Source organism: Parasteatoda tepidariorum, chromosome 9 (assembly GCF_043381705.1).
Source record: "Parasteatoda tepidariorum isolate YZ-2023 chromosome 9, CAS_Ptep_4.0, whole genome shotgun sequence".
Taxonomy (NCBI): Eukaryota; Metazoa; Arthropoda; class Arachnida; order Araneae; family Theridiidae; genus Parasteatoda; species Parasteatoda tepidariorum.
Window position 1 is genome coordinate 58,386,953 of NC_092212.1, and position 72,089 is coordinate 58,459,041.

Consider the following 72,089-nt stretch of genomic DNA (forward strand, 5'->3'; position numbering starts at 1 on the left):
GAGGGCATATTGTGCCCATCTCAGTTTTCCTGACCTTTGGGCTCTGGGGTACAAGAACAGATGTTCGGGTTGGGTGGTCAGTGCAGCGCGGAACCCCCAGTGTTTTCGTTCGCAAACATGCTTGATACTCATTTTATCGACCCACTGATGGGATGAAAAGCTGAGTCAACCTTGCCCGACCCGAGGATCGAACGAAGGAACTGTCGCACGACAGTTCGAAGTGCTACCACTCAGCCACTGGGAGTCATATATGTATGTATATATGTATAAAAATATTTTTTAGTTATTGATTTACAAATATTTAATAGGTACTTGTGTTGATAGGAGTGCGCAGATTGCACGCAAAAATGGGTAATTATATATTAAACTTAAAGTTTTTTTTTTATTATATGCTTTGTAAAATATTTTTTAGATATTCATTTACGAGAGCCGTGGAGGCACAGGGGATAAAGCGCTCACCTTCCAATGAGGTGAACTAGGTTCGAGGACTAGAGTCCCCTTGGCATCAGGATAACCACTGGTGATTTTTGTAGTTTTCCTCATCATGTAACGCAAATGCTGGTTAGTTCCATCAGAAAGTCCTCTACGAGAGCAATTTTCTCCCAATATTTGATACAGGAATTCCCTTGTCTTCAGGATTGGGTTCAAAATTACAAGGCTACGGAGTTGATCATCAGTAGCCGTAAACTCAAAATCCGGTAGACGGTACAACTATGGTTATAAAACAAAATACTCATTAATGAATGTTTTGTGGATACTTGTGTAAGTAATCGTACGTAGACTGCAAGGTAAAACTGCACATTCATATTTAAACCTAAAGTTTTCTTTATTGTGTATATTTTAAAATAATTTTTGAATATTAATTTGCAAATATTTCATAAATACTTCAAACAAAAGCTGAACAAGTTCATTAAAAATCCATTCTAAACATACAGTTTATTTTGAAAACTTTTTGCTTCCGTATATATTCTGTTACATGCGTTGCAACCATGTCAATTAGAATATAAAATAGACATTTCCCCCGGCTTTCTCGGTAACTCATTAAAATGGAAGTCTCATGTAACTCTAGCTGGTAGGTTGAAATAAAAAACCTTACAGAATCGGCACAAGAATAAGAGGATTATTTTCGTATCTACCAGGAACTCTGAAGACTTCCTAATGATTCTTTCCTTAATAAGAATTGAGCACACAATCTTCTTAAAGTACCGATTTATCCAGGTTATAGTTGTGGTGACTTGTTATATGTCTTGAGTAATTGCTGGAGTAGCTCAGTATATCCAAAGAACACGATGATAAAAATAGACTTATATGGTATTCGATGTTGTAAAGGAAAGATAAGAAAGACAACTTCGCATTTATTCCATTTTGATTGATGAAAAAGATGAAAATGAAAACAATATTTATTAACATTTGTAAAAAGTGATTAAAAAATTGACTTTTAAGCAAGTTAAAAAGAATAACCATTTAGAACACACATATTACAAAAAAAAGACATATAAATTTACATTTATTTAATTTTTTGTTGGATGAAAAAAATTAAAATGGAAACAAGATTCATAAATATTTGTGTCATATTATTCATAATTTGTGTAAGGTGGTTACAAATTGACTTTATTTAAGTAAGTTAAAAAGAAACTTCCTTTAGAACGAATAAATTACGTGATTTGTTACGCGTCTTGAGTAATTGCTGCACTAACCCCAAAGTAAAAGAACACGATGATAAAAATAGACATATATATCACNGTAATTTCTTGAGTTATCGCGATTTTTGTGAATTTTCCTTAATTTATGATAACCAGTGTATCACTCAATGGATTAAAGGCAAAAATAAAGACACTTTTACATTTATTTCCCTTTGTTGGATAAAAAAAATTAAATGAAAAGCAAGATTTATTAACATTTGTATAAAGTGGTTAAAAATTTGACTTTGTTCAAGCAAGTTAAAAAAAATCTCTTAGAACACATAAATTATGTGACTCGCTATGTCTTGAGTATTTACTGCTGTAGCTCAGAGTATCCAAAGGACATGATGACAAAAAATAAACAAATGCATGACTCGATGATGTTAAGAGAGAAAAAGACAAAAAATATACATTGCTTTCTAGTTGGTAAATGAAAAAATAATTAAAAACAAGTTATATTGACATTTGTGTAAAGTGGTATAAAGTTGACTTTATTTAATCAAACTAAAAAAAAATCCCTTAGAGCGCACAAGTTACGTGACTCGCCATGTCTTGAGTAATTGCTACAGTAGCTCAGAGTATCCAAGGGACATGATGATAAAAAATAAACATATGCATGACTCGATGTTGTTAAGAGAAAAAAAAAACGACAAATAAATTTACATTTCTTTCAAGCTGTTAAATGGAGAGAAAAAAATTAATTAAAAACAAGATTTATTGACATTTGTGCGAAGTAGTGAATAGATTGACTTTATTTAAGCAAGTTAAAAATAAAAAATTTAATAAAAACATCGTTAGAACACTCAAATTACGCGACTTATTATGACTTGAGTAATTGCAGCGCCAGCACAAATTATTCAAAGAACGCGATGATAGAAATGGACATATGTGTGACTTGATGCTGTAAAGGAAAGATTAAAAAAAAGAAAAATGAATTTACATTTTTTTTCCAGTTGTTAGAAGACAAGAAAATTAAATTAAAAACAAGATTTATCAACATCAACAATTGTATAAAGTCGTTAAGAATTTACTTTATTTAAACAAGTTAAAAAAATTTCTTTAGAACGCATTCATTATGTAACTCACTATATCTTAAGTAATTGCTGCAGTAGCTCAGAATATCCAAGGAAAACAATGATAAAAATAGACATATATATGACTCGATGTTATAAAAGTAAGAAAAAAGGAAAATTTTACATTTATTTCGCTTCGTTGGAGGAGATAAATCAAATTAAAAACAAGATTTAAAAATATTTGTATAAAGTGGTTAAAAATTCACCTTATTTAAACAAGTTAAAAAGAAATCCTTTAGAACACATACATTACGTGCCACATTATGCCATAAATAATTGCTGATGAAGCTCAATCTATATTATTGATAAGTTCATAGTAAACAATCAACTGATGAAGTTTCTGATAATTTAAACTTCATTCCCATAAACTATCAAATATTAAATTTAAAATTATTTTTTAGTATAAAGTACTTTGGAATAGGATTGAAATTGTAAAGAGAAGTAAAAGGAGACAGAAATTATTTTATAGACATAGATTGAAAGCAAAACATTTTTTTATGTCTATATTATTTATAAGATTATAGTGGGAAATTAACTGTTGAAGTTTATGATTATTTTTACCTCATTTCCATAAATTATAAAATATTACCAGCTGAACTTAGGCAGCTAGCTTTGGAAATTTTAGGCGAGATTCCCAGTGACGCCGTAAAAATTTACACAGATGGTAGTGGACTCGGAAACCAAGCTGGTATCGGCGTCTTCATTGAAAAATCTGAGCAAAATTACTCCATCTGTCTCCGTAATCCTGATTTCACTTCAGTCTTTCGAAGTGAATTAATCGCAATTGAACAGGGCATCGATGCTATAATCAACGAGAGTGACTTTGGAGATCTTTGGATCCTGTCGGACAGTCGCAGCTCCCTTCAACACCTACACAACTGGACTAAAGTTGGAGACAAAACAAGCATCTCCATCCTTCTTAAACTTCAACTTATTTCAAAGCACCACGACGTTCATCTTCAGTGGATACCATCCCACGTTGACATCTTTGGAAATGAGCAAGCGGATCGCTTGGCCAAGGAGGGCTGTAGTCATTTAGCATCTTCGTCCTCAGCCCTTACCTTTTCTGAGCATCAGTCCAAAATCAAAAGCCATCTATCAAAAAAGTGGAGGATCCCTTTTCTCATCATTGGTATGTGGCCAAGGAACCGGGCTCTTCACTTGTTCATATAGGTGATAGAGCTTCTCAAACAGCTATTTCCAGACTGGCAAGCGGACACACGAACAGTCTCTCGTACTTTAAAGGAAGAAAGACTTATGCAGTCTGCTCTAAATGTGAAGCCCAGCAGGCCTCAGCAGAACATATCCTCGACTGCTTGGGCCTTTCCAAGGAGGACTTATATGCTTCTCCACTTCTTGTAATCGACTTTTTAAGGGTCAACAACAAACTACTGGATCTTGTCTGACCTCGTCAGACAATTAGAGGATAAGTAACAACAACAACAACATAAAATATTACAGTTTCGTTGAAAGTTAAATTGAAAGAGCACGTTATATTACTGTTACTACAAGTTAAATAATATTAAATAGCACGCTTTTCCAAACATAGGCTTAAAAATCAATCAGAAGTAGTATCCCGGAAGTCTTACGACAAACTTTAATGACTAGCGCCATCTGTTCTTGGCTTTACATGGACAACCATCCATAGCACCGTACTGTCTTAGTATAAAAATGCAAAACAAACCAATAATAAATAGGGAGAAAAAAATTTCATCCCCAACCCGTCCCCTGTGGTAGTTAGAAAGGATTAATAGTGCAATCCCGTCTCAAGAACCTCCACTGCTATGTCCCTTATTGTTGCTTTTTCCTTTATACATAAGGACCCCACCAAACTTTGAGGAATTGGTTTACATTATGGCTGTGGATGCTAGCCTTCCTCCGCTATGCATATTATTTAGTCAGATGCTTTAAAAAGCAAGAAGAAGGGTTGTTATTTCCTTATTTCTTTAGAAAGCTTTACATAAAAGCACGCTATAAATTAACACTCAACTATGTTAAGTTTGCTGAAGCTTGTTACAATTATGGTAACTTAGGGTTTGTGTTGAGGAAATGAGCTGGCTATGCAAATTAAATAAATGATACTACTAGTTTTTCTACAGTTCGTTACAATTATGGCCTTTTTAACAAATATGGGAAATAATTGTGCAAATTTACTGCAAACACTCCGAATTTCGCAGAATTTTTGTAGAGTGTAAGTTTAGAAAAAATGCTTTTCAAATGCAGTAACAAAAATATTTCTTCTTCACATTAATATTTATTTTTAAATGTCCTTTTCATTTTAAAATAAAGTCGCGAAATAAAGATGAAAATGCTGTCGAAATGCTGAAGAATCAATTTCAGTACTTAAATAAATAAATAAAAATTGTTTATTTATAATGTATAACCAGCATTAGAGAATATTTAGAAATTTCAGAATATAGCTTGGATTTTATACTCACAAAAAATAAATGCTAAAACTTTTAATCATTCGATAATTCAATTTTTAATAGTTTTAAAATCGAATTTCATATAAATCAGTGTCTCTTGTTTTCTTTTTTAAAACGTACATTCAACTTTCTTTTCTTTATAAAATACTTTTAAAAACTTTGTTTAGAATTCAATATTTCGTAGAAAATAGTGTTTTCTAAAATAGAAAAAAAAATCAATTTCCTTAGAAAAGAAAAAAAATATTCGCTCGATTCCACTTTTCTTTCATTCCTCCTTTTAAAATCAAAACTAAGTTTTATTTTAAGAAAGCAGAAAAATATAAGCTACGTTATTTAAAGCAAAATTGTATGTATTTCGAACAAAATAAAACTGAAAAAAAGATGGAAAAGCATTTTATTTTAGATCAACAGATAAAGTGAACAAAAAAGGCTCATATGCTAGCATTCAAAGAGAATAAAATACGTTGACAAAACATATTTCATTTGTATTTCATTTCAAGATAAAACAAATTCTGTTGAATCATGCTTTTATGCAAAAACAAATTTCAAGAATTTCATCAGAAAATTGATTAAAAAAATAGAGAACAGATAGTTTGCATAAAACCTATTCAAAAATAAAACGTATTGATTTTCTGGAATTAAATAACTTATAAATACTTTTATCAAAAAATAATATGAATAATGTAAATAATCATTTCGTGTAAACTTACTCGCTAAACAATATGAAATGTCGATCTAATCACATTCTGATGTCAATTTGAAATATTATTTCACAAAATCACTATATTACGGGATCTTGCTTAGTATGTATCTTTATTGATAAGAAATATAAACCCATACTTCACGTAAGTAAAAACAAACATCAGATTAGTTCTGGACTTTAAAGATATACTATGGCATGGCAGTCTAAAATTTATACTGCAATAAAATCACAGTGAGTATAAATTTAATCACGAAAAAATATATAAGATCAGTCTAATATAGTACGTGCACTGTGATTTTAAACCTGTTTCATCTGAGCCAAAATAAAATGTACCGTTTTGAGCCAAAATTAAACCAACCGTATTTCTCGTTTTCGTTTCTAATCTCTATAGATGGAAAAAGCTGTTTCATGTTCTCGAAATAAAATTATGAAAATAACATCAACCTGAAAATAGCCTTGAAAATAGACTGCAATTTATCTATAAGTCTTTTACATATGTCCAAGTTACAATACAACCTTTATGGCGTAGCGTAATTACCGTCTTTAACATGCTACGCATATCCTGTATCAAAGATAAAGTAGAAAAAAAGTATATATTTTAAAGCAAATTAGAAGTGAAGTGAGAAAGAAACAATAAAATGCTTTGGACATCCTTCAAATCAGTACTAAGGACGGTGGAGGGTATAAGGTTCAATTGGTTGGCAAAACGAGTAGCTATTTCTAAAAAATCATCATTCAACTTCCTTCTGCTCTCTTTAGCAATCAAACAGGTTTTGGTGTTTTCAATGCTGACTTTCTTAGTCAGATTTAAATGTATGCTTTTTCTCCGTTTAAATATTATATTGAAAACACTAATGTATACATTATTCTCTCTCACTCTCTCTCTCTCTGTATATAAANTGACTGGACTGTGTATATATATATATATATATATATATACATATGAGTAATCATTACAAAGCAGCCCACCTATTTAAATACTCACAAACCAATAAAAAATAAAGACATTTCAGCACTGTTAAAAATGGTTCCAAAAAAATTTTTGAATAACTGTTTATTTGTTATTCTATCATATTTAACCACAAAAATGTAAAATAACCAAACTAGAATGGTATTCAAACGGTTAACTGTGAGAAAAATCATTTAATTGGCTCTTTTTGCCTAACAAATAAACGACCAGAATTTTATCCTCTCCAACTAAACTCACAGTCAAGGAAAATCAAGCGCAGGTTTCTAGAAAGCTGGAAGCTAAGCCATGTGATAAGTATTGCGAATTTAAACTTTTATTTTCTGTCGTTGGATTCCTGACACAATAGCGAACGCATAATAATCCTATAGTAATACGTATGTGGTGAACACCATAAGGGACCACTTAGTTCCTTGCAGATGAGTACATACTTTGGCAGAAGGAGCTAGTCTGTCAATCTCATAACTGACAAACCAGGGGTACGAGTCCCATCGTTGACACTTCAAAATTACATCCATTCCTTTCCCCTACGAGTATAAAGAGTTTCCAGTGTCCTCCACTCCTCAATTTTTTTACCCTAGACAATTGGAATACTCACAGATAGCAGCACCACTGAATTTTCTTAACACAAAACCACTTTGGATGGTTTAAACTATTATGCCACATCTTATATATACATAAAGAGTTTCCAGTGTCCACCACTCCTCAATTTTTTTACCCTAGACAATTGGAATACTCACAGATAGCAGCACCACTGAATTTTCTTAACACAAAACCATTTTGGATGATTTAAACTATTATTCCACATCTTATATATACATAAAGAGTTTCCAGTGTCCTCCACTCTTCAATTTTTTTACCCTAGACAATTGGAATACTCACAGATAGCAGCACCACTGAATTTTCTTAACAACATTTTCTTAACATTTTATCTTAAAATTTTTAAAACCATGTTAGTGGTAAATGGTTAAACAAAACAGTGTAATTTTGTATTTACGGATTTTTAACCTTACCACTAAACTATTTGAGACCTGTAAAGGTAAAGAAATGTTCCTTACCGTAAACTTTGCAGTTAATTGGATGGACAGATTGCTGCCGGTAATTTTACCGAATTTTAGAATGAAAATTATAAGAATGTATATAAATAGTGATAAATGGTTAAAAAAAGCAGTGTAATTTTGTATTTACGGGTTTTTAACCTTACCACCGAACTGTTTCAAACCTGTAAAGGTAAAGAAATGTTCCTAACCGTTAACTTTGCAGTTAATTGGATGGACAGATTGCTGCCGGTTATTCTCCAGTAATTTTAGAATGAAAATTATAAGAATGTATCCATCTTAAAATAAATAATTTATATACAATAGTCGAAACTTATTTCAATTGGTTTTAACAATTTGAAAATCTAATTTTCGTAGCCTTATAAAAGATTTTTTTTTAAAGGACTAGGATCATTTTTTCTTAAACTCAATCGTTTATACTCTCTATTAAAGTTTCTAGAGACTAGGTAGGGTTAAAAAGAGGTTTCAGATGAATTTAGAAAAGCGTGAACTGCTTTCACTGTTACAATTCTTTTCAGTCCCGAAATCCTTTTAAGAAGGCTTTTAGCGATAAAAGGTGAAAATCCAGGAACTCTGGCAAACCTCCTTTTTTTCGGTTTAAAAAGTCATGAATGAGGTATAGGAAAAAATTGAATTAAAGAACAAGATTTTTTTATGGAAACGAAACGTTCAGAAACAAGAATTTTTTTTATCTTCTTAGGAACAGTAGTATGGTCATTAATTTTTCGGGGTTATTTGTTTTGTTAATGAAATTCAGTACTCAAAGAACGAAACTTACTCAAAAGGGAAATGTATTTATCATTACGTTTGGTGTGGTATTAAAATAGCCTGAATTAAGTTTAAGACTAAGGTCTTGTAAGTATTTTTGCACTATTGCTGACTTCATAAATTATTCCATTAAATGGTGGCAGTGGTAAGAGGAAAAAGATGCGCTTTTCCTTTTTTCTTTTTTCTTTTTTTCTTTTGTTTTTCTCATACGTATATGAGAACACATAAAATCAAATTTTGGAGCTTGCTTTATGTATTAACAGACTCTTTACGCATTTTTTTGTATTTGATCATAGAAATAAAAATAATTAAGTAATATTGAATTTTAAATCTACAGCTTTTTTGAAATTCGTTCTAATTTTGTAATTTGACTTTAAAAATTACACTATTTAAAATGATGTAGAAAATTGACGTTATTATTTGCACCAAAAATAACCTCACCAGTGAACCTCAAATTCAACTTTATTTGCACTTCATAAAATCAATCTTTTTTTTGCTTTTCTCATATGAATATGAGAACACATAAAATCAAATTTTGGAGCTTGCTTTTTGTATTAACAGACTCTTTACGCACTTTTTTTATATTTGATCATAGAAATAAAAACTAATAAAGTAATATTGAATTTTAAATCTACAACTTTTTTGAAACTCGTTGAAATTTTGTAATTTGCCTTTTAAAATTACATTCTTTAAAATGATGTAGAAAATTGACGTTATGCTTTGCACCAAAAATAACCTCACCAATGAATCTCAAATTCAACTTTATTTGCACTTCATAAAAACAACCTCATATTTAGCTCAGCGATACTTTTACTTTAAATTTGGTAAAATTATTCGCCTCTCAACTATACTTATTTACTTGAAATGTAAAAAAATAGCCCGTAGACCTTCAAAAAAGAACCTAAGTTAATAGATTTTTATTAACTTCAAAACAAATTCAAGTGCAAATAAAGCAACTTCATTGCACCTTCATTATAAACTGTAGGAGGTAGATTTTCTTAAAATTGCTTTTAAATTCTTCTTCAGATGAACCTCAAATCAGACTTAACACCTCTAAATAGCCTCAAATGTACCTCAAAATCACCTTAAATGTTTGAAATGGATAATAACTTTATGATTTAATGTCTCTAACTTAATCTAATTATGTGAATTAAATCTCACCGAACGAATTAGCTAAAATCAAATGAAATAACAATTTTAAAAGAAATTAAAATTTCCTTTCAAAAATTATAAATTGATCATTTTTAAAACGATTATCCCTTCAAAGAACTAAATTATTTTTTTAAAAGAAATGAATGAAACCTGAATAAACTTAAAATGTCAGATAAATCAGGTGATTACAATAGCTTAAAATTTAAAAGTTCGAAAGGAACAAAAAAAAATTTTTTGTTTGCAAACTGCAAAAAACTAGTAATATGTAGACTACACGTATTAACGATCATATCATGAATGCCGTTTTAAATTGAATGATAGTTATTTTAATTATAATTGCTTTTAAATCATGTTTTAAATCGTAATCTAAATACTTAAAACTAATTCAACAAAAAATAACATAAAAAAAACATTCTATGCGAACAGAATGTGATGAATAATATAAAATTTAAACAATGTATAGAAAACATAATGCATAATATTATACAATTTTTAATGATGTATGAATGTAAAGTGTATAATATTATTCACAAAATGAAATTAAAAAAAATTAAAATAAATTTAATCTAAATACTCGTAATTAGCTCAACAAAAATTATAATATCAAGAGTTATGTTTTATTTTGAGTATTCATAATTAAATGATGCATGAATAATTTGAATTAATCTATGAAAAATATCCTATAATGTACAACAGATGTAGTTTTCAGTAATGTGTATTCAGTATGTATGTATGTATGTATATATATAAACTGCTGTTTGTAGAAAATGCAACACCATGAAAGAATCATCAGAATCAAATGAAATTTAATGCAGAAACGACTTGCAGAAACTGATACAAATAAATGATGAAATTTTCAAAACAAAAGAAACAAATTAAGCGTCCTCAGTATTTGGTGCAGCCACCACGCGCTGCAATAAGTGCTGCTATACGACGTGGCATGCATGGAGTCAAACAGATGTTGAATATCTGCTTGAGGAAGAGAATTCCATATCGCTTGTATGCGCAACCTTAGTNCTATATATATATATATATGAGTTCAAAATGAAGAATAAAACAAAGAAAAATTATAGACATGTGAAGAAAAAAAAAGGGGGGGGGAATAATAAGTAAAAAATAACATACAACAGTTTATATAATACATAAATTTTAAAAAAAAAAAAAGGATAAAATTTTATTTAAAAAACCGGAAAAATAAAACAGGGGAAAAAAGATATAATCTTTTCTTCAGCCCACACGATTATATCCGCAATCGTCTTCTTAACTTTCTTCGTGTCTTCTTGTATTTACTTATTTATTACATATATTTATATATATATTATAATATTCCATAGAGTGTGTTATGTTTTCAAAATAGTAGGCAATGCATTTTAGATTAAACACAATAGATACAATTAATATGATAATAGGTTTCAAGCAAAAAATTTGTTTCTAAACAAATGCACCGTAAATATTCATTTAATATGTGAGCAACTTTTAAAAGCTAAGGTGTTTATCTTTCATTTTAACACGCAAGTGACACTTTGGCTAGCAAGGGAACCGAATATTCAGATGAAAACAATGTTTAAAAGCTTTTCAAGTTCTCCATATCATGAACAACACATAAAACTTTCTGAGTTCTTTCCAAGTTCAATAACAAAATCAGCCCTGGAGCGTAATTTTAAAGTCCATTAACAATTTCGTGTATTTTGTTGAAATAAGCACTCTTCGAGAAAGACCAAGATTTTTAGCTTTTTTTTTTTAAGAGACGAAGTTGTACATCATTTCTTTCAAAAATAGAATACTTGAAGCACTTCAAAATATGAAATGGAGTTTCATGTTTGCCTTGTCATTGAATTGAAGTTAATGTTTTTTTGTTATGGGGTGAAATGAATATTTTAACGGCCAGTAACTCCTTTTTTCTGAAAAACTTTCACGAATAATGAATTCAAGCTTGAGTAAGTTCAAAATTATCGATATTCCATCTCTAAACATTAAGATGGCCCATATGAAATTTTATGATAAATTTTTTTTCATATACATATTTTTTTTCATATATCATATATATTCGTTATATATATATATATATATATAATACAAAAATTATAAATACTTTTGTATTAATAAAAGAATTAAAACTCTTTCGTTTTCATAAAATGTCTTTGGTAAAGAATAGGTGCAGAAATTCTATTTTAGGACTTCAAGGCTGAAAACATACCATTGAATTATAAATAGATTTATACTTCAAAGAAGGAGATATTTTTGGAATCTTGTCCCTCTTTCACTTCCATATTAGGAAGCATTACATGATTATCGATGATGAGTAGAGTTGCAAACTATGCACTGTCTGAGCCTTTTCACCTCCAAATCTGTAAGTATTTAATGCGAGAGCAATGGTTTTCGCATGTCTCTTGCTGAATAATGTGTTCTATAAAGGATCTGCCGGAACCATCGGGAGTTTTGTCCACACCCCCTCCCTTGTGGATAGGGGATGTGAACTGTTATAACCACCAGCCTATCTTTAAATAAACCTTTTGAGAACTTATTATGGCTTACGACTGAATTATTAAAGCTGAATACAACAATGATAACAGGGATGTAGTCCTGTTGTATGGATGTAGTCCAGGGATGTAGTCCTAGACAAAGCTAATAATAATTATGCAATCAACGGTAAAAAAAATTATGTTGTACTTTTAAATACGGAGTTTTTAACAATTTTAAGCGTAGTAATTTAAAGAATAATATTATCATTATAAAAAAGTTAGCTATACATAAGAGGTTAAAAATTAAAATTAGCAGTATATAATTTCCTTACTTAATTATCAGTCCAAAATTTCATAAAATTCCTATAAAATTTCGAACAATCAGACGTAGGTTTTCTCCATTTCCCCATTTTTCTCTAACTACTTAAATTAAATTATTAACAATATTATTAAGGAAGGTTTTTCTTGGATTATCACTAATAATTAATAGATTTTAAAATTTATTAAACAAAATAAAATTAATTCTATTGCGACTTTTGAATTCCAGGATCTTTTCAATAGCATTCCTTTTTCAAAGATAAAAGATGTTCTTTTGAGTTATTACTATGATTTTAAAACTATCCGTAATTGCAATTTTAATTATTGGGTAATTCTAATTAATTTCTGTCTTCTTAGTAATTATCTTTACAATATAAAATATGTTTTTATTAAAATTGATGGAATACCACAAGGATCTAATTTTTTATCTCTCATATCTAACTTATGTTTACACCATTACGAAAAAAAATTATACTCTTAATAAATATGTTTTTAGATTTATTGATGATTTAATTATCTTTAATTTTCAAGATTATATAATTTCAATAAATATACATAAATAATATTTTCCCCGAGGAACTAATCTTGCTTCGTGATTGTGATTATAATATTAATTTTAATTTTTTGGATATGTGAGTAATAGAAAGGACGAAAATATTTGCTTTGTTATTTTATACGAAAAAAAAATTTTTTTTTAATGTAAATAAACTAATTACTTGCAATTCTAATGTTTCTAAAATCATCTATTTAAATACCATTTTTAATTAAATTAATAGAATTAAAAGAATATGTAGTAATGTTTATTTATCCAAAAAAATATATACAAACTCTTTCTAAGTTTAATCAAAAGCAATGGATACCCAACAAAAGGAATTAATTTCTATATGAAATTTCCGAGTTAACTGCATGTTTTTATTAATAAATTTACTAACAACTTCGTTGCTAATTTTAATTTTTATAAATTGTAAAGCCAATTTGGGTAAATTCGTGGCTAAACATCTGTGCAAAACAGGCAAAAAATCTCTCCATCTCTCTCATTCATTCATTTGAATTCACTACTCGCTTTATAAATTTCGTTTTGTGTTTCGTTCTGTTTTTTTCTTTACATTTTTTTTCTGTTTTTCGCGTGATGTATTTTTTATTAAATGTGTTTTATTTCGTTTCAATTTCTCCTTACCCTATAGTATTGATATATTTTGCTTTGGCTAGATTGATACTATATTATAAAACACTCCTCCTTTTGCTGATATAATCATGTGAGCTGATGAATATTTATATATTTATGTAAAATAAGTGATATTTTTCCTGTTCTATCATATTTCGCTTCAAAAAAATTTTTTGAATGCTCCTCATACTATTGTATTGCTATATTATGCTTTGGCTATATTGAGACAATATTAGAAAGTACACTTTTTTACGGATATAATGGTGTGAGCTGCCGATTTTTATTTATTTATTTTTTTTTTTTTACTTTCCTCTTTTTTCATTGGTCTGTAAATTTTTTCCATGTTTTCTCTACATTTTGAGCAACAGGAGTTCCAACAAGCATATTGTTTTGATAAATACTATCCGCAAGAAAGCATATTTGCTGGATTTTCATGGTTGTGCTTCAGCGCATTAGCCTTTGATTGCAAAATCCAACAGCATTACTCAGCTGAGGTCCTCTAGAGTGACAAATTAAGCTCCAATCTCTATCAATCAAAAAGCAGTGTCTGATTTTGGCGCATGTCTGGAGAACTTTTTTAGCCAGAATGCATTGTACCTACAGTAAAGATAGGCGAAGGTAGAATTATGGTGTGGGGATATTTCTCCTGGTATGAACTGGTACCCTTGATCCCAATTCTAAGTCAATTTCTACTCCACTATTCCAGATGTGTTTCATACGCTGTTGCACTTTTACTGGTATAAACATTGTCACTTCTAGAAAGACAATGGCACCTGTCATGTTTCGAGGTCCACCATGTATTTTTATTAGAACAATGGGATGAACAATATGGACTGGCCTGTCCAGAATCTAGAATCCTGTTGAGAACCTCTAGGACGAGTTGCATTGCCGAAGTAAGGTGTGCAGCAACCGTCCAAAATCGATAAAAGAACTTGCATGTCTTCTCCAAGTCGAGTGGAAGAATATAACACTAACCATCATCCAAATACGTGTGGAAAGCGTTGCCCAGAAGGGTTGCAGAGTGCGGGCTCTACCAACTATTGAGTATGAATAAATTTTGTTTAACTCTTTTATCACAGGTATCCAATTACTTTATGGTAGATAGTGCATTTTGTAAAAAAATATTATTATCAATTTTTTTGTATAGGCGTCAAGTATTTTAATTAAAATTTACTATAAAACATTTCAATTGCATTAAAATTTCGCATAATAAACTAGAACATAAAAACGTTAAACAACATAGCGTTTTCATGAATTTTTCTTCGACTTTAATTGTTGCTTCCTTTTTCACTTAAAACGACCAAATGAAAATATTTTATACTAAATTTTCTTAAAAAAAAAAAAGCTATCGTAGAAACTTTTAGATGAAGCAGACTTTTCAGATCTTTTCCTTAAACCTACTGAATTTCTTGAAATATCTTTCTTTTTAATCATACGTTTAAGTAAGAAAAAAAAATTAACAAACAATCTCTATAGAAAAATTTGCGGAATTTAATTTCGCACAATTACTTTCAAAACATATACACTGCTAGAAATTTCTCGGAACAAATATTTAAATAACAATTAATTTAATTGTTATTTTACCAAATTCAAACAAAACAGTCATATAATCATAAATAAGATTGTACTCAAACTATTAATTGCAAGAAAAACCGCCTCATTAACTTATTTCACCTAATACTGTTAAGCAAACAAATAAACCCACTAGGCATTAACTAGGCCGCTTAGTTCCTTGCAGATGGGTACGTATAGCCGCGAGTGCTATCCTGTCAATCTCACGACCAACAGAACCGGTTTCAAGTCTCAGCGTTGACACCCCAATATTTCTTCCATTCCCTTCAACACATGAAAAATTTCCAGTGTCCTGCCCTCTCCGATTTGTGACCCTGGATTATTAGAACCCTGGGTTAGATCTTTTATTTACGCATAGATGGCAGCATCAGATGAACTATTAACACAACTCAATTCAAAACCAATGCCAATTGCCTAACATTATATAACGCCGAAGTCCAATTAATTATCATTTCCCCAGTTTTGAAACCATGTTAGTTGTAAATGGTTAAAAAACCTTATATTTATGTTCATGTTTTTTTAACCATGCTAGTTGTAAATGGTTTCAAAACCGTGAAGTATATTCCTTACCAGGGTTAATTAGATGGACAGACTGCTAACGGTTATTTTACCATAGTTTCAGGAGGAAAATTTTAACAGAGTATGATTTATTAACACTTATTTGGTGATAAATTATTGTAGTTATACTTTGAAAATTCTTTAAAAAATTTTACATTTGGTATTATAACGTTTCATGGAAAATATTCATGCAGAGTATAATTCTACTTTAACAAAGAAGAAGACGAATTTTTTTAATATTGTGACTTGGTAATCTTTTTCGTTTTAATTATCAGGAAATTTTACCATACGTAAGAAAAAATTAAATTGAATTGAGAAAAAAATGGAAGGAAATGGTGTTATGAAATGTTATAAAATGTTATGAAGATTAAAAAGAAAGGAAAAGGTGTTAAAAACGAGGGAAAAAATTAACAAGAAAATGGAATGAAATGAAAAAGAACTACTGAAATTAATATTTTTTATAAGCTTAAAATAATTGCTCCCCTTGTAAAAGTAAAAAATCTCTTAACCTCTTTAGTAATATCACAACTGTTAATAGTAAATTAAAGCAATGAGATAACGCGGGATATAATCCCAGTGATGGCTGGTCGATAGTAATTATTCATCCAGCTCTCACCGACCACAGCGCTATATTAAAACACCCTCAGCGGTAAACGGATCATGGGTTAGTGCTCCCTTGCCATCAGTGTGGTTTTCCTCTCCATGTAACACAAATGCGGTTTAGTTCCATCAAAATATACTCCTGGCAGGCAAATTGCTCTCAATACTTGATCCATTAGTTCCCATAACAGCCCCTTGTGGGCCATACTTAAAAAATAATAAATCAATACCGGCACTCAAGGTGACGGGTTTTTTTTACCGTGCGATATATTTTTACCACAACATGTTACGGAATAAATAATCTGATATACTGTAATATTTACAGTAAAATTTACAACACAGATATTTACAGTAAGCTGGAAGTCAATCACTCTAATTACATAAATATTGCTTTAAAAATGGCGGTATATAATATTTAATGGTAAAATTAAATGGATTTTATGAACGATGCACTCAAAGTACCGCCACTTTATACCGTAATCTCTTACTGTAAGGGGATTCATGGAAGGCTAAGACACCGCAATTTTGTGACCAAGAGCAAGATTGTGGCATTGCACACAAGCAGCCTTTACTTTCCATGCAAGCTGGTGCACATTGATCTAAAGCGTGATGGGCTTCAAACCTCCACTGAGGAGTAAACCTCAGTCCTTCTCAATAAAAGCTCAGTGCCTCAAATCATTAAGCTATCACACCCGATTATCAGTATTAGATAGATTAAGCAAATAAATTACCTCTAAAAAATGATATTAGGATTTGAGAATTATTATTTTTATGATTAGTGAAATCCCAATAGTGTTCTTGGATTCCAGTTCGAAATACTATTTCATTCTATTTGATTTATGATTACGCAATAATCTAAAGATTCTAAAGATTACAAATTAGTTTTGCTTTTATGAATTCCCAACTGAAATTGGATAAAATCACTTCTCACATTTTTTTAAAACAGTTTGGAATTTAACAAAGCAGTAAATGTAAACTTTTTATTCCAATTGCAGTTTTTAAAACTGTTATTTTATTACGTACCAGGCAATGCTGCATTTTCTTTTGAAAAACATCCAGAAATAAAATTTTCAACTCAGTTTATCTTTCATTTGATTAAGCTAAAGTTGAAAGCTTCTTCTGAGTGTAACATTCAACATAGTTGTGTAATTCAATAGAACTTACTTTCTTGTTTGCTTAATCTACAAGTCAAAGATAGAATTTTAAATCAGTGCCAACTTAAATTTTAAAGAGCACAAAGCAAATGCTCCTTAAAAGCTCAACAAATATAATTGAAAATAGTGAAGGAGTGATAGTTCGGAAATTTTAGTTTTATTTTCTTTCTTTTTCATTCTCGTCTGCTATATGTTTTGAGGCTTAATATTACTCAGACAAATATGGGCACTTTTAGTTTCTGGCTGGCAATGTCTGAAATTTAGCTAAATAATTATTTCACCCAAAAATGAAAGAAAAATTATATTTATGCCTGAAATAAAATGGTGATACCTAACTAATAATAACAAATGCTACCCCTGCTTTCCTATGTATATCCTAGATCTGTTTGATTTTAAATTGAGGCTTGAAGTTGCTTATTGTAATCTTCTTTTCCATTTGTTTTCCCTGCAATTAAACAGATTTTGGTATAACTTTCAGCTCTCTTTTTTAACTGTGATGGGGTAAATTTCAATCGAGTGTTTTTCCCCTTTCTGGAATACTATTGTTTACTTTTTGTCTTGCGTTCCAAATGTGTACTTTCTTGTCTCTTTCTTTATTAAAGGTTATACGAAAAGACATTAAGGACAGTCCTTGCAAAACTCCCTGTTTACAAATAAAAGTGAAATTTCTTCAGACAGCGAAATGTTTAGGCTAAAAGGAATTTTTGGTAAAATCCTACAATAGCCCACCCCTTGACGACTTTTTGAAATCTCGCCAAGTTGGTGATTATTACATGAATCAACGTTGCTTTTTCATGAATAAACAATTAAATCATTAAAATATTTTTAAAATTAAAGTAATTGAAGTAGACTTTCTGTAAGGTTGCAATATATCTCCCCGAAATATCTTCCAGAAATCTAGTTTGGCGAGATTTTAAAAAGTCGCTTGGCAAGATTTCAAAAAATCACATTTCATATGATCTTTAATTCAAAAATTATTCAAAATCGTTCCTTTTTTTTCTTCTTTTTTCCCCACTGTACTTATGTCCCTACCGGGAAGAGCGTTTCTTCATTTTCGTTCTTATTTATTTTGGTTAGGTATGATAAACCACTTCACTTCTATTGTACACCTCTGTCCTAATTTAATAAGAACAAATGGACTTAAATCATAAGGCATATCTAGCTAAATAAATTATATTTATAGAAACCACAAAAATTACTTGAATAACATAATCAAGAAATAACATACTTGCATTAAGATTTTGAGTCTTTATATTTAAATTTTAGGATTAGTTAACGCCAGGGGACATTTTTTTCTGTTGCATGAGATTTTGAAACCAATCTTGGATGGTTTTTCTTGGACTCCACGTCGCTGATTTCAAATCTGCAATCGGTTTCTTTCTCCAAGCTGCAATTGTTTTAATGATATTTTTAGACAATTCCATATTATAAACCATTTCTTTGTCTGCGTCTGAGCAGTTCAAATTAGGAAAGATAATATTTATATGCTTCAGTTAATATTTATATTTATATTATATTAAAATTGCATAGAAATCATTTGCCCAAAAATGTCGTCATACGCTGCTACGGACACTTCCCTATTAAAAACCATTTCTTTGTCTGCTTCTGAGCAAATCATATTAGGAACGGTAATATTCATATGTTTCAGTTAATATTTATATTTGCCTAATAATTCGTTACTATCTAAGGCTTACAACTTAATACTTAATATTTTTGAATTGGTTGAAGGTGTTAATTACTTAAACGTTATTATTATTGTTATAAATAATTTTTAGACAAATTTTTAAAACAAATGTTCATTTTTAAAGACGGGAGAAATTAAAATTGGATATATATGATTATATCATCTACAAGTGGTTTAAAATAGTTAAAGGGTAATACTTCTGGGCTATAGTTGAAGTATATAATATAAAGGCAAAACAAATATGGAAACATTTCGTTACAATAATCTTATCTTTCGATAAAGAGACAGAATCAAAAGAAGAATTTCACTTCCATTTATATAATTTTCAGGAAATTTATATTGTAAATAAATGTTTTGTGTTTTTATAAAGTGCAAAATTCTTAGAACTCATCGTTTTCAATCAAAACTTTAAAAAAATAAAATTTAATCTATGAGATGTCGGAAATTTAGAGCTGTTTTTATTTAACCAGCTTTTTAACTATTTTTGACTATACTTATTTATATTTTACATCATAAATCTCGATATCATTGAATGAATCTTTTAAGAAGCATGTTTCCAAACCACAATGACTTTGAAATACCAGTAAGGCCATTTGTTTTTAATCAATTTAGAAATCCTTCTCGGCGAAAGTGATAAAGAATATTGCAACTTTTTACTGTTTTCCAATAATCTAACTTTAAAAAGTTTCCTTCAAATATGCTACAAAGAAAATATGTCTTGGAAAGCACCAGATGTTTTTTTTTTAAAAAAAAAAATACAAGAATTGTTGATCGTAAATGGTCATGTTCGGCTAAAGGGGAAAAGAAACAAGATTTTAAGGGACGGTCGATCCCGAAAACTGTCATTTTTCCTTTGACAGGTCACGTTTAGGGAAGGATATAGAGAACTGCAGATGGATTTTGGATCACTATTTTATATTTGTTATCTTGAAATTGTGCCGTAGCTTAGCAATATTATATAGATCATATTTTTATTTAGATAATGCATTGACATTTTGCTATGTTATGAAATTTAAAATTTATGATTGAATTTCCATTTAATTTATGGAAAGTTTATGGATTAAGTAATTTGTTGTACCATAATTTTTAAGTCATTAATAAATGTTCATTGCACTGGTATTAGTAATGAAATGAAAAGTGTCAATCAAAAAAATGAGTTTTTATGTAATTTTTTTTTTCATTTATTTTACTTAATTTTTCAGTTAATTTGTAATTTTTAATTAAATGTACATTTTTAATTTTTTCAAAATTTAATTAGTTTAATTAATTAAAATAATTTACACTTTTAGTTAAATATTTTATTGCATATTTTGATACATTTTCTTACTTTTCGTTTTTAAATATTTATTTCTTATTGAAAGTATGTGATGTTTATTACATTATTTTCTTAATCCTTTGACAAGAATTTTCCTTAAACAAAGTTTTCATCCTTTTTTTTCATTATTTTTTTAACACTTTATGTCAAAATACGTATAAAATATTATGTTTAGAATCTCAATAACTTATAGTTATGAAATAGGGTTAGATATGCAAAGATAGGACATACGTGTTATTTGGACAGCAATGGCTCATTTTCAAACAATAATTTTTCTAGCACTTATTTGCAGTTATGTAAATCTACGAAAAACAGTTATTCATCATTGAAATTTGTTTAATTTACAAAACCAACTTTTGATAAATGTTTGAACATGAATGAAAAAGGAAGCTTTTCAATCTCCTCTTTTCGGATTTTATATTTTAGAACAAATGTAATTAAGATAATCTAAGAGAATTTTTTAGTAAAGATTAACTATAAGACATTTGCCAATAAAAAGGAACCAAAATAGCTTTTTTTTCAATTAAATCATCATAAAAAAATATGTAAATGGAACACCATTGTCCGATTTCTGTGACAGTGTTGAAATTCTTTTGAAGGAATCATTTCAATTTGAAAAAACTTATGTTTAAAAAACGAGCATTTTGAAAACGATTTTCCAACTGAACAGTTCATTAAATGCATCGGTAACTAAGTGTATAAATCTATGAAAATTTAATTTTTCTTTATTTTATTACTGTCATGACAAATTTATATCGGAATTGCGCGTAATTTTACATTTATACGCTTTTAGTGATCAATTTCGTGGCATTGTAATTTTGAAATCGACCCGTAAGACAAAGGAGCTCCTTGTTCAAGCATTTGAACATACTCCCTTTTTGGGGGAAACTCACCTGCATTTGCACAACAGGGAGAGAAAAACTCTGAAAAATTCTTACTTTTTGCTCTAAAGGTAAAGAGTTACGACTTATTGATCTATTACGAGAGATCAGGGCTCGAAAAAACTCAGAAATTTTACCCGTCCCCGAGGACGGCTTGTCCAATAATGTACCCGTCCTCCTTTGAAACTAACCTGTAGCTTCTAAATAAATGAAACTATAATTTTCTCTTATTTATTACAAACATTTATATAAATTGCACAATGAATTAGTAGTTACTAGGATTACATTATACAGTAATAAAATAAATACTAGGTTACTAATAGTAAAATCTAGTTTTTCTATTATTAAATAATTTATTTCTTTGATGAAATAATTTAAATAATAAAGGTTAAGTTATCTGTCAATTATCATGTCAATTTATCCGATGGTACTGCGTTTTTTTAAATGAATCAAATATGACGTTTGCCTGTTCCACAATCAAGCCAATGTTTTACAGAGGTTTCTGCACAGAAATCTGAAAGTGGTTTTCCATTTAGGCAGATGTTCACAAATGCGTTTAACGCTTCTTGTTTAAGACCAGTAAGTAATGTGTTTTTTCATTGCTGAAAAGCCCCTTTCAACCGCTGCAGTACTCCCAGACAGAGAAAACATCAATTCCACCATGCGCAGTATGTTGCTGTATTTCGAGACTAGAGGGTCATTTTAGAAGTGAGGCGCTAGACTCTTGTAAGATAACAAAAATTGAAAATGTATCACGAACATTAACGGGAAAATGGCTTTCAGCGCGGACGCTGGATTCGAGAAATTTGTTGTCCGCGGGGAATTTTTGACCGCCGAGGACGGGCGGTTTTTCGAGCTCTGCGAGAGATACTTCCCGCCAGCATTGTAATCGATGAATGCTAAAAGCAGTTCATAAATCAAAAAGTTATCGTAGGGATTGGAAAATGGGTTATGTAAATAAGAACGAACTTTCTATCCTCATAGTACTTAATGATTAATTATAATTAATCTAAAACATTACCAAATGGAAAGTATTATAAGCCGGAAAAAATAATAATAATAATAATAAGTTGATCGGAACGAAACACATCATGTAAATGCTTTAAAAAGGACTGTAACTTTATAACATTTGATAAGACAAGAAAACAACACAAATTTTTTATGACCATTGTATATAATTCGTATTTGTTAACGCCTCCGCTTGAATAAAAGATAAAAATGTTTTTTTTTATTCTAAATTACTACTTTAGCAGGTCTGAACAAGTTGAAACAGCAGTTTTACGAGTACTTTTTCCTTATATAGTTGAGCAAAATTCATTAAATGTTGAATGAAAGAAGAAAAAAATATTTTCCAAGTTAAATATTTTGCATACTGTCAACTTTTCTTTCCGAAACCTTTGCTTTGAATAATATTTGTTTAATTCGGTGACTTAATTATTTTCTTAGAAACAACTCTTCTTAAAAATAAGTTCTTTAAAAATATTTATTCAAGAGCACGAGTTTTTATTTAACAAGAAAAGAAGTTAGCAAATGTTTGTAATTGAAATGTTGATAGTTGTCTAACAAATCTTTTCTTACTAACGAAAAAAGTATACACCCTACGTTTATTTTACTTAACTCTATATGTTTTTTAAACTGCAAAAGTAAATTAAAATTAAACAGAGATTGGCACTAAAAGAAAGCGTCGTATAAAGATAATAAAATTTGTATATTTTCAGCTATATGGAACAGTTGCTACTTTTACTTTAAATCAAGCTACTTATCTTTTCAGAAAATCTTATTTTAAACAACAAAAAATGAGTTGCTGATAACAATGAAACATTTATATACTATGTCAAATTCACTTTAAACTAATAAGATAAATTTTAATCTAATTCCTTTGAACATTTGTTAAGCTTATGCATTTTTCAACTAGCAAAAGAAAAGCAGAAATTTTTTATTTTTATTATTCACTTTTTATTTAACTTATAAGGAAAAGAAAGAAAATTAATAAGTTTTTATAATGTATAAATTAAGAGTGATAATGTATAAATTAAGAGTTAAGTGCTTACTTTCTCAAGTTCGACCTGTTTTTTCTTCTAAAATGCTTCAGAAATAGTTCAAGATGATCCTGTTCATCCTGCATTGAATTATTTTTAGTGCGTTGTCTACATTTCACAAACTCTCCACACATTTAATAAAGATAAAATAATTTCAATTTTCTAATTTATTATTGCAGTTTTTGCCCTTACAAGCAGCTTTACATTATTAGATTAAGTAAAACAAGTTTTATTTATATATATATATAAATTTCAATCGAGCGTTTTTCNGATCATTAAGGGAACTGAAATTGGAAAAAGTCAAAATTGTGCAGTATATGATCAAAATAATAGGCTTACTACCAGTTATGTTGACACGATAGGTGCAATCATGAGTCATCATTTCCCGGACTCTCCGGAGACCGCAATCACTCCCATACTAAACAATTCATTGGATCCTCCATTCACTGAGGGTGAGCTCTGCGCTGTAATTGGAGGACTTAGATCTGGGAAAGCACCGGGCCCTGATGGGATACCCAACGAGATATTCAGAGAAATTTATTATACAGATAAAGCTTGGTTATTGGATTTGTTCAACAAATGCCTAGAAATGTCGTATTTCCCAGATAACTGGAAATTGGCCAGGGTCGCCCTTATTGCAAAACCTAATAAAACTCCAAGCAGTCCCGAGGCCTACAGACCAATATCCCTCCTACCGGTCTGGGGCAAGATACTTGATAAAATGATAACTAAAAGATTGGTCTACCACCTAGAAAGTAATCATATATTGGATGAGCACCAATATGGCTTCAGATCGGGAAGAGGAACGGAAGATGCCTTGAAATATGTAGTAGACTTCATCGAACAGGCAAGACAGAGTGGGCAACATACAGTAGGGGTGGCCCTGGATATTAAGGGAGCATTCGACCATGCTGATTGGGATATTCTCAAGACTATTATAAACCAACTAAATATCCCTTACAATATCAAAGGTATAATTTTCAGCTTTTTGAATAACAGGACTGTAATTTATGAGGATCAAGAGGGAAACATTATTGATAAGCGCAATGTAAAGTTGGGTGTCCCTCAGGGTTCATCTTTAGGACCCATACTTTGGCTAATTTACGTGAACACCATTTTTAAACACGCTTCTCTCATCGATTTTAGTCCTTTCCCCGATTTTAACTATCAAGATTTTAATATCATTGTTTTTGCCGATGACGTCTTCATTCTTCTAAGACACAACATATTATATAGATTTGATCAACTAGCGACCCACGTTCTCACAGCAATGTCAGCCTGGGCCAGAGCACACAAGTTAACATTTAGCCAGGACAAAACAAAAATTATTGTCTTTAATAAAAACAATAAGAAAACTTCCCGAACTCCGCGCATCAAAATGGATCAGAGCTCCACAAACCTGAAGATTGTCAACAGTTTGAAATATCTTGGTGTGTTACTGGACCCAGGGCTGACATGGATTCCTCATCTCAACGAGGTTAAAGATAAAATCACGAACTTCAATCAAATGTCAAAAAGGGTCGCTAGAGCCACCTGGGGGTTAAGCCCATATATTCTCAAAAAGATATATCTCCAGGCCAGCGAGAAGATAATACTCTACGCCGCCAGTGTCTGGTATAGAAATACTAATAAAATGAATCAGAAACTTGCATCCATACAAAGAATACCGCTTCTCACAATCACAAAGTGCTATTCCACAGCAAGCACTGAATCTATCCAGATACTGGCGGGCATTAAACCTATTCATTTGAAGGTTATTGAGACAATCTTCAACAAACGCATTAAATGGGGCTGGAAAATAGATGACATTCTTCCCGTCATTCAAAGGACAGTTATTGATTCCATCTTGGAAAAAACGAACCTTACTACAAAAGCCCCAGTTCACCCTGCCACTCAACTCGCTGTGCCTTGGGGATATAACTCTCCAGATAATAATGGTTTAGAAATATATACGGATGGCTCCAGGATGGAGGTCAAACCTCAACACTTCAGGACAGGTTTCGGAGTAATCATAAAGTATAATGGCATCACTAATGCCAAGACCTCCTCCAGAGCATCCGATTATTGCTCAGTTTTTGAGGCCGAGCTGATGGCGATCAGAGAAGCAATAAATTATGCAGCAAAACAGGAAGAACAAACTACAATTTATACAGATTCACTCTCCTCATTGCATGCACTGGCTGACTCCACACATAAAAATGCGATTGTTCATGACATAAAACATGCTTGGAGACAGAGTATCTCACTGAGTTGGATTAAAGCACACGAGGGACATGCCGGCAATGAGGAGGCGGACCAACTAGCCAAAGAAGCCATCAGACTTGACACCATAGAAAATACTACCTGGCTGACCCCCATTCAGATAAAATCTATAATCAACAACCATATTATGGCTCAGTGGAAATTGGACTGGACCAACAGTATAAAAGGACGGCAGACTTACAAATTTTTTAAGGATCCAAAAACTACAAGAATGAAGGCAAACTTTTATATTAATCAGTTCTTAACCGGCCACGGCGTGTTTGGCTCTCACCAAGCAAGATTTTTTGGTAAATCTTCAACATGTACTTATTGCAACTCACAACAAGACATCCATCACCTAATTTTTTCAATATCCTAAATTTCAAACACGACGAGGCAACAATTTTCACAACAAAACAGAACACCAGATTTATTCTAACCTGACCTGCAGAACAATCACCAAAGACATTATCAAAACAACTTTGGAAGATACATTAAACCCACTGTAAATTTTTACTAACTCTGGCAGTCCAACTACCGTATGGATCAGCGTTTCCATATCCCCTGAGTCAACTCTAATTTTCTCGCTTTAATTACTTCATCACCGGAGACTCTGGTTCGGCCATTTTGATTTTTAGCCGGTATGACTATCCTTTAAACTGGACTTCTAGTGACTTTAAAAAATTTTTAAATCTCATGGTGTTCTTAGGTTGGATTTGAACTGTCCTTGTCATCCACACAATCTTAATCCTCTTTCACTATTTCAACAATATTTTTGGTGATTGTACTGTTTGCAACTCATTTAATTGTTTCCTTAATAGGCAATTTGCCCTATGATTAGTTTTTAAATTTTATGCCATTTGATTGCCTCAATATAAGGGTCTGTTGACCTGGAATGGCAAATTATATTTTATTTGCTTCTAATATTGCTGGTGTTTTAAATTTAATTGGGCTTTTAATCCTTATTTCAAGGTCTGTTGACCTGGACTTTTCATGTCACACATGCCAGATATATTTGTCAAGTTTTCTTAAAGATTTAATATTCCGACTAATTGTAGATAGTTAATTTTGTTCAAGAGTATTGTTCGCCGCAAAGTTTACGGGCTGTTGCCATTTGACTTTTGTATTTTATGCATTTTTTTGTATTTTATGTTCTTTAATGCTTTTTCTACTTGGTTTTTTTCCCCGTATATCCTCAATTGGGGCAGGTCGGGGTAAATATTTTCATATATATATATATATATGAATGATTGCTTAAATCTTGATTAAATTAATTTTTATTACTGCTACATGATCGCGTTATTATTGTCGAAGCACTACATCTGCGTATGCTTCATTTTTACTCTCTTGTTATTGTTAAGGATTATTGTATTTAATTGTATAATTGTGTTCATTTTATGAGAATTGAATAGAATCTTAACTCCTCATAATCTTAGTCAATCACGTGTACTTTTAGGTTTAGGGTTAAAAACAATATCCCAACTTGTTTTATATATTTTGTGTAGTAGNTATATAGCAACAATACAATTTTTTTATTTTTTTCTTAAATTTACTACAATATTCTTAACTTAAGACGACGGAGCAAAACGAAAATGTAACATATGCAATTGTTACTTTATTTATCCAAATACTATTCAGTTTATTCAAATATGATTTGAAAAAAAGTTCGCACTGATTAATTTACACAATACAAATTAATCCCAATTAACAAATTCACTTAAACAAGTATTTAATCCTAACAATTGAAACATTAGAAACAAAATATTCTTTCACTTCTGCGAAAATTGATTCCTTGAACAGTATAGTTCTAATTGAGTTAATATATTTGACAACTTACAAACAAGTATTCAGCTATTACACTATTAATTAAATTAATTAATACATCGGATTTCGAAATTTCAATAATAATTTCTCTGGGGATTCCTTAATTGGATGATACTTTAGAACAAGTTTCTTTTAAAGTAATTGAACTGGAAAAAATCAAACGAAACTTATGTTTAATTAGGATTTGATACTTAAAGAAAACATTATCTTTCCTTCCATCTACTTTTATATACATTTCTAATTATGAAATTTACTTTAGTTTACGCTTGTGTGCTGTAAAATATATTAAAATGGTAGTTCTAACGTGTTTAAATATCTATTAATTAAAACTATGCAATGTGTGCTTTTAAGAAGACAATTTGCTTGCTCTACCCGAGATTCAGTTGAAAGCATGTGCAAAAGGTTTAAAAAATATTAGTTAAATTTATTAAGAGAAAATATTTTCATATTATTTTGAAATCAAATACACCGACTTCAAAAGAAAATACTCAGTAGTTGAATCATAGTTCACGTAGAAAATCCCCGGGGAAAAAATACATTTCTAGTTGATGTAACAAGGAGAAATTTAAAATGTATCTTTATTCTGTGGTTATCTTAAAATTGTTGGGGTGTATTCTTTTTATTTACCGTAAAAATTAATCTGAACTTTCCAAAGCATCTATTATATCAGACAAGAGAAAGGGTAATACTATGTGCTATGTAGAATAAAGCAAAAAATCAACTTGAATAAAGCACAAAATAAACTTTCTTTCCAAAGTATCTATTATATCAGACAAGAGAAAGGGTAATACTTTGTGCTATGTAGAATAAAGCAAAAAATCAACTTGAATAAAGCACAAAATAAAGTTCATAAATTGACGTAATATAGTTTCAATTCTATAAACAAGAATCTTCCTCAGTGTCCAAACGACAAAGAGAAGTAACGATTCAAACAAGTGCAAATCGGTTTAACCAATAGGGACAAAAGAAACTTGAACAAGGAAATATGGGGAGATAAAAAAACAGGTGTGAAAAAAATTGGATTTTACTGGGTTTTTCCAGGTGCAACAGATTAAATTAAAACTAGGAGGCTCCGCCCCCTGCTCGCTAACGCTCGCCAACCCCCAAGAATTGCTACGCAATCCTATGTGGTTCACGCCGTGAACCATGGCTCGCTGCGCTCGCTCGCCAATGAACACAATGTTCTAGCACAAAGACATAATATATTATCATCAAAGACATAGTATTTTATCATCAAAGACATAGTATTGTACTTATGTAGAAGAATTCTACCAATGTTCTTATTGGCTTTTAAAAAAGTATATTAGCTATTTAGATTGTACATGGTGAAAAAATCAAAACATTAGCTAAATAAGAAACATATTAGCAAAATAAATTATCAAATATTGCTTCACTAATATTCTGCATTTTAAAGCGTGAAAATTCAATGCATAAATAAACGCGAAATATAAAAAAATTCAATGCATTCAATACAAACACTTAAACGTTTTTTAGACGTTTAGGTAGCTCCCAGTAGAAAAATATCAATTCAACAGCGGCCTTTTAAAGCATTCTCACTTCAATTAATTAATTAATTCCTAATTGAGTTTAAATTAAATATTGTCATGTTTTTAGTGCATGAATCTGAATTGAACAACCTGATAATGCTCACTCTGGTTATTGTTATCTGGTTGCTCACTACGTGCTCTTGCGCGCCGAATCCAATCAATTAAAAATGAAAACTGTTGCCAGCGCGAGAAAAGAAATATCATCGGTTTTATTGATACATACATACGTACGTACGTATTAGCGTTTTATATAATATAGATGAACTTCCAAATGTTAGGAATTAATGGGATACTCGAATGATCATTAAATAAATTATTTGAATTTTTCAAATCTATAATTACTCCCAAAAAGTAGTCTCGAAAGGTGAAGAGCAGTGTTAAACGGTTTTAGTAGGAGAAAAATCAAACCTGTGATTTGAATTCCGATTGCGTAAAACGATAGAAGATCGACTAATATCCTCATTTTGAACGTATCTTTCGTATTCCTTAAGTCGAAGTTTAAGGGTATGTGTAGTTTGTACAATGTACGCCAGACCACACAGACAAGAAAATTTGATAAACAGCCCAGCTATTAATATCAGCAATAGGGTTTTTAGGATTGGTTAATTTTAGTTTATTTACAGCAGAAAAAAATACTTTAAACTTAAATGTATTCAAAATTTTAGCAATCCTGGAACTGATTTTCGAATAATAAGGTAAAACAATCAAATTATTTAAGTTTGATTTGAAGAATTTGGTGAGTTGCGAGATTCATTTTCTATAGGTGGAATCATGGATTTAATACACGGTGAGCGGTAAAGTCATGGAAAGAACGGTTAAATCAGGGGCATGATACAATTTCCGCACTCTCCATATGCTTACCAGAAGTCGTATGGTAGCAAAGTTGTTTATTAAACATCATGCGCATAAATGTAACGTTTATAATGAATGATAGCGTTCAGAAAGTTTAAAAAATATTTAGAAATGAAACTAATCGCATATATCGTATTTTATGAGTTTGGTATGATGTAGAAAAGAATACTAACCGTATCCTACTAACCGTTAATAAAACCAATAAAAGCAAACTGCTTTTGTAAATTATTCTTCGAAATTTTTCTCTCCGACAAACTTGTCTCGATTGTTTATCACAATAGAGAAAAATAGTTTTTTGATCAATGCCAAACAAATTTTTAATTCATTTTCGAAATTTCGATAAACCGGATAATTACTTTTATTATCAAAAATCCTCCAAAATATATAAAGTTTGTTAGGTTTTTACTTTATTAATTGTTTTATGAGAATTTTATATTGCATCGCATATTTGAAAAATATTTCCCATAATAATTTCTTTACATTCTTGCACGAAAATAAAAATATTAAAATTTAGAGAATGCATATTTTTGGCTACTTTTCTTCCATTTCTTAATAAATTATGTTTTTCATTAAAAAAGGTTCATTATTTTTTTTAATTTTAAAGGTATTGTATGTACAGACTAGATGTAAATGATAAAAAAAATATTCTTAATCTGCGATGCTGTATTATACAATAAGATGTTATATTTTGCTGAAGAAAAGAATTGGATAAAAATTAAATTTTATCACTTTAAAAGGGAGTAGTATTCACCTGCGATAATTAATTATTATAATCTCCTGATAAACAGAGATAATTAACTATAATTCTTTCTTTTTTCTTTTGCCCTAAATTTTACAAAACTTTTTTTGCGTTTTCACTGCCAAATACCTATGATAATATCGGCGAATAAATTACATTCATTTCGTTTTACCCTACAGATTATAAATATAACATTTCAGATAACTATCGACATTACGACGAACGCTGTATCTGGGATTTATTTTCATTGACTGAATAGGTTTGGGTGGTTAATCATTATTCCTACATAGCATAAATATTATAATGCCGATGTTATTTCTTAAAGATAGAATAAAGGGACGAATAGGCATTTACAAAAAAATATGATTTCTTAGATTTTATTACAAGCCTCTTTTTCTTTAAACTTTTTTTTTCCCTTTGTATGTCAAGGTTCTCAATGGAAACATTTTTTAAGGATATTGTGTAGTGTTTTTGCATTCAATCTCGGTTTAAAAGGATTTTTATGTAAGCTAAGAGCGAGCTTCATTGCGCTCATGAACTAGAATAATTAAATTTAACATTGTTTCAAACTTGCGTGTTTTATTTGCTACAAAACCTTGTTGGAGATTTTGAAAAAAGTTTCTGCAGAGCCACGATGGCTCAGGGGATAGATCGCTTTCCAGTGAGGCGAACCGGGTTCGAGTCCCAGTCGATACGAATTCCGCATCCGGCTTGCACCGGCCACAGTGCTGACATGAAATATCCTCACTGGTAGACGGATCATGGGTTAGAGTCCCCTTGCCGTCAGGCTAACCGTGGGAGGTACTCGTGGTCTTTCTCTCCATGTAACGCAAATGCGGGTTAGGTCCATCAAAAAGTCCTCCACGAAAGCAAACTTCTCCCAATACTCGATCCAGGAGTTCCCTTGTCTTCCGGATTGGGTTAAAAATTACAAGGCTACAGAGTTGAACATCAGTAGTCGTTAACCCATAAAACTGAGTCGGCTGTTCAACGACAGTTATAAAATGAAATAAAAATTTTCTGCATCCATGGAGGTAAATTTTTCCCAATACTTAATTCAGGGAGCTCCTTGTCTTCTGGATTGGATTCAAAATTACAAGGCTACGTAGTTGAATATTAGTAGTAGTAAGACCGAAAAGTTGGGTCTGTTGTTCAACGATGACTATAAAGAAGAAAAAATTCTGTAAAATCAAACTTATAAAGTTAAGATAATGTATGTTTTATAATCATCACCTTAATAAATATCTTTCGAATTCTAGTAGAAAAAGTAGATGGTCGTTCGCAAGTTATTATTTAAGAGGGGAAAAAAGCACTTGGTAAGCAGAAAAGCATTCTGGTAAAATTACCATACGTTATGGTAATGGCATTTCTGGTTAAAAAAAATATATGGATGGTTGACCATGTAAAGCTAAGCACTGATGGCGCTAAGGATCAAAATTTGCCATAAAAATTCCGGGTTACTAATTCCGATTGATTTTTATGCCTAAGTTTTCGAAAGTGCGTCATCAAATATTATTATACGTGTAGTGGTTACAATATAACGCATTCTTTTTATTTAAATTTAATTGAAACAAACAACAGATGTATTTGGGAGACTCCACAAGCATGTTATGAAAAGCAAGATGCACCCTAAAACATAACAAATGGTGATACTTTACACAAATATAGTCAAATAAGGTATAAACACTCAAAACGTGGCAAACATGGCACTTTATTTATGTTGTGATATTAATTTTCTCAAATTTGATTTATAATTACGCGTAAGTTTAAACTCAAATCGCAATAATAAAACTCCATAGAATACAAGCGGAGGGGATACGCCAGAAGTTTTCTAAATTCCTTCCAATTTTAGGAAGCTTTTTATCGTTTACATTCGGACAACCATTCATAATTCTGGTAAAAAAACTGAAGAATACGGTATTTAAACCATTCATATGGTAATGGTTTCAGATCATATCTTAACGCTTTACCAGAAATACTGATTTTGAAAATTGTAATTCTTTTTACCACATATTTAGTAAAATATACAAAACTGAAAAATAAATTCAACCAAATATATGGTTTTCAAACCATGTGCTAAAATGTAAAGTTACCTAATTTTGCCACATTTACCGAACTTTATCGCATATTATAAAACCATATTATTAGAATCATTACCAAAGCCGCCCGGCAAAAAATAACGATTTTTTTTAATGTTGAAATAGAGTCAGAAACACAGTAAAATTTACCATGGTAGTTTTGACCATGTTTTTTCTCGGTGTAAAGATCACAGCTGACAAAGAGAATTTTTCAAAAAAAAATACTTAAACACATGTTTGTTTTGCAGATTAAACTCTAAGATGTGTCTAAAAATCACTTTTTCAACTTCTCTCTGTTTTTAATCAATTAACAGCGGTTCAATTAAAAGCTACATAAATAGCTGTTTATGTAGCTTTCCTTATTAATTATTATCAGATAGAATTTTTGCTTTTACCCTGTTTAATTATTAGTTTTACTATATACAAAACTACTATATATTAAATTACTCTATATCAAATAATACTAAAAAGGCTAATATTTTGTGAAACATTTTGGGGTGTTTAACCACAACTTAACTCAGTTAAACTACGGATTGTATGGGAAGAAAGGGAAGCTATTCATCAATACAAAAAAATCAAATAAATCAAGAAAAATGTATTTTTCTTATAAAGTAAACACTACCACCAAAACTTACCTTACTATTTGTACAACTAGGTCTGGATGGGGTTTTTTTACTATTTAAAAACTATTCCTTTCTAAAAAATACTGGTACTTATATAGCTTATTGTTCCCTAATCTAATTTTCGAAATTGTTCTTCTAAACAAAAGAATCAAAGCGAAAAGGTTCATTTGAGAGATTTGTAATCAAACTTAAAATATAGCTTACAACATTTATAGAAATAAATCCTTTTATTTTTCATCTTCCAAGAGAGTAATTTCAATAAATCAAGGAGTCTTATTGGATATTTAGTAACTCAATGCAGCTGAGGAAATAAAAGTTCTTTCTATTTTAATATCTTTTTAAATAAAGTACGACAGTTTTGTACGACAAATTTTACTTACATTAAGGTATTATTAGGGTACCCATTATAATGCCTTAATGTACGTAATTAAGGCATTATAATCCCTCCATTAAGTCATTATAGTGCATTTTTCACAACCAAAAATAAAATCCAAGTATTCTTTTCATAGAAACGAAATCGAACTATAATTGATGTCGATCCATTTTCGTTTTGCTCTGCATGGCCTTCAAATATCATATACTCTGTCGTATCATGCTTTTCGAGATTTATTATATAATTATTCTATATATTATTCTTTATAATTATTTAATTCTCGTTTTACCTTTCATTATGTTACCTAGTATTGTTACCTACATTTACCTAGCTTTTTCATTGATCTGAAAATATCACCTAATCTGTTTCTGAATAAGGAAAAAAGATTCAAGCATCTTTGGTTGTAATAAGCAAAAATTAATTAAGTCCTGAGGTAAATAATTTTTTAATATTAACGCAGCTTATGCCTACTCATAGAAAATAAAATCTGGAAAAATTGCTGTACTGTATTCGCGATCGCAACGCTCGAGTACGCCCTCTATCGGGAGCCTGTAAATATCAGACATTAATTTATCACGTTTTCATTTAGTTCCATCAATATCATCGGCCATGACCGACGCCATTTTCTTAGCAGCAAATAAAAATCAAAATTTCCCTAAGGAAAAGCTGAAGAACTTGAGAAAACTAACCAGAACATGCCAAACATTGAAGCAGAACACGCCAAGCATTTGAAGAACAATTTTTCAATAATTTTTACCTTTCTATTACCAACAACATAACTTACAATTTCCTGATCACTTGCTGTTACAGATGTGTATATTACGGTAAAATAATTTTTTCTGTCTTCAATTCATTACAAATTAAAATGAAGTCAACATTGCTTTCGTCATTCCAATAAATAAATGTGAATTCAGAACATGAGGAACTGCAATAGTTATAGAATATTCTTCTTTGTTATAGAACAGCATATATTTCTGTATCTATATAATTCGGAAAACAACAATAAAGAATCAACCAAATTACTTGAAATAGTGTCATTTGTGCTGATGATTAATAAATTTTTTATCGTTTTCTTGGTAAGTACTTTTTAGTTTTGAAGGAATAGATAATTTCAACTAGAATTCAGCTGTTCTGTTTTTAAGCTACATATTCAAATTCATATCGAGATCTTACAATTATAAAATTTTGATGTGTGGTATGTTATCTAAAAGTAATAAAGAGATAATCTATGTACATATTATTTGAAAATAAAACTTTCAAACGAAGAACATTTCATTTGGAACTCTGCGGATTTATAAAGAAGGTAAGTGTTATGATTTTTATAATAAAAAATTAGCTTGTAAAATATTTTTTTTCTTAATTGATGATAGTTCTCTACAGAAAGGTTTTTTACGCCTGATTAAGAACTATAAGAATAATAAAAAAAGAAACTATATGAAAGTTTTTATTTCAATGTAAAGAATTCTTAAAATCGTTTTTTATCCTAAGAATTCTTTATTTTCCGTTTTATAGTTTATAATTTTTTGATAAAAATTACTGTCAAAATACTTTTTTTGAAAACATAAATGGTATAACATTATGTGTTTATGTACACTTCTTGCATATTCTAATGTTTCAAGTAATATGATTCAGAAAAGTATAAATAAAAATTCGGTACTTATGTATTAACGCCACAGCAGCTACAAATTTGGCGGTTTTTAAGTGCCGCCAATCTACACATAAGATTTTTGTGACAAATCATAAAATGAAGCACTTTATTTAAAATCAAAGTATTTTATCGGATTTCGGTGGACAATGGGCAAAATATTTCGCTCCAGAAAAAATAAAATTGCATCTTGTTCTATTTTTCGCAAATCTCAAAGACGCATTTTCGTAGCACTAAAAAATGGTAACAAAAATTGAAGAACAAATCATTTTGTAATTCTTCTGATTTATAAAGCAGGTAAGTGTTAATTTTTATAAAATAAAAATTTTTACTTTTAAGTAGTTTTTTTCTTATTTGATGATAGTTTTCTACAGAATGGTTTTCTGCGCCCGATTGTGAATCAAAAAAGGAAAAACATGAAAGTTGTTTATTTTAATGTAAGGAATTTTTAGAATTGGTTTTTTATTTTTTGCTTTGTATCGTAAGCATTCTTTATTTTACGTTTTTTAGTTTCTAAATAATAATTTTTATTGAAACTTGAAATTTTTTGATAAAAATTTTTGTCAAAAAACTTTTTGTACTAAATTAAATTTCATAAAATTAAGAGGCTTATGTATACTTTTTGTTCATTTTAATTTTTGACGTAATATGATTCTTAAAACTATGGAATGTGAAGTTTAAATAGGCCTTTCATGCTATATCATTAAATTTAGTAAAACTATTTCTCGGGCGTTAGGTCTTAACTCTTATAAGAATATACATATTTTTTTCTGTTTATGTGCAAATATTTTTCCGATGTGTTTTGGATGTTCCTTCTCTAAAAAAAAAGAGATACCATTTTGTTTTCGTTTGCATAAGATAGGATATCAAACATTTTTCGTTTTTAAATTTAATTAGCCACGATAAAGAAGGAACGTTGCAATTCTACACGCTACATTAAAGACGTCTCCAGAGTAAATGAATGACTGTTCATATAGAAATCGCAGATATTAGTCTCATACAACAACGCCCCCTGTAGTTCGTTGCGATCGCGAATAGTAAAAGCATTTTCAATAAAAAAAAAATTTTAAATTCTGGTGGTAATAAATCTAAAAAATACGTTATTTAAACCATTCATATTATGATGTTCTCCATTCATATAGTATCGGTTTACCGGAAATTTTGGTTTTTAAAATTATAGTTCTTGTTACCAAACTTTTCGTGAAAAATATAAAACTGAAAATAAATTTAACCGAATAAAGGGTTTTTACGCCATGCTCTAAGATTATGATAAAATTCCCAAATTTTAGCACATCTACCGAATTTTATCTGTATTATAAAGTCATATTTTATTGGTTATTTTACCGAAATAATTTATAAAGTGCTTCTGTAAAAATTACCGTGATTTTTAGTGTTCTCATAGAGTCAGAAACAGCTTTAACTTAAGCATATTCTGATACTTTTGACCATATTTTTTCTCCGTGTATAAATAATTTATTTATACCATATTTGACAGTTTTTTTCCGATGATATTTATTTATTATTATTTACAATTACAGTCAAACCCCGATATAGTGAACGCGGTTTATTGTGAACCCCCGGATATAGTGAACGAAACCTTCGGTCCCGCGCCTTGCTATGCACGGATAATGTTATTTTTTGTGGATATAGAGAACCAAAAAAGTGAGGAAGTTGGATATAATGAACTTTTTTCTGTCTTCAACTGATTTTTTTTGTAATGATTTTGAAGTTTCTACTTCAAAAAAAAAAAAAAAAATACAGATATCGATTTTCAAAACCATCTATAGGGGGGAATGTAGCGATAAGCATTTTTTCTTGTTTGCTTCTTTTATCTCACTTTCCCATCCCTAAACAAACAAAGCAGATGTTTCCAACCCAAGGCAGACGTCCCTGTAAGGTGTCAGTCGGATCAATATGCATTTTCTGTCAGAGAGCAATTATTCGTTATTGGTCAAAGGGTTGGACACTAATATGCGTTGATAATGCCCTCATTTCAACTCCATTTTGATCTCAGTTCTGTTTAAAAAATCTTGCAAACAAGTGTCTCAAATTTAACTATGGCGAGCAGTAAACGTAAAACTTTCTCCATTGATGATAAAATGGGCATAATCAGAAAAATTGAAAATGGATGCAATCAAGCTGATATTTGCATATATAAACTATCCAATATCTACCTACGGAAAAATAGGCAATTAATAATTTCTGCTCATGAAAAAAAAATTTGAATGGCAGAAAGAAGTTGAGAAAAGCAGATCACAAGGATGTTGAAGAAGCATTACTGAAGTTGTTCGCCAATCGAAGTATCTGGACAAATGTCGATGAATTTGCTAAGCGATTTTATGAGACTACTTTTATGTGCTCAAATTAACATGACCAACGGTATCTCACCCATTGTGGTGGTCCTGAAAGAGTGGATACCACCTCTGGAGAACGCACTAGGTCTGCTCATCGGCAAGACCGATTGTGCAACTCATTGGAAATAAAAAAAATAAAAAAAACTTTTATGTGCTCGAATGGTAGGTTAGACAGGCTTAAAAATCGGAATAACAGAAATTCATCAAAATTTATCTGATAGTCGAGAAGTTTTTCCATATCTGATGTTGAGGATTGCTCATCAGCTAAAGATTACTAATTTTTTTTTGCACGCAGGATAAAGAGTAATGAAAAATAACACATTTTTTTCTACTTCATAATATTTTTCAGTCATTTATTTGAATAATGTGTAATAAAAGGGAGGAGTTTGGGAATCATTAGTTAAATTGCCTGCGTAACGGATATAGTGAACTCCCTGTTATAGTAAACAGAAATTACTATCCCTTGATTTCACTATAGCGGGGTTTGACTGTATTATTATTTCCCATGTTATTATTATATTCCTTATCATATTTTTTTTTGTTTTAAATTTTTATTAAAAATTTAAGGCCTAGTATTACTTTAAAATAGCTAATATAATAGTTGAACAATTAATATATCAGTATTTATGAACATTACGAAATCATTCACAATATTGAAAAGCATATAAAACAACATAACAGATAAAGCTAAAAAAATTTCCAAATTTTTTATTTGTTGTAATTTGATCTCCTTCCCAGTAGTGTTATATTGCTAGATTAAATTACATAATGTTATTGCTCAAAGTCAGCTTGTGTTAGTCAACTTTTGCTACAATTAAGAATTTTTTCCGGTACTTATACCGGTACATATACCCTTTCAGGAACCCATAACAACAATACCTTTATTAAATATCTTCGAACCAAAGTTAAATATTGTAATTAATGTCTATTAAAACAGTACTTTGCCCCAATACCAGTGGCATATATTATCAGAACTAATTAAGCAGCATTGGTGTTAATAATAATATAGCGATTTTTTTTAAAAAAAAAAAACCTTTTCTCCATTAATTTCTCTTCGGTGCTTTTCGGTTAGCCTGGCGCAAGGAAATTTAACATTTTTTTACAAAAAATTTATGTGTTTAGGAAATAAATTTTAAAAAAATAGTTTGTGGAGGTCTGAATTTTTTACGACTTTTCACTTGAGTTCGGTTGCCTTTAACAACCGGCTCTGCTGTTAGTTTATTTCTTAAATTAAAAAAAAATATATTTCTTAAATTTAAAAAAAACTGATCCTCGACATTTTAGTTCAGGTAACAAATTTAAAAATAAATAAAAGCTTGCACTATAGCTGTTTCCGACTACAGCCGAGATGAAAGTCTCCGAGAAAGAGAGCTAGTCGTTAAAGGACGTTGGATTGTAAATTAGCTGCCCGGCTAAACAAAAAGTACTCCTTCTTTTTAGTACATATGTTTCTATTTTGAATTCATTTACCGTTGATTTCAAATTACTTATTTTAATTAAAAAACGACTCAACTGCCTATTAACAAAATAAATATGTGATTTTCGATCCCTAGAGAAATATTGCTGATATCGTCCCCATATGCTACCACGTTCAAGCTGATTGATCAAACCTGACATAAGAAATAAATAATTGGATATTTAAATATAAAAAAGACATACAATAACCACTTTTTTTAATATAAAGAAAGTAAGGTATATACAATACATCACTGATGTATGGTAAAACTTAATAATATCTGAAAAAAATCGAAAGAAGTTTAATTTAAAACAATATCTAATGCTATGCCAAAGGGGTGAATTCATTTATTCAAACTTTTCTCCCGAACGGTCTAATAGAAATTTTTGAACGCTTTTCAGAATTGGGGCTAAACTTGCTTCTTTTACCTACTATACAATTTTTAGGACCTAGCTCAAACAGTTCTGAAGTTATAAGAGAGACTATTATTGATAAAGCATTTGCATAGTATTATCTTACTCAACATTTTATGATAAAGATATTTATTTACTATTTTATGATTATCAAACGATAAATAACTGATGTTATTTTTTAATAAGTTACTGTCGCTTTTGAAATAAATTTAATACAAAACTGTGTTCAGTCAACATATGCAATTAAAATAACAAACACAAAATGACTGTTCTTTAACAGTCATTTTATTGTCAATGACTGTTTTTGAACAGCTATTGAATTTTAATTCAAAAGAAATATCGAGCATTTATTTTTCGTACTATTGCTTAATAGTATCTAGGACAATTTTTAACGTTACCAAAAAGTTAATTAGAAATTTTCGTTGGTGGATTAAGTTGCAATGGAGACTAAAACATTATTAGGTTTAAAATTATATCCCAATAGAACCTAAAACTAAAATTCTAATGCTATAAAAAATTTTAGAATCCTTTAACTGACTAATTTTTACTTTTGATTTAAAAATCTGTTGAAAGCTTGAAAAAAAAAACAGAACTAATGGCGAAGCAATAATAGGGGTCGCACCCTTTGTCTCCAATGTATTAATGTATAAATCAGCAGTTCCCATTTTTTTCGGTTACGGAACCCTAAATAATCAGCCTTCTTTCGGCGGAATCCTGACTTCATAATAAATAAAGTTTAGTATAGTCTATAAAATACCATTTTTAAAATTTTTAGTTAGAGTAATGAATTTTTTTTTATCGTTTTATCATTAATAATCTTAAATTAGATTTAAGTCAGATAGTTAAATTTGCTCTCTTGGTGCTTTTGGTGTATATGCATTGTTCCAGACGCAAGTGCGTGAACGCAGATGCAGTGAACGCAGATGCGGATATTATTTATTATATTATTTATTATATTATTTATTACATTATTCTTTTGTTGGCAACATGTATATATTCTTTGTGTACTTTTGTGATAGTAAAAGAGTTTGTTCTATGAGATACTTGTTTTAGTGTTGATTGTAATTAGAAACATTTACGTTTACAACCAACACATTTTGGTGCCGAAACAACTCGGTTTAAAATTAAATACGAATCAGATGAATAATTTACGCAGTCACTCTTTTAAAAACTAACGAAACGTCAAACATCAGTATTACTCAATGATGGAGAAACCAAACGATAAAGAACTTGGCGATAGTCTGGCACTTTTGAAAAGAAAAAGAAGAACAGTGCGAGGTAATGTTACTCGATTTATTACGCAATTAAATTCCGATCTTTCTGCAACCTCTGACACTTTAAATGAAAATGTCGAATATATTACTCATCGGCTTTCCGATTGCTTGTTAGAAATGAAGAAATTGGATAACGACATTCATAGTTTATTAACAGATGGTGATTATGACAATGATATTATTCAATGTGAAGAATACGTGGATAATGCCGAGCTCGCTATCTTTAAAGCAAAAAAATTTGGTAGTAGAACTAATTTTGAATATAATACTTTACAATCGCCAGAAGTAACCGTTTCTCAAATACCTGTTACACAAGTACCCGTTATGCAATTACCCGTTTCTCAATCTCACACAGTGAAACTTCCTACTATTAAACTCGATACTTTTCGAGGTGATATTGAACAATGGCAGTGTTTCTGGGAACAATTTAAATCTTCTATTGACGATAATAATAGTCTATCATTAATTGATAAACATGTGTTTTTGCGAGGATATTTAGAAGATGAACCAAGACGGTTAGTTGACGGAATCAGTGTTAGTGCCAGCACATATGAAACTACAAAAGCTCTTCTTCAAAACCGATATGGCGACAAAAACAGAATAATTCAAGCCCATTTAGACTTTTTGGAAAATATTTCGCCAATACGTAATCCCACTCCTATTGCATTGAATGAAGTATTTATAGAATGCAACAGAAGACTAAACGCTTTAACGGCTTTAGGAGAGGATATCAACGCTTACGGGCGAGTTTTAGCTCCAAAAATTTTACGCGCCTTTCCGGATGATATTTGTCGCCAATGGATTATTTACGCAAAAAGAGAGAAAATATCTGAAGGTGATATGAATAAACTAGTGCAATATTTATCTGAAGAAGTAGAAGGTGCTCTCACAACACTAAAAATTCGAGGTGAGCAAAACTTTGATTACACATTTAAAACATCTACAGCAGCCTTGCATGTGAATTCTAAAAAGATTAACCAGACTAAAAAACCATCTCCATTTTGCCCCTTCTGTGAAATTAACGGTCACTGGCCGCAAGATTGTACGAATATAACTGATATTGATACTCGAATCCAAAAATTAAAAACCTCTGGTAGATGCTTCCTGTGTACTAATCGTGGCCATAGTATAAAAAATTGCCTTCGCAAAGATAAAGCGTTCTGCATAAGATGCAAAAAGAAGCACCATGTCTCTATTTGTAGAAACCACAGTTCAAATCAATCTAGCCACTCTATTTCTACAAATAACATAGATACTCGTACACCAAATTTTACTCACTTACAGACTGCTCGAGTATATATAACTGGCCCAACTGGCATTACTAAGCTTACAAGATGCATTTTAGATTGTGGAAGTCAAACCACTTTCATTCATTCACATCTTGTAGACTACCTAAAATTAGATGTCATTAGCTCTGATTCACTTGAAATTCATGCATTCGAATCATCATCAAATCAGGCTCAATCGAGACGAAAAGTAAGATTTAAACTATCAAGTATTTGGAATCAGTCAGAAATTTATCTACATGCATTTGAAAGTCCTAATAGATATGCAGTTCATCCATCAGTTCCATTAGAGATTGCTTCTATGGCTTACAAGAAAAAATTTAAGCTTGCTGACCCGAATGACACTCTGCAAGACATGCCTATTGAAGTTTGGATTGGCGCAGATTTTTATTGGACGGTGGTGAATTCGGAGATTCCTTTCAGACTTTCGGAAACAATTGTGCTCATTCCATCAATCTTTGGCTGGATTTTGTCTGGATCCAGATCTCATACATCTGTCACTTCTTTATCGTCTGTTCATAATATCAGCATCACATCACCATATATTTTGGATGATCAAGTTAGGAAATTCTGGGACTTAGATACTTTAGGTATTAAAGCCATGCAAGACAGAGAAATGTCCATTCGCAATTCTGAAATATTGGAAGACTTTCGCAGTTCTTATGAAGTCCTAGAAAATCGTCGTGTTGTTAGATTACCTTGGAAGAAAGACGTTACTCTTTCTTCAAATAACTATCACGTAGCATCAAAACGCTTCAATACATTGCGCAAGAAGCTCCAAACAGATCCCAGCTTAAAGGAAATGTATGTTACACTCATGGAAGATCACATAGACAAAAGGCAAGATGAAATAGCACCGGAAAATCATGATAAGGAAGAAAAAAGCTATTACATACCCCATCATGTAGTTAAAGAGAAAAACGCAGAAATTAAGGGACGAATAGTGTTCGACCCCTCTTCTCACACACCAGGCCATCCATCATTAAACGATGCTCTAGAACAAGATCCCAACTTACTTCCAGAAATTTTAGCCAACTTACTACGATTTCGTCTTCACAAACAAGCAATTATTAGCGATGGAAGTCAGGCTTTCTTACAATTAACTTTGTGGGAAAAAGACAGATGTGCTGCTAAGTTTCTATGGTTCAAAACTAGAAAAAATGATGATGAACATTTGCAGCTAGAGAATGAAATTGTGGTCTATCAATTTACACGTTTGCCCTTTGGATTAACCAGCAGCCCATTCCTTCTTTCAGCTACACTTGACGAATTATCCTGCATGTACTCCAACATTTATCCCACAGCAGCTAAGCATCTAAAAGGCAATATTTTCATGGATGATTTCGTTGTGGGAATTGATTCAGAAATCGAAGCGAAGACCCTATTTCACGAAATGCAAGAACTCACGAGACTTATAAGCCTTCCCTTAGCGAAATGGAGTACCAACTCACAAGTTTTGAAAAACGAATGGAAGAAAGAAAAAATAAAGTTTAAAAGTAAGACTCAAGTCTTAGGTGCTCATTGGGATACAGAAGAAGATTCGTTTCATCAAAATATTAAGGAGCATGACCACGATTTATTTAAGGAACCGATCACTAAACGCTTACTTCTGAAAACAATCTCACAGATTTTTGATCCCTTGGGAATTTTCTCACCATCTACTGTAATAGGAAAAATTCTCTTTCAAGATACATGGCTATGTGGTACTGAATGGGACGAACTTTTACCCCCATCTATCGCATCAAGGTGGTCAAAATGGATTACAGACTTCCCACATTTAAACAACATTCGAATCCCCAGATGGATTGGAATATCTTCTGCTGATGTCACCATTCACGTATTCTGCGATGCTTCGGAACGTGCTTACGGAACAGTGTTATATGTACGATTCAAAGAAGATACTAAATTTCATGTTCGAATGGTTTGCAGTCGTAATAGACTTTCTCCTCTGAAAAGAATAACACTTCCCCGCTTAGAGCTGTTAGCCGCATTATTGGGTGCTCGATTACTCCATTATTTTTGTACAGAAACTAAACTGGATAGGAACACAGCGACACTTTGGAGTGACTCAACAGTTGCCTTAAATTGGATACAAGGTGATCCAAATCGTTGGAAAACTTTTGTCTGTAACCGAACGAACGAAATTCTCAATTACACAAATCCAACACAATGGCGGCATTGCCCTGGCAATGAAAATCCTGCCGACCACTTGTCTCGTGGTGTTGCACCAACAGAGCTTAAATCATTGGATCTTTGGTGGCTAGGACCAACCTGGCTAACACAATCATCAGAGTTTTGGCCTTCAAAACAACTGAGTTACGCTAATCCAGATATTCATGCTGAACTACGTAAACCAGCTTCTCAATCTTTATTGATAACTTCTTACCAACCTCTTATTGATATATCGCGCTTCAGTTCATATATGAAACTTCTTAGAGTTACAGCATGGATATTTCGTTTCTTGTATAACTGTCGATCCAAGCAACGCATTTCTATTGATCTCACATGTGATGAGCTTAACACAGCAAAAAACTATTGGATTCTTACAGTGCAAAAGCAATGCTTTTCGGCAGAGCTTCACGCTTTACAAAATAATTCCCCTTTGCCAAAATCTTCAAAAATTAGCCGTTTCAACCCATTTCTTCAAGAAAATCTCATACGATTAGGAGGTAGATTACAGTTCGCATCGCTCAAAAATGAGCAAAAACACCCTTTGCTTCTTGATGGATCTCATCCTTTTGTACATCTTTTCATATACTACACACACGTGAAGCTTCATCACTTAGGCGTTCAAATAGTACTTTCAGAGATTCGTTCCAACTTCTGGATAATACGAGGACGTGAAGCCATTAAACGAGTGCTCTATAAATGTCTACCTTGTAAACTCTCACAGGCATCTAGAAGTCAACAAATCGAAGCTCCTTTACCAAGGGACAGAATTACACCTTGCCTTCCATTTACTACTATTGGCATAGACTTCGCTGGCCCACTTTATGTTCGTAACTTGAAACCTTTAAATACAGCCTATATCGCACTTTTCACTTGCTCAACTACTCGTGCTGTACATATTGAACTAGTCTCTGACCTCACTACTGACAAATTTCTCATGGCCCTAAAAAGATTTGTAGGCAGAAGAGGAATTCCTCATACAATATACACTGACAACGCCACTACCTTCCATGCCGCTAATAAAGAGCTATCCATTTTATGGGACAACTTAACATCGTCAAAAGTTCAGCAATATTATGCCCAGACGGGAATTAAGTGGAAATTTATTGTTGCACGAGCGGCTTGGTGGGGAGGATGGTGGGAACGTTTGATCGGACTAACAAAAAGATGTTTGCGAAAATCCCTAGGTCGAACCTTGTTAGATGAAGAAGGTCTTTCTACAGCATTAGTTGGTGTTGAAGCCGCATTAAATAGTCGACCGTTAGTTTATGAACAAGGAAATGATGATCCTGAAGAATCATTAACACCATCCCATTTTCTTACCGGTAAAAGACTTACAACCATACCTTCACAGCCTGCAGCATCTAGTAGAAATCTGACAAAATTGTACAAGCAACAACAGGATTTATTAGACGCATTTTGGAAGAAATGGTCTAAGGACTATCTATTGCAATTAAGATCTTTCCACCAAGTTCGCAACATTCAAAAATCTTCTCATGTTCGTGTTGGAGACATAGTACTACTTCACGAAGATGTAAGACCACGACATACGTGGAAAAGAGGATTGGTAACCGGACTAATTAAAGGACGCGATGGAAAAGTCCGGACTTGTACTTTACGTTCTGAGGGCAAGGAAATCTCCCGACCTGTTCAACTGATCATTCCTCTTGAGGTTGATCAGGGTGGGGAGGATGTTCCAGACGCAACTGCGTGAACGCAGATGCAGTGATTATTTATTATATTATTTATTATATTATTTCTTACATTATTCTTTTGTTGGCAACATGTATATATTCTTTGTGTACTTTTGTGATAGTAAAAGAGTTTGTTCTATGAGATACTTGTTTTAGTGTTGATTGTAATTAGAAACATTTACGTTTACAACCAACACATGCATGAAGTGAAAGTGAATAAAATAAGCCGAATTATGGTTCGCTACGAGATTAAAACTTAAATCAACAGTTTTAAGAGTCGAAAATAGTTATTAAAGATTTGATTATTTGATATGGAAAGTATGATGGGAAATACTAAAGCAATCTTTTATGAATGCTTGTTCCCTTCATAATTTATTCAATATATTGCAATTAGAAATATATTTTAGTGCAAATAAATGATATTTCTATTTCATTGGCATTTTACTGGAAGTATTTTCCTAAAGACAATTGAAAGATTAAATAAATTATAAATTATTGGTTGCATCTAAACAGTGATTCAAATTAAATTAGAGTTTTCAGTGATTCAAATTAAATTAGAGTCAGGGGTAAATTAAAGATTTCAAAACTCATCACTGGTTGTAAAAAGTGATGACTCGTGGAACCCTTTGCACGAAACCCTTGTATTCCGCAGTACACCATTTAGGAACCCTTTATATAGATAAATATATGGATTTTAATTTCATCTGAAAACATGGCAATCCATCTTCCAACAGACAAATTAATTCCTTATTAAATGAAATAATTCTATATAATATTCTAAGTTTGATGCCAAAACTTTATTTATATTAAACAAACTCCATTCTTTTCCAGGTGTGCTCATTGAATTTCATTTTAGAAGGATAGTTGATGAATTCTTTCCTCGGGAACAGTTTATATACGAGAGTTTATATGCGAACAGTTTATATGCTTACTTTACATAATAATGCAATTTACGACCACCTGATAATAGCACGAATTTGCTTTTATTTACTTGAATGGTCCAGCAAAGAGAATACATTGAATATTTATTTGAGAATGTTCAGTAATTGATAGAATACTGAAACAATTCATTAAATTTAGGTTCGTTTGAAATTTATATTAAGTTATTTATTAAGGAAAGATTTATATTTCCATCTGAAAAAAACTCACCATTTTTTTGTGTGTGAAATTGGTAGTTAAAGGAAAGATTTTACTACCTCATTTTGTTTTAATTTTCCTTCTAAATTTCATCGGTATAAAATATTAATAGTTATTGTTGATTTGTTTGCTTGAAAAATATTTATCTTTTTCATGTCTTTTTCATTAAATTCTTTTTCAAAATCTTATTTTTAAACTTTCGAAATCTTACTGTTTATTTTATTATGTCTATTAATATGCTTTTCATGTGTATTCCAAAGGATAAAGCAAATTATATAAAATAAATCGTAAATACAAAAAAATTGCATCGTAAAAACAAAACAATTTGTATGAGATATTTTAGAATTCCTTTACTTTTTAGATACTTAATGAATACATCGTGAATAAAATGTTAGATTTTTGGAAGGATGTCAACGATTTCAGCATATTCTATTTTAAATCTATAAAAAAAAACTTATATAAAAATACGAAAAAATAAAGAAATATTTCCTTTTGTTTTGTCCAACAAATTTTAGAAAATATTTCTAACTCGATAAATTTAGTTATTTTTTGAATTTTGTAACATGTAATCACCCAAAAATACTATTTTATTTTCAGATAGACTAGAAACATTTATTCACTAGGTTTGTAGAAATGCATAAAATATTCACACGTTATGTTGAACTCTACAAAGTTGCTTTAGTAACGGTAAATTTCAGATTTTTGCTTATTAAATGGGCAGTTTAAAAGTTGTTTACTTATGGTATTAATACAGATTCCTAAAAGCATTGTGTTTGAAAATTATTTGAATTCATTGAAAATTTAAAAAAAAAGCTTTAAATTTATGAAACATTCTACGATGCGTTCGTAAAATGATCGATAGATGAATCATTAAAAAAACGTTATGACGTAGAAAAGCGTAATGATGTCGGATTCGCGACTTTCTGCTCCAAGTTTAAAAATTTAATTACGAAGTTCAACCCTGCATGGCGCTGCGAACTGAAGAGAACTTTAAAAAAAAGTCTTTTCTAAATAACCACCTTTTGCAGCAACAACATGGCACTGTCAATGAGCGGAATTAACAATCCCCGAATATGTATTTCAGTTGGAAATGTCTGATATACAGTAGATTTTTTTTACACCTCCATCTTTTGATAAACTTTGAAATTAATTTTACAATTTAATACAGCAAAATTTTTTTTGGAATAAAGAAAGCTTTACAGTTCTATCTTTCTGCAATTTCCTATATTTTGGTTCCCCAATCGTCAGTCACGTACTTTTCTTTTTTTAACAAATTACGAAAAAATCTTGTAAAAATTCTTTTAAAAAACTCTAAAACTAAATAAATTTTTAACAATAAAATTTAATTATCAACAATTCAACTATTTCAAAATGAAGTGAGTGAACAAATTAATTACTTTTTAAATAAATTATTGTTGTATAAATTTCTTAACATTGAAATGTTATAAAAATACCATAAAATTAAAATAATAATGCACTCCATGAAATTTATTTTACTAAAAGTAGTGTTGACTATTCTCCAAAACTTCTCAAGAAATTATTTTTGACTGCAAAGCCCTCTAGGAACAAATTTCTTCGGAACTTTTATGTTCGAGAAAATAAAAGCAGCATATTATAATTCAAAAGTCAAAAGTATAAAATAAAAAAAACTTTTTATTTTTTTTCCCTTTCTAAAGGTGCATAACTTTTTCTCAAAGTTAATTACCATCTAAAAGGAGTCCAAGAAGATTAAAAAAAATCTTGGCAACAGCGAGACTATCTTTAAGCTAGAAACGTGATACTTTTGAATATATATGCTGAAAAAAATTCCAATTTCTTGAAGATTTTATTAAAAATATGTTAAAGATGCTGACACTAATTTGACTTCTTGTCTTTTATCTTTTGAATATAAAGTACGTTTTAATAACTCTTGCGCACTTTAGTTATAATTTTTTTAACTGCATTAAATGAATTAAATATATTTATATTATAAATATTATTGAATATAATTCATAAATAAAGAATACAATTATTAATTTATTGAATGATCAAAAAATCGGTTAGTTTTTTTTTATTTGCAGGATGTCTATTATAGTCATCCTTAATATATATTCAAGTAATTTGCTAACAAAAAACAAGACCATGCATATTAAACGTTTATTATTATGCACTTAAAATTATAATTAATTAATTAAAAAACATCGAATTAAAAAAAATCAGTGTTGAACAGAATGGAAATAAAAATTATAAAAAAAAGCACTTAATTTGCCGTTAGTGACTAGAATACGTTCACTTCTTATAGAAACCCCATTTCAGTATCATCCTTGATTAAATAGATTTCATAAAGTTTAATCCCCATTTCAGTATCACCCCTGATTAAATAAGTTTCATTATGTTTAATCCCCATTTCAGTATCCCCCTTGATTAAGTAAGTTTCATAAAGTTTATGCCCCATTTCAGTATCCCCCTTGATTAAATAAGTTTCATAAAGTTTAATCCCAATTTCAGTATCATCCTTGATTAAATAAGTTTCATAAAGTTTAATCCCCATTTCGGTTCCTGGCTGGACTCGATAATGATTCATCAGAGTTTAAAATCCTTTTTTTTCCACCTATCTAAATATTTACTTATAACTCATAATATACATTCTGTATTCGTTCCATTTTTAGAAAATAATGATGTTACGAATTGGCAAATATTTGTATAACTTTTTAAAGATTCTTTGTTTATCAAGGTAAATATCCCAGACGTAATCTAAATAGAAAGTTTAATACCAAAAATTGATAGGAAGTCGCGTAATTCTAACGTATTTTAGAGGGAAAATAACACCTAATGCAGTGGTTCCCAATTTTGTTCGGCTACGGAATCCTAAATAATCAACCTCCTGTAGGCTGAACATCAACTATATTAATGAAGTTTAAAGTAATTGTGAACGTTATAACCTATAAAGGAGTAAGTTTGAAATATTTTGTTAGAGGAATGAAGATTTTTCATCGTTTTAACATTATTAATCTTAAATTAGAAAATTAGGAAAGATCTGTGAGAAATTATAATGGAATATTTTATAAATGCTTGTTTTATTTTTCATATTTTTTTTATATTTTCTTTACGTTAGGGGTACTAAGCTGCGTAGTGGTTGAAAATACAAAATATGTCATTACGTTTGGACTGCTAAGGGATATTTATGGTAACTCGTGCTGAGGCCTGTTCTTTCTAGGAGGTGTTGCTTGAACACAATCTTGGAAATTTGGCGACAGTATGATTGGTCTGGAAACTTCAAACTCAAAACGGATAGGACCAATACTGCGGAGTTATGGGAAACTCGTCTAGATGCGTGTCGTAAGTTCTGAGGTTTCGTCGCCAAGCCTGCATAAATGGATGTGTGCCTCGCTAGTACTGAGTGACTAGAACAATTCTAAGTCTAAGACAGGACTAGTTGGTCCTTAACTACAGTAGTGTTCTCTAAGCCGTGATGACTCAGGGGATAGAGCGCTTGCCTTCCAATGAGGTGAATCGGGTTCATACCCCAGTGATGGCTAGTCGATACAAATTCTGCTTCCAGCTTGCACCTACCATAGTACTGAAGTAAAATATCCTCAGTAGTAGACGGATCATGGGTTAGAGTCCGATTGCCGTCAGGCTAAGCGGGGGAGGGTTACTTGGCTTTTCTCTCCATGTAACACAAAAGCGGTTTTGTTCCATCAAAAAGTCATCCACGAAGGCAAGTTTGTCTCCCAATATTTGATCCAGAAGCTCCCTTGTCTTCTGGATTGGGTTTTAAATTATGAGGCTGCAGAGTTGAACATTAGTAATCGTAAACCAAGAAATTGGATCGGCTGTTCAACGACGGTTATAAGATAAAATATTAAATAAAAAGTAGTGTTATGACTAGAATTAGTTCATGTCTGAAATTTTGAAGCCTGTGTATCTTCTATTATAATTTTGAAATCTTAAGGACTGTTTTATACGTCTCTAATCCAAACGAACCTTTGGGCTTGATACAATATTAAGTATGTGCATTACAGATGGCAATTACAAATTACCAGAACTTTCGAAATACCGGCAATCAAACTATGCCTCTCTTTTAATATGCGCATTTCTTTAAGATTTTAAAAACATATATTAAGAGCAATCATTACAGAGCACCATATAAGTAGATATACAGTATGTTTACAGAAAAAATATCGTTATAATATTTTGTAACAACCATCACCATCTTTTAAAGTGAAAAATATTATGTAAGCTTAAAAATCAAAACATATTTTATTAGGTACATTTCTGAACTTTTACCGTACTCTATAAAAATTTAATAAATGAATGCAATAATCAAAAAGATAAAAACAAGTTTAGATATCCGAGTAAAGATAAATGTTTAAAATTCCAGAACTTACTAAGTCAAAAAGAAATCTAATAAAAAGCATCCAAAATAATTTATTGTCCTAAACTAGATAAACTTATCTATCTTTTAAATCTATCAAATGTTCAAATATTTATTTTTCGTCTGTTACTAAGGATTCTAACGTTCTTGTGAAAAATAAATCAGTCATCAAAATGGCTGCAAGTAGTATTTTTTATAAAATGAAATGAAATTAATAATTTTTTCCACCATGATATCTTTGATCTCGAAAATAAATTTCTGAAAATAAATTCTTTTAAAATCTATTAAATAAATAAGATATTTCAGAAGAAAAATTTCAAAATAAATGTTATATAAATTTCACAGTGAAACGTTGCTACAATTTGTAATAACTAGGTGCGGCAACATATAAGATATTGATTTCTCCAAGATATTTGTCGGAAATATCCTAAATGTTATTAAATAAAATGTACCGTACTCAGGGGTCTGTCCAGGCCGAATTTATTACCGTTTAGCGGTACCTTCACAAATTCAGCTTTAGGAGAAACGGTAGTTTTTCTTAAAATTTTATTTTTCTTTCTTTTAAGAAGCGATAAATCCATATTTTAAACATAATTTTGTGTTGATTTTTTGATATAATTCTTAATTTTTCACAAATTGTGTCTAAATTTTCACAAAATAGGTACCTTTCAGAAAAACCTAGACAGACCCCTGGTACTGTGTGGTAATGACATTTCTGATAAGAAAAAAATTCATCACTCTGGTTAATAAGACCAAAATGTTCTGTAATTAAACATTTTATTTGATAATTTTTCGGTTCACATGGTACGATTTACGGGATATTTTGGTTTTCAAAATTGCATTTCTTATTACTACAAATTTAGTAAAAATTACAAAACTAATAAGTAAATTTAAGCAAATTATTAGTTGTTAAGCCATGCACTGTGATTAAATTGCCAAATGTTATCTCATATTATAAAACCATATCTTAACGTTAATTTTACTAAAATCCCTACCATAGTGTTTTGGTAAAAATTAAAAGCTTTACGGTGTTTGCATATTTTTACAAATGTTTTCATATTTTTACATATACTGGCTGTTTTGACCATACTCTTTTTTCTCAGTGTACATATCACCAGCATGGATGATATTCAAAAACAAAGCTTGTCACAAAAATTTGCATCACTTATATGAGAAAATAAAAAGGATTATTGTAAGGATATTTGTGTTATTTAATTCATTAAAATAATTTATTTCATTGTTTCTTTCAATCCATCATAAATCAAATATCCATCTTACATACATTTAAAGATCTCTGGTAATATATCATACAAAGATACCTGGTAATATATCATATAGATCTCTGATAATATATCAATTACATACTGTCACAGTGATGTGTGACGTTTTTTTTCTAATTGTTTAATTTAATCCCTTTTTAGTTTAATGTTAGTTGTTTGATGTCACAGTGTCGTGTTACGAGTTTTTTATGTCAGGAATTTAAATTTAATTTAATCTTTCACAGTTTATAATATTTGTACTTTTCCTTTTTTTTTATTTCTCTTCATTTTTTTCTGTGAAGAGAATTGGAAATGTTTCTTTTACTTTTACGTTAGCAACGCATTTTTGTGTCTTTCTCCTTTTCACCTTTTGCAATTCAAGGTCGTCTGACCCCACTGTCCTTCAAGGACGAATTCTTTTCCCTCACATTCTAATTTACGTCACCACTTAACTTCTTTTCCCATCACTTTCACGTAACCTTCAATCTTGCACGTGATTCTTCCTGTCGGTTTTTCTAGATTTTTCTAGAATTCTTGGGGTGTTCACGCCTTTTTTTGGGGGGGACCTTTTCCCTTTGACTCCTTTTTGGTATGTTGTGGGAGTACTATTTGCACTGATTGGTGGTGACCTAATCGTGTAGTAATCCCCCCATCCAATGACAGTCGTTCTCTCTCCTGCTTTTCAACTCGCACTTTCCCGCGCTTAAGCGGACGCCATTTTCATCACTATCGTTTTTGGTACTGAAGAGTGCACTTCTCCCGGGGATTGCGGTGCGGCTGGTAAGCTGACCTTCTTGGTCAGCGAGCCATGCCAAACCACCCTAAAGCTACATTTTTTTGCCATTTTCTTTTCTGATTTATCATTTTCATTTTTCATCAATTTTGAGTTTGGCCAATTACTTCCCATTATTATTTAACTACATCCCTCCCCACTCAGGGTATTCGATTGTCCTCTGTAAAAAAAATTTTAAATAAATTCAAATGTGAACGTGAATACCTTGTTTTTTTTTTCTCTCGAAGTATTGTCTTTCCTCGACGCCTTCATGTTTGTTCATCGAGGTGAGTAACTCACTTTTTTTTTCTTTGTATTTGTTTGACTAGAGGATAGTTACAACTTATTTATTGTTGTGTAAAAATTTCATAGTTGTTATTCAGTCGTCCCCTAACTTTATTTTGACCACGAGCCCTTGCTGTTGGGTTAATTCACGTGGCACTTAAGCAATATATCCTTCCACTATTTTCGATCACTTTTGGCCTTTTCTTTCCATCAATTAATGATGATCCAAATTTATTATCAAAATTTATTATTTAATTAATCTCTCTTTTTTCTTTGATTGTCTTAAACTTTATCGACTGAATACCTCTATCAAATTTTACAACCCATTCCTTTGTATAATATATTTTAATTGTAACATCACCTTTAATTTTAAGATATTTAACATCGGTACTTTATTTTTTAATTTATAATTACTTTAAATTTCGGTACATGAGTTATTGGAAATAATTAAAATTGGTACATATGGTGCCGTCTTATTGTACCGCTTTGCGCTGTTTAGCCAAATTCGGCTATAAATTTTTTTTGTTAACTAATAATATTATGAATAAATTTTTTGTGATTAAGAAATTGTTTTTTTGTTGTAACTGGTTTTGAATACAACGAATTCCTCATTTTAAATGTTTCTCTTGTGTTACTGATGCTAAATGTACCAATTAGTGAATTTTTAATATTTGTAATTACCTGTTGAATTAATAAGTTACATTTTCACTCAATAATATTATTTTTTTTTATATACGATTAACAATCGGGTCTTTCCACGCACTTGTGAAATTGACTTTCGCGTAAGCAATCAATCAATCTTAGGTGTATTGTGATCATTTCACTTATCTAACTGTAACTGTTGTATATGTGTAACTGTTGTATAACTGTTGTATATGTGTAAACAATGATCTAATTCAAGCAGTAAACTGTGTATTAATTTAATGTATATATAATTAATTTGTTAGATTTTGAGTTCAACATAAAGATATGAACGGTCTAATCCCATTATGAATAAGTATATTTCTTTATTTGGTTATTTATTTTTATATAACAAAGATGTGATGATAATTATTTTCTTTCCCATTTAATCTTTCATACAATAGTGATTATCAATTTTAATTAAATGTGTTTTTAAACTGTTATTTAGTACGAGTTTACCAAGTAGATGAATTTAGTGAATTTTTTTTGATTTTTTGTTGTGTACTGATCACACACAACCTGAGGAGACGTCTTCAGTAAATTCATAGAAAAAATTTTTAAACTTTGTGCATCTTTTTGGATTCCGAACTAAATTTTTTTTTCATTTTTCCATCTGCAAAGTCAGGTGTGAACTTAATTTTTTTTTAAATTAATTAGTAATGGATTAATTAAGTTACATAATTTATCCTACCTTTAATTAATCACAAATTTAAGTTTTGATTTATTTCAATTGAGTTTATTTTATGTATGACAACCATACATGCAGCTATTTATTAGTATAATACTGATTAATGATTGAGTGATTTAGGTAACTTTTTCTTTTGTTTTGTGATTGTTGCCTGTAGATTGTTGACATAACAAATTCATCAAAAATTAATGTTTTGTTATTTAAACCATTTTTTTTCCATGCTATAGGATGGGTATGCCATCTCTTTGTAGTTTTTTTCAATTATAAGGTGTGTTTATTGCTTAAAAATTAACTGCTTTTTATATTTCAGACGTGTATTTAATATTGTATACTCTTGATATGCGTATATATTCATTGGTTTTGTTTTGACAAGTTAATGGTTGTTTTTTTTTTTATGTTCTTTAATGCTATTAATAACACTTACATATTCTTGGTTTGAGATTTATGCTACTGGTCAAACACGACACTGTGACATCAAACAACTAACATTAAACTAAAAAGGGATTAAATTAAACAATTAGAAAAAAAACGTCACACATCACTGTGACACATACATTTAGATCTCTGGTAATATATCATAGATCCATCTTACAAACATTTAAAACAGAAAATCGCATTAATATCATCTTATTTAAAAATCCATTACTTTGATTAATTATCAAAATCAATTAATTTGTGGGCCAAACACTGATAACCGTAGATTTATATCTTCATGGCATTAGATGGATATATTTTATAGGTGAGTAATCTCAACAATCATACATTTGATCAGAGAATAATCTCTAAGTTCAAACTAATATGCCTAAACTAATCCCTAATATGCATATTTTTTAATTCATTGTTCAAGGGTTTTAAATGCGCTTATTAAACACGCTCATTATTGTTATTTAACTGAGAAGTTTGGGTTAAAATTCTTTTAACGTGATTCTAAATTTTAAGATCCACTCTACAAATCTCTAAAATAAAAAAAATACTACAGTATTAGTATCATCTTATTTATAAACCTATAGCTTTGGTTAATTTTCAAACACTGGAGATCAAATAAACTTAGAAGTTCTCTTAGTGCGACGAGCTCTGAAAACCCTAGATTTATCTCTTCATTGCACAAGCTAAATTGAGATAGGTGGATTACCTTTGATTGGTGGGTAATCTCTAGGTGTAAAACTTGACGAATAACCGCCAATTGAATATTATTAACTAAAGAGTTTAATTTAGATAAAAGCTTTATAAAGGCTCCTCCATGAATACAAAATTCTGAGATAAAAGCTACTTCAAAAGCTGTGTAATAGAATTTATTCTTAAGATTAGAGCTTTCCGAAGAGCTGAGGCAAAGCACTCTCTCGGGAATTCGGGATATATTCATGGCAAAGAGTGTTTGAGTTGTATTTTGAAATTGACACACGCAGAGAATTCAACTTAAAAGGTATTTATGTACTTTAAAGTTATTTTTATGTCTTAGAGGATTCTATATTTTTCAATCCAATAAGGTATACGTTTAAAGTATAAACGGCTTATTTAATACATATTTACATCCCAAGTAAACACACTTTCTGACTAAAATCTCTTAAATTCGTAAGTTAGGCTGAAAATGTCTTAAGTGACATATTTGAAAAATTCATTTATTTTGACTAGTCTTTAAATTTTTTAAATTTCAATGAATGAAAATATTAAGTGAATATGTATAAATGTTTTTGAAATCTCTGTGTATGAAGCTATTAAGAGACAATCTATGAGTATTTTTGGACTCAAAGTGGATGAAGTATCAAGTGACAATTTATGAGTATTTTCGGAATCTCAATGGATTATATTAAGGGGCAATCTATGATTGTTTTCGGAATCTTAGTGGATTAAGGTATCAAGTGACAATTCATGCTTCTCTTCGGTAGGTCTGTAGATGAAGGCATGAAGGAAAAATCAAGCAATGTCTTTTGGATGTCAGATGATAAGTGAAAAAAGTGACAACCCAGGAGAGTTTCCGGAATCTCAGTGAACGAAGGTGTTAAGCAACAATTCATGGATGTTTTCGGAATCTTAGTGGATAAAGGTATCAAGTGACAATTCATGCTTCTCTTCGGTAGGTCTGACGATGAAGGCATGAAGAGAAAACCAAGCAGTGTTTTCGAAATGTCAGTGGATAAGTGAAAGAAGTGACCACCCAGGAATGTTTCCGGAATCTCAGTGAACGAAGGTGTTAAGCAACAATTCATGGATGTTTTCGGAATCTTAGTGGATAAAGGTATCAAGTGACAATTCATGCTTCTCTTCGGTAGGTCTGTCGATGAAGGCATGAAGGGAAAATCAAGCAAAGTTTTTTGGATGTCAGATGATAAGTGAAAGAAGTGACCACCCAGGAATGTTTCCGGAATCTCAGTGAACGAAGGTGTTAAGTGACAATTCATGGATGTTTTCGGAATCTCAGTAGATGATATTCAGTGGCAATCAATGAGTGTTTTCGAAATCTTAGTGGATAAAGGTATCAAGTGACAATTCATGCTTCTCTTCGGTAGGTCTGTAGATGAAGTCATGAAGGAAAAATCAAACAATGATTTTTTTGGATGTCAGATAATAAGTGAAAAAAGTGACAAAGGAGGGTTTCTGGAATCTCAGTGAACGAAGGTGTTTAGCAACAATTCATGGATGCTTTCGGAATCTCAGTGGATGATATTAAGTGGCAATCAATGAGTGCTCTCAGAATCTTAATGAATAAAGGTATCAAATGACAATTCATGCTTCTCTTCGGTAGGGCTGTAGATGAAGGCATGAAGGGAAAATCAAGCAATGTTTTCGAAATGTCAGTGGATAAGTAAAAGAAGTGACCACCTAGGAATGTTTCCGGAATCTCAGTGAACGAATATGTTAAGTGACAATTTATGAGTGTTTTCGGAATCTCAGTGGCCATGAGTGACAATTAATGGCTTGGGAACAGTAAAATGTTCAAAGGGCATTCACAAAAAATCTTCCAATGCTAAAATCAATCACGGACTCAAGTAAGTGTTTTAATGCTATCAACATATAAACTTTAAAGCTAATATACTCTTATTCCTAACCCAAACCTAAAATATTATTAATTATAACCTTATCTAAAATATTCGTAAACTAATTTTAAAAAATATGTTCATTATCTAATTATTACAATTTTGAAATTAAAAAATTTTAAAAAATTAATTCGTCAAAAGAAAGCTTAGCAATGTTAAAGTAAATTTAATTAAAAGTATTTTTTATGCATTCAAATCTTTTGTTTTCCGATTAGTAAATATTGATCATTTTATAATAAAAAAAAATTCATTAAGGAAATTTAAATAAATTTTATTTATAATTATCGGAAAAATTACAGAAAAGTTTTCATAGGAATAGAAAACTATAAAATAGAAATAATAAACTTAGTTTTAATTGTACTAAGAGTTTAAAAAAATTATTAAAAGTATTTACAAGTGTCTCTAATAGTTTATATAATTGAAAGCCAATTGGTTTATGTTAAATTAAAACATTTGTTTCAAAATTAGAAGTGAATTTTTGCGAGGCTTTCGCCTATTTAATTTTAAACGAAATTAAGAATTTTTTTAAGAAGTGTTCTTGTATGCCATATTGTTATATAAAATTAAATATAGAATTAAAACATTTATTTCAAATTAGAAGTGAATTTTAGCGAGGCTTTCACCTATTTTATTTTAAGCGAAATTAAGAATTTTTTAAAAAGTGTTCTTGTATGCAATATTGTTATATAAAAATAAATATAAAATTAAAACATTTATTTCAAGTTAGAAGTGAATTTCAGCGAGGCTTTCGCCCATTTTATTTTAAGCGAAATTAAGAATTTTTTTTAAAAGTGTTCTTGTATGCAAAATTGTTATATAAAATTAAAACATTTATTTCAAATTAGAAGTGAATTTTTGCGAGGCTTTCACCTATTTTATTTTAAACGAAATTAAGAATTTTTTTAAGAAAGTGTTCTTGTATGCAATATTGTAATCCAATTATTTTCTCACAGTTCCTAAAAAAATATTTGAAACCAAAATCAAGTGAAATAAAAGCGAATCTTTGTAAAATGCTGGTTAGAGTATTGGTTAAGGAAACAATTCTAAAATAAATTAAAATTGTACAGGATTTAGAAAATACTTAAGATCGGAATAATAGTTAGGAAACTGCAATTCAATTAGCAATAGCTAAATTCGACAGAAAAGCTTCCTTATATTATTTAAGAGTTAAATTAGACAACTTTTAAACTATTTCCTAGCCAACATTTAAAGTATATTGTTTTTATTTCTTCAATCCTTTAACCATAAATTTTATTTTTTTAAAAAAAGGATATCTAATTAAGCAATACGAAATTAACCGCTTAGCTTCTTAACGGGTAATTCATGATATCAATTATCCAAAGTAATTGAGACCATCGAGATATTCCAATTAGAACCGTTTTTTTTTTTTTAAATCATTTACATCACTTAATTCTAAAAACTAGGAGGCTTCGCCCCCTGCTCGCTGGCACTCGCCAACCCCCGAAACTGCTTTCGCAGTTCATTTCGGATTGCTTCGCAATCCGATGCTCGCTTTGCTCGCTCATTGGATANTTAGTGTGACTGTAACAGACTCGTCTATCTCATGACATGATTCAGATATCCGCAGCCAGATTAGCGATAAATTTTACCAAATTCTGGTATTATTTTTCTTTCTTTTCCTTAGTGTGACTGTAACAGACTCGTCTATCTCATGACATGATTCAGATATCCGCAGCCAGATTAGCGATAAATTTTACCAAATTCTGGTATTATTTTTCTTTCTTTTCCTTAGTGTGACTGTAACAGACTCGTCTATCTCATGACATGATTCAGATATCCGCAGCCAGATTAGCGATAAATTTTACCAAATTCTGGTATTATTTTTCTTTCTTTTCCTTAGTGTGACTGTAACAGACTCGTCTATCTCATGACATGATTCAGATATCCGCAGCCAGATTAGCGATAAATTTTACCAAATTCTGGTATTATTTTTCTTTCTTTTCCTTAGTGTGACTGTAACAGACTCGTCTATCTCATGACATGATTCAGATATCCGCAGCCAGATTAGCGATAAATTTTACCAAATTCTGGTATTATTTTTCTTTCTTTTCCTTAGTGTGACTGTAACAGACTCGTCTATCTCATGACATGATTCAGATATCCGCAGCCAGATTAGCGATAAATTTTACCAAATTCTGGTATTATTTTTCTTTCTTTTCCTTAGTGTGACTGTAACAGACTCGTCTATCTCATGACATGATTCAGATATCCGCAGCCAGATTAGCGATAAATTTTACCAAATTCTGGTATTATTTTTCTTTCTTTTCCTTAGTGTGACTGTAACAGACTCGTCTATCTCATGACATGATTCAGATATCCGCAGCCAGATTAGCGATAAATTTTACCAAATTCTGGTATTATTTTTCTTTCTTTTCCTTAGTGTGACTGTAACAGACTCGTCTATCTCATGACATGATTCAGATATCCGCAGCCAGATTAGCGATAAATTTTACCAAATTCTGGTATTATTTTTCTTTCTTTTCCTTAGTGTGACTGTAACAGACTCGTCTATCTCATGACATGATTCAGATATCCGCAGCCAGATTAGCGATAAATTTTACCAAATTCTGGTATTATTTTTCTTTCTTTTCCTTAGTGTGACTGTAACAGACTCGTCTATCTCATGACATGATTCAGATATCCGCAGCCAGATTAGCGATAAATTTTACCAAATTCTGGTATTATTTTTCTTTCTTTTCCTTAGTGTGACTGTAACAGACTCGTCTATCTCATGACATGATTCAGATATCCGCAGCCAGATTAGCGATAAATTTTACCAAATTCTGGTATTATTTTTCTTTCTTTTCCTTAGTGTGACTGTAACAGACTCGTCTATCTCATGACATGATTCAGATATCCGCCTTGTAGAATGCAAAACATAAGATATTGAATAAATTATTTTATGACCAGCTTTAAGCAGTTGATTCATCTTCGAATTCACGGATATGTTCAACTTCGCAGCCTTGTAATTCGCTGCCCAATCCAGAAAAGAGAATTCCTGAATTAAGCTTTAGGATAAACTAACCTTCGCGTAAGTTTTCTTAATGGAACAAAACCACGATGTGGTTGCGGGGAGAGGAAAACCTCTCACGGTTAGCGTGACCGCAAGAAGACTTTAACCCACGATCCGTCAACCTCTAGGGATATTTTACACAGTTAGAAATTTCTCGGAAAAAATGGTTAAATAACAATTTATTGAATGGTTATTTTACCATATTTAATCAAAACAGTCAAATTACCATAAATAAAGTGGTAATCAAACTGTTAAGTTTGAGAAAAACTGTTTATTGACTGCGTTCACCTAATATGGTTAAACAATCAGAATTTTATCTCACCAATTAGAACCACCTAATGAAACTACTTAGTTCTATGCAACGGCGTACATATCATAGCCGAGCGGGCTTCTCTGTCAATCTCATAACCGGCAGATCTGGAGTTCGAGTCCTAGTGGTGACACCACAATATTTCGTCAATTTCCTTCACCACATGGAGAATTTCCAGTGTCCGGTACTCTCTAATTACCATTACCTTGCGCAAAAACCGAGCTCCTATGCCTAGTTAGATAATTATTTCTTTTAACGTTTTTGAAAAATGCTAGTTGTAAATGGTTTAAAGACCGTATAGTTTTATATTCATCGTTTTATAACCATACTTTTTGTAAATGGTCTCAAAACCATAAAGGAAAAAAATCTTCTTTACCGTAAACTTTATGGTTAATCGGATGGACAGACAGCTGCCAGTTATTTTACCATAATTTTGGAATGAAAATTTTAACAGTGTATGGTTTCACTGTGGTCAAGAAGAAAAAGGAGCAGAATTCAAATTGTCCTGGAATCGCTAGGTTTCGTACTTAGATCGCCTCTTTGCGTGGTGAGTGTTTAATCTCCTAAGAAAAAAAGAATGTGCTGAATTTTGAAAAAACATTATCAAAAAAGAAAAATACTAAAAGCTCCCAGTAAGAGACTAGCTGCACCTAGTAAAGAAAAATAAATAAATCGTGATAGAATTTTCGTAACCCTTTGACCTAAAATTTTTATTAAACGCATTTTTCACGCTTTTTTTATTATTTTGTATCAATGTAGGAGAAATATTATTTTCAGAATTTCAATAAGTTATGGTTATGAAGTAGAGCAGGAAACACCAATGTCTTTCACTGAGTTAAAGGTAAAGTCTTTCAAATACGGTTCATTTTCAAACAATATATAATATTTTTTTCAAAATTTGCAGTTATTTAAATCTAAGAGAAACAATTATTCATCATAGAAATTCCTTTACTACATAAATTTTTTTATTCATTAATTTTTGAAAGTCAATGAAAAAAAAATTTCAAGCTACATTTTATGGATTTTATATTTTAGGTCAATTACAATTCCGATAATCTAATAGATTTTTCATCTGTTTTTTATAAATAAAAAAATACCAAAATTTATTTTTGATTGTAATTAGAGCGTCAGATGAAAACAACCTATAAAAGTGCCACCGGTGTTAAAGAGTTAACGAAAGTATTCGGATAAAAGAGGATCAGATTATAAAAGTGCAACGGTTGTTTCACTACAATGAAGGAATACGAAAACATAATACTTTTGAATGAAATTTGCTAAAATTATAATATTGACACGAATTTTTAAAATATTTTAAACTTTTGTACTTTATTTAAGTATTTTTTAGATTTGCATACAAAAAACAATGGATTGTGTATTTCTCCCATATGAGTACTTTACCAGTTTCCGGAACTTCTACTGGAAAACAACTCAATGCACAGATACATTGTATTTTCTACATGGAAACCGTAGTTATTTTAACCAAACTATTTGAACGATAAACATTTTTGCCTTTACTAAATCTACCCAATAATATGCCAACATATCTGAGAATTTGTATGCAGGGTCTACAGTATATGTATGGTCGTCTTCTGTCAAAAAAAGACATAGTTTTATACCCTAAAATCATCGTAGACAAAGCAATAGCTAAAAGATTTTTAAACTGAAAAAAAAAAATGTAAAACAATTTTTGTAGCTAAGACATGCATATCGTAATTAAAATATACAATTTTATTTCAAAGTTGCACGACTTTTGTACTTTTTGTTTATTAGTTTGTTTATTAAAATAAACAATATCTTCAGTTAAGCCATGCAAAACATTAAAATACAGCATATTTTTGTCGTTTATCTGTCCTACTTTTATTAAATTTATATTTCTGGTGAAGTAGAGGAACTTTACTAAAGGCTTTATAATTTTTCTTTAAAAAAAAACAATATTTGGCGTAATTAAAAATCTAATCACACCCTGAGAAATAAAACTCTCCCATATGACGATTCAGCATTCTTGAGCTGTATTTCGTTAATTTTGTGAATCATTTCATCACGTGATTTGTGACGAAGCGCAAACTTTCGAATATAAGAAAAAAAAATTTCCTTAATTACGGAACCTCATTGTAGTGCATTGTAGGAGATTGTTCGCTAGTATGAAGACTAGACGCTGGAAAATAAGTCGATAATAAAGCCGGACTGTAAGGTGGACAAAAAGTTGACCTCGTAACAGGAAGATTCCGGGTTCGAACCTGCTTTGGGAGTGGGTTTAATTTATCTCTGTGTTCTCTCACTATTTCTTGTGCTCTTTGGGCGATCAATGTATAGTTAAATACATTAGGTGCTGCGAGGTTTATTTATTTATTTATTGGAAAAAGTGGAATGACGAAATCTGTCTCCCCGAAGAAGTAATGACAGTTATTTCGTCACTTTGACGAAATTTTTGCTCAGAGCATATACCAGGAAACGGCTTCGTTAAAAACGAAGAAAGTTTCGTGAAATTTGAGTATCCATTTTTTACAGTGCATTATGTTTTAAACTAAAGTTCCATAAAATTTCTTCTAACAACAGGGATGAGAAATTAGTTAATTATGCCTTAAAATAATAATATCTGAAAGCTTGACTTAAATAAAGTTAATCATTTATCATTTAGTCGTATTAAAATTTATCTTTTCATAGTTTTATATATATATATATATATATATATATGTAATACAAAAAGTAAATGCTTTTGTATTAATAAAAGAATTAAATCTCTTTCGTTTTCATAAAATGTCTTTGTTAAAGAATGAGCGTAGAGAGATTCTATTTTGGGAATTCANAAATATATATTATATATATATATATATATATATATATATATTCTTAGATGTTTAACTTCAAGCAAAATATTATTTATTCTAGTAATTTATGGAACGAACGAAATTTATTTTAAGCTAATTTTATCTTTATATTATCTAACAATCTATTTATACTTTTAACCATTATAAAAAGTATATATTATCACCGCATCGGAACACTAGAAATCAAAAAATAATGTTTTATTAAACTATTCCCTATTCATAGCATATGATATTTAAAATGCTTGCAAATTATAAAAAATTAATGAGATATTAAATTTGAACAAGTTATTTCTAAATATTTAATTTTTAGAGCAGAGGCAATTAAATCACCAGCCTTTCATATTAGTAAAACTACTTATTAGGCATTACTGCCTAATAAGAACTCATAAAATATTGAAAATTGAAGCAGGATTTAAGGAATGAAAATAATCATATTTTAAATTCCAGTTCTGACATAAAAGGGGAGAACTAATATGCATATTATTAATACTAAACAACTTAGGATAATTATTTTCAACACTGCAATATTGAATATTATTTTGAATAATTGGATTTTGGGAAGAATAAACGTTTTGAGCTTATCTTTTCTTCAGAATTATGTAGTTGAAAGTTACTTTCATAAAGTACCTCTCTTGAAATTGACTCTTTTATATGCAAATAAGTTGATTTTCAAAGATTTTATTAAATTGAAAAATAATGAAACAGTGACAAAAAGTACAAAATTTTTAAGTACTTAGTATTTTAAATGAACTAATAGTTTGCGAAAGTAAATTGTTGTTTTATTCCAAAATTTACATGAAAACTGCAAACGTCATATTGTTCTTGAGTTTTTAAAATCAAATTCTATTTGTCTTTTGGAATTTTATAGAAATATGCAAAATTTCTAATTTATTTATTATTTTTATTTGATAGTTATAAGTAATTCAAACAGTTATTCACCACCCAAAACATTGTTTAAAAAAAAAATTTCACAAAAAATTTTTTTACAAACTTAAAAAAAGTGTTTGATACAACAATAAAAAAATATCAGGCAGTAAAATTATATTACATTATATTTGTCTGTACATAACGATGAAAATTTAATATCAGAACAGAAAACAGGACATTTTAATATTGATCTCTTTTCCCATTAAGACGATTTCCTTAAGATGTTATGTAAAGGGACATTTCGTGCAAACAACAAGTTTCAGTAGTTTTTACTTTAAACCTGCTTTTAATACAAGTGAATCATAGTCTTGACTCTGCAGAGACGGCTATACATATATACACCCTTTCTCATGGTGGTTAAAGCATCTGACTACAAACCAAAAAGCCCTGGTTTAGGATCAGTCAACGAATAGTTTTACCGCAACATTCTACGTTAATAACCACTCAAAAAGAACACGAATTTCTCTGGTTACTCGAGAGATGGCAACACTACACTTAATTTCACGATTTGCTCTAACACAACCTAGGTCATTGGTATGCCATAGACGCCATAAATATAATCTCCTCGATCTTAATCTACGTCAAATTTTTAGACATTAGCTGTATCTCGCCCTAATGAAAAAAAACTGTCATGCAAGAAGATTCCCTGTATGGATTTGTAAAAGGAAATTTCCTTTTCATGGCATACGGAAATTTTATGGCAACTGCGCCAGTGTTTTCTGCAAGATTACAGGATACTTTTTAGACGGTGTAGTGATCAAATGCTAGTTACAAAAATTACTGTAGCAAAAAATGCTAGAAACTTCTAATGGTTTAGATTTTTGATAGTTTTTCTTCTTTTATCCGATTTTTTTAACATGGTGTTATTACGACGCGTTAATTCTAAAATAGAATTGTCGCTCTCGATTGACGGCGATTCCATCGTTAATCCGCATTTTGTTTCAATCATTTTTCGATAGTTATAATTTCTTCGGCGATTTCCACATGATTTCTCAAACTTCGGTATTTTAAATGCAATAATATTGGGACACTTGAAGTTTGATTGTTGTTGCTAATTTACGTCACACTAGAGCTGCACAATGGGCCATTGGCGACGTCTGGGAAACATCCCGGAGGATGATCCGAAGACATGCCATCACAATTTTGATCCTCTGTGGAGGGGATGGCACCCCCGCTTCGGTAGCCTAACGACCTGCACTCGAAGTCGAGCACTTTACGGTAGCACAGTTTAACGAGGACCAATACCGCACACCCTCAGTCCCTACGCAGACTGATCCAAGTGGGTCACCCACCCGCACACTGACCGCAGCCAGTGATGCTTGACTTCGGTGATCTGCTGGGAACCGCGTCTTAACGATCAGTCCGCTGCGGGACACTTGTAGTTTGAATTTGAATACTTGAATTATTTGAAACTTCGGTATATTTTGAAGTGAATGATTCACGGCTATTTTGTCGTTACTTCATATCATTTCCTAATCGTTTTCTTCAGAGCAGTTATTTCAGTATTTTTCATTTTTATGGAATTTTTACATGGTCATGCAAATTTCGATATTTTTAATTCATTGTTATCACGACGCGTGAATTTCAAATTTGAGTAATAATTTTTTGACGTTCTCAATTCGTGACTATTCTGCCATAAATCCATGTTGTTTTCCGGTCATTATCTTTGGGAGTTATATCTCGATTTTTCGGCCATTCGAACATGATTATAAAATTCGAATTTGAGTAATCGCCTTGCGGTGCGCTTTATTCGCGACTATTTCATCGTTCGTCTACGTCATGTTCCCACTATTTTCGCAGCAGTTATTTTCCGTTTTTTTCTGTATATTTTAACGATATTCTTAGTATATTACTTCGACATGTGAATTTCATATTTGATTAATCACTTTTTGACACTCTCAATTCGCTTTGAAATCGTCATAAATCAACGTTATTTTCTAATCGTTTTCTTAACAGTTATTTCAGCTTATTTCTTGATACAGACCAGGCAATTTTCTTTTCTTTTTTATGACCTCAATATTTTAAATACAATATTATTACCACCGAAGCATCAGGAATCGCACATTTAAGTATTTAAACTTTCATACGAGTATCAATATTTAATATTTACTATTCAGTGAGCTTTTTATTGCAATAAGTCACACAGCAATGATTATGGTGAAATTTCTGCATCCAAAAATCCATTGCGATACCGCATAAAAAAATTCTTGTATGAAGCATTGGTTTTGTTAGCAATGTTTTTTAACACTGGCAAACTTTGCTATTGATTTTGAAAAAAGAAATCATGCTTAGGTATTTGTCCAAACAGCTTTCGATAGCTTTTTTGTTTATTGCTCAATTCAGTATTTGACACACCTAATGCAGACTATATCTTTTGACAAAAATTTTAAAAATATACATTAAGATTGATCATTACGGAACACCCTGCTTAGAATAATACAAGATTTATTCAAAACAAATAATATTCTATATCTTACTAAACAGTCAAGTTATTTAAAAGCATAATTAATTTTAATTTCATTATTTTTGTGCAATGAAACATATTAACTTTGAATTCTTTTGAAAATGTAATCTTCTTTTTCCATAACACTAAGATAAATAAAATAAAACTACACTGTTATAAAGTTCCCTTTTCTTTCAAAAGTAAGAGAATTAGAAAGGTAAACAAAAGGGACTCATAAAACTAATGCTTTAATGCCTGTTTAGGTTGAATTACTTAAACTTAAGTTTTCTTCTTAAAAGGATGCCTTTTACGACTAAATTGTAAATAAAAGCTTATTTTATTATAATTTGCGAAGTTAATGCAATTTCGTAGATCGTAGTGCTACATAATAAAGTAAACTTTCCTTTTTTAAGTTTACTTTTGTTTTCAAAAGGGAATTTAAAATTACTTATAAATTTTCAGTAACACCGAATTAAGATTCTAAGTCTATAGATATTTTAATAAAAAAATATAATATTTTAAAATGTAAAAAGTTAGTATTAATGATCCATTTGTACGTAAATTCATTGTCTCGCATTGAAGAGGGACATTAATGTGATTATCTCAGAACACCATGTAATACAATTTTTTGATAGCATAATGAATAAAAACACATACAGTCTTGATTTTGAAACAAAATTTCGTAATAAAGAGAAAATTAAATAAATTTCTGAGCTATCGTTTAGTAAAATAAGATAGGATTAAGAATCGTAGAAGAGGTAGAAAATTTGAATGGTTATTAAAGAATGATATTTAATAAGCACCATGCATATAAACGGCGTACTAGATAAATATAGCTCATAATATTATGTTCGAATTTTGCACCAAGAGATCCTAAGCATGTCTGGCATCGACAGAGCATTGTTAGTCGAACACAGTTGCAGATTAGGAGAGGGAATGTTTTAGCAGCGTTTCATACGAGATATTTGACACATTCCACAAGTTTGAAGTGAATGTTTCATAAAAACTATCTAGAAAGTGAAATAAAGCTCGGTAAATCAGATGAGCTGAGGGTAAACCTAGCAGCACCAAAGTAGTGCTGTTTGATGCACAAAAAGCAATGAAGTAGTGTGATGCAAAGCACGACCTACCAGCCTAAAATGATATTTCCAATCATGGATTCAAATCTTAGCATTTATGATCTATCGTAGCACTACTTAAAGTCTGTCGCAGCATTTTTGAGACACCCTATATGAAGAGGGTTCCAAATAAGTTTACTTTCATGTACATTTTTAGAATCCTGATCAAAAGTGAAGACCGAAGTGTTTCCACATTGAAAAACTCAATATGTTATCTATGTCGATTATATTTTTTAAAGAACCTTTATAACAAGTAATATAGGTCAAAAGAAAATCTTTTTTTCCATAAAAATATGAACATATTTGACATTTCATTACCATTTGTAAAAAAATTTAATTGTAATGCGTACAACCCTATTTTAAAGATCGACATTCGAAAAAAGATATTTACTATTTAAAAATTAGATTTCGCAATTTTTAAAGCATGTTATTAAATAAGCATCTTTAACCTTAAAAAAAATTAGGAACATTTTGTTCTACAAAACCTTTGGTCCTGATTTCCGCTATACTGGACATCACTTTTAACCCATATTAACTCAATTAATAATCATCGGAATCACGGGATGCTTGTTTCATTTGATGATGTGGAGGTTATTGCTTTTCAAATCTAATATCTTGAACATATTTCATTCTAATTATTGAGCATATTCCAAATGAGGGGAGAATCTTGAAGCTATAAAAATATTCCGACTAAAGAGCTTAAGGTATGAAAAAACAAATTAGCTAAGCCTGATAAATTGCATTAGCTGAAGGTCGTGTACAGATTTTTATAGCGTTATGAGTTTTCCTAGCTTAAATATTAATATTTATGTTAAGAATCCTAATGTTGATATATTTTTCTTTATTATTGATGAGGATTCGAAAATTATATATTAAGGACTGCCTCTGTGGCACACTCCGTATTTATTTTCATACTATTACACAAGTCTTGAACTTCTTGAAATATCTAATAAAAATTCAGAGTGAGAAATCAGGTGAAATGGTGGCTTACGGCGTACGACATTTTTTGGAGACATTTGTAAGCATTAAAAGGTATCAGTTTATATGTCATCTATATCATCCATGTCAATTATGCTGTTCAAAGAACTTTAATAAGAAGTAATGTCGTGATGTAAATCCTATGACCAGAGAAAATATTTTCGTCATAAAAATATTGATACAAGAGACATTTGTGAAAAATTTTACAGTTCAAATTTAATACATGTAATCCCATTTTCACATTCGAAGATTCACATTCGTAAAAATATTTATTACTCAAAATTTTACAATTAACACTTTTTTGTAAATCAATTTTAAAATACCTCCTATAACGTTATAAAATTAACAACATTTTATTCTAAAAAAGTCAATATTCTACTATCGTTTGTGAAACAATTTGAACTAAAAGCGAAGTGTATGGCATTATTTCAAAGACTTTCATTTGTAGAAAACATTTATAGTTTAAAACTATAAGTTCTTCAAAGCAAATTTGAGAAATTAGCAACTAAACTGTTAATTTTAAAATTAAAAAGTTAGCTCGATTTTTCTTCAGAAAGCTCGTGATTGTACTACTGTTTGGGAAAAAAGTTTCAACTCAAATACTTAGTTCGTTACAATATTGACACTCATGAGAAACAACCTACAATAGGTTACAAAATAACTATAACTGCTTATATCCTTAAATATAAGTTATATTATTAATTATCTATAAGTTTATATGTATGCTAATGAACTTCTAATCTAAATTTAGATAATCTAATTTAAGATAAACTGCTCGGCAAATATACATCATTTTAATAATGCTACAGGTAAAAATGACTCATGCCTTAAAACTATAGATTTTGTGGTGTAAATTTGTGATATCAATTTACCACGCTTCCACGAAAGTGTTACCACGTTTCCTTCTATAAAACTCTAGACTTTACTGCCATTTTTAAAAAATAAAACTTATAGAATTCTTAAAGGCGCAGACAGATTCATTTTTAAATTATTCACTTGCAATAATTATTTATGTCTCAGTATTGGTTTTGATGAGCAAATTCACAAATGAGAGTGATTCATAATATAACTATAAAACTTCGCAATCTACTGTCATTTATGAAAATCTAACATTTAAATGCTAAGTAAAGAGCATTTAAAAGAGAATGAATCTCGTGGATAGCATTTATGACTTGAAAATTAAGTTTCTGAGCTGTAAATTACACTGTAAATGGTAATTATTTACAAGAAATTCCTAAGTTGATAAAAATTCAGCTATGTTTAGCTGTAACAAACGACATTTACAGCACTTATGATTTTTGCAGCATTTATGAAAACATTAACGTTCAATGCAAAGTATATCACATTCTTAAGGATTGCTACGCTCAGGCAATATTTATTTCATAAAATGATAGGTTTTGAATTGGAAATTTGTGATATTAATGTTTAAAAAAGTCTTTTATAACGTTAAATATTCGCCATTATTTTGCGCTATGAGACTATGCATATTATGCCGTCATTTTGTGAAAAAATTGTCATTCAAATTCAAAATGAGTGTAAAAATATCAAAGAGCAACATTTATGGAAAACTATTTAATTTTAAAATTGCAGGTTTCAAAGCAAATTTGTCGAATTACTTTTTGAAATATTCCACTTATGTTTAAAAATATATCATTTTTTGCTGTTCTATAATTCAATATTCTATTGTCATTCGTGAAAAATGTTTGAGATTTAAATAATTTGGCGTCCACGAACCTATTATAAAGATTTGCAAGATATTTTCCAAGCTCTCTATATGGTATTTGTTAGCACATATCTGTTTCAGACAGTTTCAAAATTAATAAAAATAAATATTATAGTATTTTTCAATCGAGCTATTTCTTAAAATTAGGAATTCAAAGTTGAAAATATTAAATTTATATACGAAAATAAAAGAATCAATGCAAATGCATTTATTTAATCTGTTTTTCTTGAAATGAAAGAATTTTGATAAAGAATTATTCGAAATTGGAATTTTACGAATCATTTTATTTTACATTTAAATTGAAGATTCATGAAATATCAAAGAATTATAAAACTCCTTTGAAAGAAAATTACTTTTACTCTGCCATAT

General features: G+C 30.5%; 2 protein-coding genes across 2 annotated transcripts in view; both read left to right on the forward strand.

Annotated features, from left to right (window-relative positions):
- LOC122269492 (uncharacterized) overlaps positions 1-14,700 on the forward strand; it is a 54,232-nt gene extending 39,532 nt beyond the window's left edge. The window contains exons 2-3 of the mRNA XM_043042914.2: positions 3,348-3,887; positions 14,534-14,700. Coding sequence (XP_042898848.2) covers positions 3,348-3,887; positions 14,534-14,700 — 707 coding nt within the window. The remainder of the gene's footprint in view (positions 1-3,347; positions 3,888-14,533) is intronic.
- Positions 14,701-40,927: 26,227 nt separating this feature from the next.
- LOC139426556 (uncharacterized) lies at positions 40,928-46,165 on the forward strand. The gene has a single exon (XM_071185828.1). It carries the CDS (start codon positions 40,928-40,930, stop codon positions 46,163-46,165), a length of 5,238 nt encoding a protein of 1,745 aa, XP_071041929.1.
- The last annotated feature ends 25,924 nt before the right edge of the window (positions 46,166-72,089 follow it).

Coding starts and splice junctions, on each gene's coding strand:
- LOC139426556 (XM_071185828.1), top strand. CDS start 40,928: ATGGAGAAACCAAACGATAAAGAACTTGGCGATAGTCTGGCACTTTTG.